General features: G+C 47.0%; 1 protein-coding gene across 1 annotated transcript; it reads right to left on the bottom strand.

Annotated features, from left to right (window-relative positions):
- Positions 1-14,626: 14,626 nt before the first annotated feature.
- Positions 14,627-58,951, bottom strand: FGF18 (fibroblast growth factor 18). The gene is made up of 3 exons (XM_035338922.1): positions 58,768-58,951; positions 33,182-33,288; positions 14,627-14,935 (listed from the first exon to the last, which is right to left on the bottom strand). Exons 1-3 carry the CDS (start codon positions 58,946-58,948, stop codon positions 14,669-14,671), a joined length of 555 nt encoding a protein of 184 aa, XP_035194813.1. The 5' UTR covers positions 58,949-58,951; the 3' UTR covers positions 14,627-14,668.
- Positions 58,952-60,732: the final 1,781 nt, after the last annotated feature.

The following is a 60,732-nucleotide window of genomic DNA, read 5'->3' as shown; positions in this document are numbered from 1 at the left end:
AAGCTGTCCCCCTCCTGGCTTTTACCATAGTTTCTGCTGGACTCCAGAAGCCTCAGAACCCATTCTCATTGCAAGTTAGGCATTGGCAAGGGTCTGCTGAGCACACAGCAGCCAAAGGATCCCACTGCCATCCTCCAGCCCTCCCTTGGCACCTGGAGCATCTCTGCAAACAGCAGCAGCCCTGCTCTCCATCACATTCCTCCTTAAATCCATCCTTTGCCAGCATATCTACCAAAAAAATTGACAGCAAAAAAATGAATTAGGCTGCTGGTGTGCTAAGACCACTGTCTATCATACTGAGCAATATTGGCTCATCGTCCTCCCGTGCTTGCTCTCTGTCTGCACCCATCTGCTGCCTGCAGGCTCGTGCTGGGGTTCAGAGCAGTGATGCTGCACAGGGCACAGGTCGGGGACAAAAGCTGTGGGGTGCTGGGGTAGCAGCAGCAGAGAGGGAGACACACATCTATGTGTATGCGTGTGCATGTATCAGTATACATAGGTGTAGGTATCTTGATCTGTAATTCTATTCCTACTCCTGTACCTGTGCCTGTAACTACACCTATGCCTATATATCTGTATCTATACCTATGTGTACACCTACATCTATATCCATGGGGGGCAGCCTTTGTCAGTCAGCGCCTCATTTCTGCTGGCTGGGTGGGGAAAATAGGGAAATAATCCCATTAGAAAATGGGATTTGGCTGACATCTAAATGTCTGCAGAGTGAGAGCTCTTTGAGCTGCTTTGTCCAACAGGAAAATCAAAGTGTTTCCTTTCGTGCCAGACCCACGGGAAATCCTACCTCTGCCTGGACCATCACGGAGCGCCACAGCCAGGCACTTCCATGGAGCTTGGGGCAGCACAGCAGCAGGGCCACGGTAAACATCAGGGGACAAAGATGCATGAGAAGGGCTCTGAAACGAGTCTGGGGATGGGGGGACCTGGAGCTACAGATCTAGGACACACTGCTCAGGGAACACAGTGAAGAACATCAACCTAATCTGATGTAACACAAAATGGTGTTTCCACAGTGGAATTTCTCAAAGTTTGTTGGTTAGATGTTTCAATATTCTGGATTTTTGCTGTTGGTAGGAACACCTACCATCATTTCTTTCAGACTCTTATGCTAAGGAAAGGCTGGACTGGAGAGACCAGGCGTGTGGACACAGTTGTGCACCATCTGCACCTCCTTCCAGCATGAGATGGACAGGGGAGTTGGGCAGGTATGTACTACATTATTTTATTAAGATGCCAGGGTAGAGGAGAAGAAAGCAGAAGCCAGTTCCCTTAATTTCTATCTCCCAGCTCATGTCTCAGTGGCACACTCTTTCTGGGGCACACTGGCAAGCTCAGGAGAGGGTTTGGAGCCTCTTACTCTTGGACTGCCTCTTTTACCCAACCCACACCAGGCCAGGAATTACAGAAGCTGTCTTTCAGAAGGCCCAGAAATCAAGGGCTGGTGCACAGAGCCCAAGACCAAAGTGTTTATAGCCTTTAGCTAGAACTATCACCTCTCTCTGCTCAGGTGCTTCTCTAGGTGTTGTCCAATGCTGCTCGGCTGCCTCATCACCCCTTTGTGGTCCTCAGGCTGGCTTTGGCATCACCACACTGTCAGCCTTGCTGCAATGAAGGGACAAAGCCCCAGACATCGCGCAGCCCACGCTGCCACCCATGAGTATCTACTCTGCACGAGTGACCCCATAGCAGTGGATTATCCCCGTTGTGCAGCTGCTGGCCCAAACCCTGGGTGCTCCAGCCAGGCGTCAGCAGAGGACTCAGGCAGAGGAGCAGCTTTCCAGCAACTGTTGAAGGCATTGCCTGAGACACACCCGTGATCTCTGCATTTCAGACCCCTCTTCCTGCCCCTCAGAAGGACCAAGCCTGGCCGACCCATTCCACCCCTATGACAAGAGCTGTATGAGTGTTAGGTCTCGGGGTGGAGACACAAACTGCAAAGCATCACCCCCTCCCCCCCATTTCACAAATGGTTTCCACCAGCTTCTACTTTCCTCCAGCACACACTACCCTGAAAGAGTTAAGAAGGATTTACAACATTTTAAACTTATATTACTCACTTGTATTGAATTATTCTTGGATCACATATTAAATGGAGATTTTCCATATAATATCTGTCACAGATGGGGAAAAAAAAATCATCTATGGATGAGTGTAATCCATTCATTGGTTTACGGATACAGCCCTCTCCGGGGATTGTCAGAAATAAACACGATGTCCCTGCTTGCAGGATTTTGCATTTGGATTGCTGAGCTAGCTGAAAAAACGTGTGAAATCACATGTAAGCCGACAGCTCCCTATTGACTCGGCATACGAACAAGCTCGCATGTGTTATTTATTCCAGCAAGCCCATGGACTGTGTCGTGCACATGAAATGCTATAGCCTGCTCTGAAACTAGAGGGGATAATAATCAATAACGCTTTGTTCCAGCACATCTTTCATGTGCAAATACCAAAGGGGTGTCAGGGTGCTGTGCGCTGACACCCTGGATGCTGCGAGGGGGAGAGGTGGCGATGCCCGGGGAGACTCACACAGAGCATCCCTCATAAGGGCAGCGCTGGACCGGTCCCTCCAGCCCTGACCAAACGCCGTGCTTCTCTTGGACATGCTAAATACATGGATTTGTGGTTGGTTGTTCATTTGTTTTGAAGGAAAGAGTGTCTGCCCAAGTGGCTTTCCAGTTACCTGCTATGATGCATCACAGCGGTTAAAAGCCACTTGTTATTTTGGGAACTGCCTTGAGGAATTAGGGATATCTGTGTTCCCAATGCAAGGCTAGGAGGAGAGGGGAGATCTCCCCCGGCGCCCAGCACCTTGCCCCTACCCCTGACCCAAAGTGTCCCCTGCCCAGCCTGGCCCTCACACCATGTCCCCGGGCACCCCATGCGCCCTCCCCAGCGGGATGGCACAGCCGGTGTGGCACGGCTCCAGCACGGCATCGCCCTCACCGCACAGCTACCGGCTGGGGGGATAATTAGTGCCTGCCCCATCTGCTAGATGAGCTGGGGAGGCGAGGCAGGGAAGCTCTGCCAGCCTGCGCTTAACTCTTCCTTCCTCAGACATCTCCTCGCTGAGTGATGCCGCAGTGAGAAGGGTCCCATGGGGACCAAAGGTGAGGCTCAGGGTCACCCAAAATACCCACCGCTGGGTGAGGAGATTTGGGTTCCCCAGCCACAAACCCCCTCCGTGCCCCAGCCCCGTCTGGAGCAGCATCCTCCCTGTGCTGCTTTAAATCGGGCGCTGGCATTCGGGAGACGAGGGAGGATGCTAACAACTGCAGAGCAATTGCAGACGCGGGATTAATGCTGCTCTCAGCAGCAGACTTCTTTCCTGCATTAAAGTCAACACATCACCCAACACTTACTTCACACCCTCCCCGGGGTGGCCGGAGAGTTCCCTTTATAAGGTTAATACCTTCTCCGCCCCCACCCCCCAAAAGAAACAGGATATTTCCTAGCTAATTTGTATGTGTCTAATTTTCATATCAACAACACTGAAGGCAAGATCAGGGGCTTTTTTGGGTTTGCTTTATTTCTCTCCACGTTGCCGCTCTTGCCGAGTCCGTTTCGATCCTTCCTCTCCTTTCCCAGATTCCAGTATCCACAGGTTTCTGGGTTAACAACAAAATAACATATGCTGGAACCTGTTCAGATGGTGGTTTTTTTTTTTTTCTTTTTCTTTTTTTTTTTTCTTTTTTTCTTTTTTTTTTCTTTTTTCTTTCTTGCTTGCTTGGAAAACCTTTTCCCCTCTCTTTCACCCTCCCCGCCGGGGAGTTCAAAGGGACATGTTCGCAAACACGGCAGCGCTCGCCGCACCCACACTTGCCACCTTGAGGGAGGGAGCGGCACGAAAACTCGCTGGTGAACATTTGTGCAAATATTCATCTGGCATCTGCTAATGTCAAGTCTGGCTGGATTGGGGCGAGGAACTGTCAAAAAGCATAAATGAGGCGGGCAGACAGCAAGCACCGAGCTGCTTCGTTATGCAAACAGGAGCCGCTCGCAGCAGCCTTGGCTGCACCGAGAAGGGGCTCCTGCCGCAAGGCATTTCGTCCCTGCTTTGCCCCACACCGCCCTTACCATGATGTTTCTCATGCAAAGGCCCTGCTGTACTGAGTGCTGCACCAACCCACAAATGCAAGCCGCGGTCCTGCCAGCTCCCCGGCTGCATCCCTTTGCTCTCCGCATGCAGAGCAGGCAGCAGCCGAGGGCACTGCGATGACCGGCTGGGTGCCAGCAGAACCAAAATGCTCCAACAGCTGCAAACAACCCTCACCTTAAGACCCTGGCACTAATGGGGCAGCCACATCACTTTTCTCATTAATAAAACATCCTCAGGTAGCAGTGGTCCCCTTCACGCCCTGAGCAGAGGGCTAGGGAAGCCAGGAGCATCGGAGCACTGGGACACAGCCCCGACAGAGAAGCCCTGGTAGAAAACACCCTCGGCTTGGAGGGTGTTTGGGACATGGCAGGATCAGGCCCATCCCTCCTGCACAGGACTGGGTGAGCCTTCAGGGCACCATGCTCCTCAAGGTCAACGTTGGCCACGAGGACCACAGACAGACCCATTCTGCGCTGCTGCAGTGCAGGGGGTGGGCTGGGCTCCTGTTTGTGCTTAATTAGCTAACGAGCCTTGGTGCAGGACGGGAGGACAAGCCCCATGCACTGTTCCTGCCCGAGCATCTCTGCGGGACCCCGTGGCACCAAGCGGCAGGGCCGTGGGTTCCTGGTTTGGACTGGAAACATCGGGGAGATGGATCTGAATTCCTTCTCATCAGCCTAAAGTCTGCTTTATTATTTATGACTGGGAACGCTTCCCACTAGGAACGTGTAGCTGGTTATAATTTAAATGTTTCTTCTAACTCGGGACATTTCCAGGAAGGTCTAATAGTAAACACAATAATGTGCCCACAAGTAACAAATCAGCGGTCCTGTTTGTTTAATTCATTTGCCCAGAAAAATAATTAATGCAAAACTGATGGTGGATTTTGTTTGTTCCCTAAAACAATGTTATCAGTACATGCCCTCGGTGCATTTTCACTGCAATTATGAAGGTTTTTCCAGCTGGAAAGAGAGTCAGCTGAACTTTTTTCTTTTAAACTAATGACCATTTAATGTCAGATAAAAGGTTTAGAGGAAAGGATTAAGTACCACTTTCAACAGCGATGCAAGGAGATAATTGATTCAATTTATCCCAGTCCATGTGGGTGCAGGGACTCGGCCTCCTTAGCAGGTGTCCCTGCCCTCCAGGAAGATGCGGATGTTTCTGGTCTGGAAGCAGCCACGCTCTCCAAACAGTGGAGGAGAAATTGCGGGACGGATGTGAAGTCGATAATAAAACCCCAGAAGCAGATAATGAACCAAAACGCTCGCAGCAGGGTCTGTGCCAGGAGGCGTGGGCGCAGCCCTCCCTGGCTCTCCAGCCTCTGAGCCCAGCCAGAGCCGCGCTCTTGCTCTCACCCACAACCTCTTCTCTGGAAGCTTTCAGACCAAACCACTTCTGCTCATCCACACCAGCCTTTGATCTGATTTTTCTTCCCCGTTGGTGCTGTTTCCGATGCCCTGTGGTTATCCATCTCAGAGCGCCGCGTGCGCCGGGACCAGGGGCATCTCCAGGTGCTGGTGCCTCCACTCCCTTCCCAGCCTCCGTGGCACTGCCTCGCCACCGAGCAGAAGCCAGCACAGCCCTGCCTCTGGCTGTGAAGCAACCAAAAAAGGGTTTGGTTTCCATCTGGTGCCTGAACGACTTGGCTCAGGTGGACGAAGCGCATACCGCAAAGGCACGCGCCCCGTCACCATGCCTGCCTCCTGGCTCCTGCACCTCACAGTGCCGCGCACAAGCCACCTGTAAATTTCCAAGGGGAGGCTGTGCATGCTCCAGGGAGACAGAAGGGCTTCTGCAGGGCCAAGCAGGTGGTGGTACAGCAGCACCCCCAAGCACATGTCCCACCACCCGAGCCTCCTGCTTGGAGCAGCTGGCCAGGGAGGGTGAGGCTCTGGTGGTGTTGCCTGCTTCCCAGTGCATGACGTGGTCCCAGGTCACACCTCGTGCAGGTACAAAGCAAACATCCAGCCCTGAATCACCTGGTCCTACAGCAGATCGGAGATTAGGGCACTCCGGGCCAGGTTCAGACCACCTATGGGGACAGCTGGCAGCAGCAGCAGCAACAGCAGTGTGGTTCGGCCACCCAGGACATCCCGATCCCTGCACAGCCCCTCTTCGCGCCAACACTGCTTCTCCACCCCTGGAGCAGGAGCATCTGCACCTAATTGCTTTTTTGGGACTATGCTGGAGGAAACCAGGCGGCTCCATAGAGGCAGAGCTGGTTGTCCTCTCCAGCTCCAACCAGGCAACGACAGCTGCCACGTGAGCAGTCGGGCCTGTACCTTGTGGGACGTACTTCGGGATCCACCACAAGGAAATCCAGGATGGTGCTTGCAGGCAGCGTGGCTCCCTGGGGAAACGTGGCTCTGGTTCTTTGTGCAGGGGCGGAATGGTAATGCGTGGAGGAAGGACCCTGGGGGGCATCACGGAGCACCTTGGCTGCTCCTCCAGACAGCGCAGGAGTGTGAGAGATGACAGGACTGTGTGCTAGAAAGAAAAAAGGCTCCAAAGCACGACGGGAGGTGTCTCGTGCAGAGCAGTTTAGCATGAATAAAGCAGGGATGAGCCAACAGAGCTTTCACCATGTGGAAGGGGAGAACCTCCCCTCCATAAGGAGACAAGGTGCTGAGTGCCCTCCTCGTCCAAGGCAGGTCTCTCACAACACAAGTCCTCCATTGCCGAGGAGCAGGTCTTAATTTTGCATCCTGGCCCCCCTTCCCAGACCAGAGCTATCACCAGCACAGGCATGCTCCCAGAGCCCAAGCCCCAAGGGACAAAACCCAGTCCTGAGCCATGTCTCACCAGCCGTGTCTCACACCTGCCTCACAGGGAGTCCCAGCAGTTATCCTGTGTTAATTTTCCTCAAGCCCAGCACCAATCTCTTTTTCCAGGTTTGAAGCCTGCTGCCTTTCATGGAATTTCCCTGCCTGCGTTTTGGGAGCAGGTGAGCAGGCAATCCCCATTCACTTTCCCTGCAGTCTAGACTATTCATTACTTTCCTGTCTCTAAATGAGGCGGGCGCAGTCCTTTCAATACCTCTTCATAAAGCGTTCCCTTGCAAGGCCTCTAATCGTTTGCATTGTCAGCCTCTGAGCACTTATTATTCCCCCTACATCCCCTCCAAGATCAGATATCCAGCCCGGAGCCCAGCACTTCAGCACAGGTCTCCTCGGGATTCCCGACGTGAGTAGGCAGCCTTTCAGGAATACTTTTTGTCCCTCTCTTTAACCATCCCCATATTTTGCTTTACTTTTCTGACAGCAAAATGGAAAAATACCTCGGAATTGTCGTGGACAGCTCAAGAAAAGCGCGAGCAATTGCAATTAATTTGGAGCCCGTGGAGGTGTGCAGGGAGCTCGAGTTATTCCCCGCGGAGTGCCGTGCCCCGCGGTTGCTGGTGGTGAATTTTAGCTGCCATTGTGCTGCCCATTCACCTAGCTTTGTGTGGTCTGACAATATCTCAACCCAAGGTGGTATATGGTTGCAGGCACTGCCGCTCTCGTTATTTACAATGGCTAATTAAGATCCTGCTACAACCTTCATCCCACCCTTAATTCTTATGAAGCAGCCAACAAAAGGTTTTGATTTCCTTTTTGGCTGGAAGACCTTTTGGCTTCTGCAAAAAGGGGATTAAGAATGAAAGCACATAAAGGTATGTGCACAATCACAAAGTCATAACAGCTCTCCCAGTGCAGTCTCCCAGGAATGAAACGCAGCATTAGCAAGAAGGGCTAATTGGGACTGGTTTAAGGAGCGCACATTGTGTAGCAGAGTCCGGTAACACTTTTGATCAAGCAGACAACACAGCCGCAAATTGCTTTCTTCCCTCTCCAAAATATCTGACCCCAGAGGAAATGGTATTTTGCCTTTCCTTGCAGTTCAGATGGACAGATGGGATGGAAACTGCTGGTGCATGGGGACGTAGGCTGGACAAGGAGACAGGTCCCCACCACTGGCTCTGATGGCACTCACCAGTGTCACGGCTGTCACAGTCCCATAACTTGCCAAAACCTTCTGCCTAAAGCCAAGGGCAGTATTTTGGGGTTTCAGAGCCACACCGGGGCAAGCAGGCGCCGTCCCCTCTTGGCATTCGAGCAGAGGCGGGTGTAAGACCCAGTCTCAGGTGCCTCTTGAGAGCCTCCTCGCTGCAAACCTTGCTCATGAGGGAGGCAAAGAGGATGGCCTCTCTTCTGCTGCCTCCCCACGGGCAGCAGCACCCATCGAGGGCTCTGCTGGGTGCTCCTCTTCCAGCCCAAAGCTTCCCCTCATGGTCCCCGTGTCCCCGAGCCAGCTCTGCGAGCCAAGCTGGGTAATCTGGTTCGTTAGCTCTTGGCAATGCCACCCCCCAAAATGTCATGGCATGCAGAAATCTATGAAAACCAGAGACCTGAGACATGTGTTTTTGTTTGTTTGCATGTGCCAACATTTCCAATGTCTCAGAAATGTGTGCCTGCAAAAGCTGCATGTGTGTTATTCATTTAGGATCATTTTCAGCCCTTATAATAGGAGGCTCATTTTATCCTTTTGAAAACTCTCGAGCAGAGATGATCACAGCCCTAAAGCCTGCCATCGCTGTAAACAACATTTAAGCTCCACGTAGCTGACTCTCCTTGGGAAATAATAGTGCCATGAAGGAGTGGAAGGGTTTTCACTATTTGCCTGTGTCAGATACATGGATAGATAGGCAGCTAATTCCTTTAGGCTCCTTTGTAAACTCCAGCCAAGATTTTTACATTCTGATTCATGCAAATACGGTCATATGATCAAAGTAACATGTGCTACCTCCCAGAAACTAATGCACTAATCACTTACGTGCCCTGGGCCATGGCCTATCTCACACCATCACTTTGCTCCGTGGTTCCTGACACTGCTTCCTCCTGCACACAACATCCCTCAAGTAGACAGCTGGCTCCTAGCTAGCCCAGGACAGGGCTTGCTTCAGCTGGGAAGCATCATAAAATGCCCCAAAAGCCTTCTCCCTTTCTTCTTCTCCCATGCCAAGGCTGCTGCAGGCAGATTTCTCCTGGCTACTGATGGTGACAAGGGACTGCAACACCCCAATAGAGCTGTGTTCCTCCAGATTCCTTAGCTGGAAAGTTTTGTAAATCTTTGAATTACAGCTTTCTCTCAAGAATCCTACAGCTCCTCCAGCTTACTCAGGATGCAGTTTCGGAACTGCCTGCTCTGACAGCAAAAGGCCCTCCCTTGCTCTAGCAGGTGCAAATGCAGCTGGGGCGAGCAGGTTTGGGGTGCTGGGCTAGGAGAGGGGTGCTCAGGGTCTCCCTGCTCTTTCCTGGCCCCATCCCTCTGCTCTGCTCCCGGCCTGGCATAATCCAGGGCCTTTTGGATCCACACCCTCACACAGGTATTGCATCCTCCTACATGAGGCTGGTTAAAACGCCATGGGGTAACACAAACCATGCTATGAGCTCTTTTGCTCTGGTTACCATTGCTGGAGAAGCCTCATCAGCTGGGATTCATGTCCTGGAGACAAGGGGGTGGTGGTGGAGGAACAGCAGGAATGGGCAAGGCCGGGGTAACCCAGGAGGGCTGGGGATGTTGGGCTGTCCACAGACCCCAAGGAATGGCTCTGGGTGGCATCACACGGGGTACACCAGAGGGTGGAGTGGGGTGGCATTTGCTGAAGAGACAAAGTGCCCCAGGAACAGCATTTTAGAGAAAGGGTTCAAACCTCTTCAGAGATTCTGAAACCAGTTTCCACTGAAAAATAAGCAGGGAAAATCTCTTTCAACACCAAATATTGTCTTTTTGTTTTCAAAGTGAAGCTTCTGATTTGTCTCTTTATTTTTTTTTCCTTTAAAACCACCTACACTTAAGAGAAAAAGTAAATTGTTAAATAGGTTGAATTAAATGGTTTGGGTAAACCCAAATCTCTCCACCTAGTACTTTGTCTCACTTAAAAAAGAAAAGTTTCAGTTTGACCTGATTTTTCCTCCCTAATTTTTCAGCTCACACCGTTGGAAATAACAGAGTCTACGTAGGTTACATCATTCGTGAGGAATCTCCTCTCATCCGTCTCCAAATGAATAACAACAAACATTCAAAAAATAATTGAAGTTTTATATATATCCCTTGGCCATTCAGGTGGTATGGCTGGCACGGGACAGCGGCACTTTAAACAGCTGTTGTGAATCTTAAGTGTAAACTTCCACCCTTTGGCAGTAAATCAGGAAATTATGCATAGGAATATACCTGCTTTCCCTCGGAGTAGACAAAAATTGCAATGTTTAATGCCTTGAAAGGGAATGGGGGAGAAAAGCTTTTCCCTGGGGTCACCCAGGCTTCGTCCTTCCCTTCCTGCCATTGCCAAGGAGTGGGCGAGGGGGACTGGGGTGGGCGAAGGGTTTGCAGGGACTGTTCGCAGCCTCACCAGCATCCACACACCTCCTCCTTCTTCGTAGGCAGGTACCTGCCTTGGCGATTAAAGAAAGAACAAGCACTGCTCCACACACATGCACTTCTTCACATAACACAACCTTATTTTCCAAAGCTAGGTACGGTAACACAGCGTGCTCTTCGAGCCAAGTTCACATGTGTTTTGTGTTACCCAGCCCATCCCACCTAGAGCCGATGCAGTGTCAGAGCTTCGCTGGTGGACAAAGTCTCCTCGGGGAGACAAATCGATTGACAATCTTCCACAGCTCGGCCTGGTGGGGCCAAGCCTGCAATGACAGCTGCGTTTGCTTCAACAGGGCAGAGGCAGAATGAAAATGTGCTGTTGTTGAGCAGGAAACACCAAAACAGCTTCTGCTGGGGTTAGTCGCGCTCACCTGGGCACCTTGCATGGGGACCAGGACACTCCTTGGCCTCTTGGCCAGTGCTGAGCCCAGGCAGGGTGCGACAAAGCTGCGGTGAAGGTTTGCTGCACCCTTCTCTGCCCAGAGCTCCATGGAAGGTGAGGTTGAAAGCAGAAGGGCTGATCTTAGCACAGCACAGACAGCAGTTCGCAAGACCCTTTAGTTAGGTTGTATCTGCCCCAATGACGGATGGACCTATTTCTATGCCTCCTCATTGCCCCTCAGACAGGAGGTGCTACAGGAAGCACACCAGTGCAATGTATCGGTCTGGACCAGGATCCAGATTTTTGCAGAGCTCCAGTGCTTCACCTGGGGCTTGGGCTCTGCTCAGGACAGCCTCAGAGCCCAGCTGGGCATGTACCACTGACCCATCACTGTCACGGGACCAGCACAGGAGAACCACCAGGAGAGCTATCACAGAAGGTCTCCCCAACCAGCAGTCCAGTTTGTGCCAATCACTCAACGTATTGACAAAAAACTCTTCTCTGGACCTATAAAGTGCCAGAGCATGCCGTGATCTGATCCCAGCTATGAAAACATAGCTACAAATCTAGCCATACTCCTGAAACCGTAGTTACAATCTGCTATTATGAACTTCAATTAAGCAGTGTATTTGTTTAAAATGTGCCCACCCAGAGCTCCACACGCATTCATGCCATCAGTTGCTTCAAGCAATCGTCTAGCACTACACCCCTTGCTATTGAGGTTATTTCCACAATAGTAATTAAATCCTCATTAACAGTTTTCAATTATAAAGTAAATGAAAGGTAACAGCCTACAAAGGGAACTGTAGATCATATCCAGGGAGCCTGAAGACTTTCTGAAAGGAAGAAATAAACGCAGAAAAGCTTCTTCTCTACAGAGAGCGGAGCTGCTGGTGGCCACTGGCAACCTCCAGCCTAACCATGGGGCACGACCCAGGCCTGGAACCACCATGTGCCCAGTGGCCATCAGCATCGGCCTGTCCAGCTCTTGGCATGTGATGGATTTCCCCTATTTCTTCTCATTTCTTGAGTGTCTCTGCTCCCGAGCACCCATTTGCCCTTCCTGAAGGTGCTCTGACGGAAGCCTGGTGATGAAGTCGTCTCATCTATCCTGCTGCTTTTTGTTGTTGTAACGAAGCATGAGGAGAGGATGTTCAAACACACATACACCATCCTCAGACAACAGAGATCTCTGACGGCACCTAACCCAGGGAGCACCGCCATCTTCTCACCACAGTGACTTTTCACAGCCTGAGGAGCCCATCTCACTGCCATCCACCAACTATTTCTGCAAACCACAACTGTCAGAGGCCCCTGTTGCCAATGCACAGCCCCTAGTTTGCACTTGCCAGACTCCAAACCCCTTCCTGTGGACATTGCGGGACAGGGAGCAGATCTCCCCAGTTGGTCTTGGTCTCACAGGAGACTCCTTCTGCGCAGCCCTTCTCCATCACTCACTGCCTCCTCCCCTTCTGATTTCCCCAATGGCAAACAAACCCTGTCGTGCTGACAGTGATCCTCAGTGCTATGGGCCATGGCTGTATATCAAGGAAAAGAAAGGCACCCATAAATCCTTTCTTGCTCTGGAAAGCAACTGGGTTTCTCCTCGTGGAGGAACTCACACAGCAAACGTACAGCCGCTCCCCATCGCCCACCCCCAGAGCTTCTCTGAACTCTCCCCAAATCTCTCCCACGTGAATCAATCTGAAGGCAAAACTGGCAAAGCCTTCCAGCCCCCACCAACCATATCCACCACCGTGCCATCAGACAGCGAGGTCCCGCTTCGGTGCTGGTCCCCAGGTGGGTCAGGAGAGCAGCTCCCACTGGAAAATGGGCTGCCCAAGCCACTGCCCGCACTCAGACACGGGAAGGGCATCACCTGTAAGGCTGCCCAGCCTCTCGCTGAGCAGCTTGGAGTGACCCCGCTCAGCATTGTTCATTTTTCTCCAGGCTTGCGAGGTTTGGAGATTTGCTCAGATAAGCATCCTCAAGTTTGCATGCTTATCTGCACCATCTCCCCAAACGGCTTTGATCTGCAGGATTTGGCTGCAGCTCTCAAAGCTATCTTGAGAAAGCTTGTTCTTGGGAGAGCCGTTCCTCTGATTAACAAGAAAAAGCTTTCTGAGTGGCTCTGAGCATTCAGAGCCCTGGCTGCAACCGGGGAGTGCAGCAACGTGCGCACACAGCAAGAAAGAAGTCAAGTGAGCTTTTCCTTAAAGCTTCGCTGGGGCTCGGTTGTTGTTTCAGCTATAATTTGAAGTCGACCACTCCACCTTTTTGCTGCTCTCCATTTAACATTGTATCACCCACCCCACCAGGTGGGTCAGTACACGCTGGTGGCAAACATGGAGCAGTGCTTCGTGTTTACGTGTGGCTTCACAGCATCCAAATTCTCTGCAAAACACTTGCAAGGAAAATTGGCTGTACTGAGGGGGGAAGCAAACCAGCGAGAGGCTCAGGGAACAGGGCAAGGGGGGAATGGGTCCATTTCAGGCTTTGCTGGGTCTAGGGAGAGTTTTAAAAGATAGAAGAATACTGAATCACGTTGACTTCGTGGAAACAAATAGCCCCTCTCAAAAACTCCTGTGAAGGAAACATGAGCTACACGTAAGAACATGTTAATTGAGTCATATGCTAATTTTCCAGTTTACCTTCTCCTTGGCCAAAGCTTTAGGAAATATTTGGTGTACTGAAAAGTATCAAATTTAAGCCTTGCTCTTGAAAAACACCAGCACATCAGCCCATCACCCCACATAAGATTTCCCCCTTTTGGGAACAAGGGAGAAGAAAAAAGACAATGTAGAGGAAAAGGAGGAATCACAGAATTCGCTATGATGTGGGGAAAGCAGGGAAACCATCCCAAACATACCATGTAGCCCTCACTCACATAAAAGGTAAATGTTCATAAAAAAAAAAAAAAAAAAAAAAAAAAAAAAACAGCAAACAAAACCAACACTATTCAGCAAAAGGAAAAAAGCATGAAGAGCAAAAATATATACATGTGTTTTAAATAATTTTTTTAATTGTTGAGGCAGTAATACTTGGTTCATGGAACTGCAATATACAGAGAGGTGAAATAAATAGCTTATATATATATAATATATATAATATAGCTGGTTTTAAAATATTCCCTTATCATTGGTGTACTAGGTCATTTTGTAGTCACTTGAATGTATTTAGCAGCATTCTCCAGAACTGAGCATAATGCAGGATCACGGAGCCGTGACACCTTATGTCGTCAGAAAGGTTACAGAAGATCGATGCGTCGAGAACTCCACGGAAACTCAGTCACTGCGGCACACACCATCTTGTCTCGGTCCAGCTTGCAGCAGACAATAAATAGATTACTGCAAAACTGGCAATTTTCAGGGCAGGGTCTCAGTAACTTTGGGAAAGAACTTTGGTTTTCTTTGGTTTTATTTCTTTATTTTTAATAATTACTTTTTCCTCTGGGGATATGCTTGAAAAGTTGTCCTTTCCAAAAAGAGAAATAAGCACCTGTGTGTCATCAACAACAAGAAGTCAATTTAAATAGAGCAGTTCATTTTGTTTTTCAAGTCACAATAAATCCCTAACAGCTTTTCCCCAGCGTTTGCCATCTAGTCTTTTATTAATTTTTTTTATTTTTATTTTTTTTTTAAACACAATGTACAAAAATAGAGCTTCTTCCTTATTTTTAATGTAAAAATATTCCTCTGGTGCAGTTTTTTTTGTGGTTTATTATTGTGACACTGTTTTGTCTATTTTTAACTGGGGTTGGTGGGTCGTATTCTCTTAGTCCTCTTGGTGACTGTTGTGTACTTGAAAGGTTTCTGTATCTCCACTTGCCCCTTTGGGTACCTCTTCATAAAGTGTACATCTTGCTGGTTCTCCCGGGTCTTGGGCCCTTTTCGTGGCCTCCCTTTTTTGGTGAATCCAACATACCAGCCTGAATATTTTGCTGACATCAGTGCCGTATAGTTGTTTTCTAGGACTTTTTCAATGAAGACACACTCCTTGCTGGTGCCATCAGGCTGAAAAATGAAAAAAAAAAAAAAAATCATTAGCCAAATGAAAGCGCAGTGACCAAAACCCAATTTGGCATAAATAAAATCATCGTATCTGGACCCTGGGTTTGGTTCGACATTGATAATAGGAGCAGTAACAAACATCAGCTCAAATAGAAATGATTAAAAAACATAAAATCATGCATTATGCTTTTTTTTTAAGCACTCCTGTCCAAGGGGAGAGAGATTTTTCAAAGACAACAGTTTATCCAGTCCAACTCCTTCAACTGCAAGCAAAATAAGACATTTCGCTTTGCGTTTTCCATTAGGAAGGAGGATGACTTGAACTTGTTCCAGGGAAACCTCATACAAGATCAGGAAAAAAACAGAGAATTTCACATGGGCCAAACAACAGCGCTTCCGCTTCTACTGCTCACTTTTGATACATTTTCAAAAATACCTTATAGGCTGTGCCCACAACTACCCAAAAATCCCTCTAAAATTATTATAAGCCTTACTCTAAGCCTTCTGAGTGCTTTGAACACTCCCGCAGCCTCCCAGGCACAACAGCAGGCAAATAAACGGCACATGGAGCTCCTGGGATGAGCTGACCCCACTCGGATTCCCATGTTGGAGCAGCTCCTTCAGCATGGGTTGGCATCCCACACATCTCCTGCACCCCAATGCCAACACAGCTTGGGGACAACTTAGGGACTACGGGGCAGCAGCGTCCTGAAGCACCACATCTACCCCACAGCACGCCCCTAAATAGCTTTCCTTGTCACAGAGGGAGCCAGGACTGAATGCAGCCCTGGAGGTCAGATGCTCCTGAGTGTGAGTGCTGTTCCCCAGCCACCTGGAAGCAAAACGCCCGCAGTGCCAGGACTGTTCAGACACAGCCTAATGAAAACCCACCTCCCCGTCGTTGCCACAGGCCCATGATGGCACAGCACCCAGAACTCAAACCGCTCACTGGTTTGAGATTTTGGCAAGACAGGTTCACCTCAGCTTGGAGGCTTTCTGCCAGTCCCAGAACTGGATTTGGAGCGTGACAACATATCAGCCTCAGGTTGGATTCAGAACTCCAATATGCACAGCACTCGCAGCTCTGGAGGGGGTTCCAGCATCGCCCAACAGCACGTTTAAGTTGTTATGCACAGTGGAAATTCTTCTCACCTAAAGTCCTCTGCCAGAATACACGTTTTGTCCTTTAACTGCTGATTTACTGGCGTGCACCTAGACCACACCGAGTGCCTCCTGCACACCAGCACTTTGTTTTAGGCATCAGAAGATATTATATAGATATAGGCTCACTTCAGCCCTTGAAATCTTATCAGCCCTGTGTGTTTTACAGACTCTGGACAGTGACAAACACAGTACAGAACATCCTACAAGACTTAATCTAATGCTTAGCAAAGCCAAAGGAACGATTCCCAGCACAGCAGCAGTCCAAGCCAACTCCCCACTGAAGTAAGGGGCTTTGGGTACTGCAGGCCCAAGCTTACGATTGAACTCATCCCTCCCTGCATAAACACCCTGGTGTCAGACCTTTCTGTCCCTGGGGAAACAGAGAAGCAGCAGTGCCTAGCCCATCCTCACGGGGCTGCTGTGGGCACGATGCTGTGGGAGCGAGCCCCTTCCCCATGGCCAGCTCCACGGGGCCAGGCTGATGCGGTGTCCTGAAAGCCTTCCTAAAAGCCCTGCACACCCACAGCAGCTCGGTGCACTCTGGGGGACCTGGCATGCAGGGGCAGGAGAGAAGCACAAACAGTCCGAGCAGTACCGTGTGGTGTTAACCCAGAACCATTCATGCACCATCCTGCCTAAGGGGGATCATTACCACATGTAGGTCTCATTAAGAGGGCAGGAGAGATCACTGCTAGTTCTGCAACAACAAAACAGGACGGTAACAGGCAGAAAAATGGTGCTAGATGACTTCCTCTGGCATCAAACAGCTAACCTGGGGTCTGCACGCCTACAGGGACAGAGCCAACGCTGCCATACAACAGCAGACTCCATCCTGGGCCAGGCACAAAGGTCCTAATTTCATCATCTGCAATCTGAAAGTTGCAAATGCTTTAATGAATGGCAGAACTGGGCGAAGCGCTGTGGTTTCAGTTCCTGGGGGGGTAATTCTCCAAGCCCTGGGTTTGATCAAAGCCACATGAGTGGGGAAGGGGGAAATCAGTTGACACCACAGGGTTCCACCAGGTTTCAATGTGAGGCCATAAAACCAGCCCCAGGTTTCTCAGGACTCAGCCCACTAGAAACCTTTCACCAATGAATGGAGAACTTTTAAACAATACCATGGCTGGCTTTCAAATCCACCCAAAACCAGGTGCTGATGAACCGACCAAATTTGTACTGCAGGGGCAGCAGGTAATTGGAACGGCTGTTTCCCTCACGCTTGCAGAAAGGTCCTGGCTTTGAGCCCTGACCTTGTTGCTAGGAGAATTGAGGCGTTTTCATGCAATTTGGGAGGTTTCCGCTTGCACTGCAATGTCAGTTTCTCATGGAAAACGAAGACTGGAATTAAAAGAAAATGTGTGTGTAGGAGGGGGAAATTATTCTATTCATAACAGAGAAGTATTTACTTATACCTTCAAATTTGCCGACAGAGGCTAAGACGGAGACAGGAGGTGTAGGAATAACAAGGTGCAACTTCAGGCCAACCTCAGGGCTAATTTGAAGTAAACAAGGTGCACGAGATAAAATAACTTCGTTCTGGAAGAGGAAGAGCTAAATGATTTGATAACATGAAATTACAGCAACATTTACAAGTACTTCAAGATAAATCAGGATAAGGACCTTGCTCTTCTCCAAAAAAGAGCATTCCTGTACGTGCTAAGACACGTCAGAGACAGACAAATGATTTTCAAATACTTACAAGATGATTTTACAGCATCTGTTATAATCCCCAATAGAACATAAATCACTCACACACGTTACCTACACCATGGAGAGCTGGACCCAAAATAATCTATTAGGGCAAAAAAGCAATTTATAAGGGTTTTCAATATTTTCTGTCACCTAGTTTTCATCAGGTGCCAATCATTTAATCACGTCCCTGTTAAAACAGCAGCCTAACGCTCATGGAGACTGCTGCCCCAGTCCTTCTCCATGGGAGAGAAGGATGGAAGAGAAAAGGGAGACTGCTCTTACCACATGTGAATGGCTTTCAGGCCAAGACAACAAGACAGCCTGCCCTTCTCTGAGAGCTCTCAATGCAGTTGTTTGCCACCAATACGGGGCTGCAACCTCTCCTGCGATGTCAGCAGGGAGATGCTGCCAAGCTGCATTTCATACATACTTCGCTGTCAGGATGCACCTTGCAGAGCACTCATCCTTCATAACTCAGAGTTTTATCTTTTGAACTGATTCTTTAAAATAAACAGGAATTCTTGCAAGCCTCGGAGCTGGGCAGGAGCTGCTGAGCGGCGGGGGGAGGACCTGCACCCAGCCCCAGTGCCCTGGTAGCCCCACGGAGCAGGACTGGCACGAGGGATGCAGACAGATAAAATGCAGGAAGAGGAATCCACCTGCAGAGCTCCCAGCTGAGACCCTGCCCCAGGAGGACAAAGACCTCAGCAGCACTGAGGCTGCTCCTGTCTTTTACTCTCCAGAGGTGCAGGACAGGGTCCATGTGCAGCTCCCCAGTGCCCAGCACACGCTGGAGCCTCTGCCTGGCACCAGCATGACCATGTGGATGGGACAGCCTGCACTACACTGCTCCTGGAGCAGCACGTGCTTTTCCAAACACACACACACCCTCCCCAGCACAGCATTTATAGATCTATTTCTTGTAGTGGCACCTTCGCCCTGCCGACGGCACCAGCCAAGGAAAGTGGATTCAGGCTGTTCCCCGAGCTAGCCCAGCACATACTGGGGGTGCTGGCTTTTGGTGGCACATGTAAAAGCATCGCCTCCACGAGGCAGCACATCCACCAACACTAAAATACCTTCCCAGACACCACCAGCAGGTGCTGGGGTAGCCAGGAGGAGCGGGACTAGCTCAGCCAGCAGCGCTCAGTCCCTTTTGCCTCTGCAGCCTGCTGGCACCTGCCTGCCTGGCACAGGTCAGTCTGCAGGCAGTTATGTGAATAAATGAAGTTTTAAAGAGAAAAGCTCAATACAGCATAATGGCTTAGGCCATTCTCCTTTTTTACTGAAAGCAGAGTGTGTATAGCATCCCTTCCCCCCAGGAAGAATCCCTACCCAGCAGGACCGCCAGCCCCACACCGGTGCTGTGCCCCAGCTCCCTTGGGACCAGGGGCCGTGACACAGCCCACAGCTGCCTCGAAGAAAGGACTGCAGGACTGAGCCTCAGTCTCGCACCAACACCGATGCTCAGCTCCTGAGACCTCAGCTCTTTCCAGAGAAATAAAGATTTTTCTTTTTTAAACATACCCCTAGTACCTGTGAGAAGATGCGGGAGCTGTTAGCCAGACTTGAGATAACCTTCTTACAAAATGCCTGACCTAAAATCCACCCTCCACAGAAAACTCTCAAGTATCAGAGGCATGCCTGCAAAGAGGTGACAGAGAGCACAGCCATGAGGGTGAAACACGGACAGACCCAATGAGGCAGGCAGCGTGCAGCCGTGGCTTCAGCGGGGGGTCTCCAGGAATTCACAGCCGGGCACCAGCTCTGGATGCGCCCAGCGGCGTGGCAGTGAGCTGGAGCTGTTGCAATCTCTTTATCAATCAGCCACTCCAAGTCCAGAAAGGGATCTCTCTGCCGTGGAACTGTTTACACACCCCAGGCCAGCTTCACCCCGCGTGTAGCGGAAGGCCGCGGAGTTAAGGGAGCTGCGTTTGAGCCAGGGTCTCTCCGAGTGCCACGAACTTACCAACGAGGAGCACTGGATTGTTTGTGCAGAGCATTTGGCGACGGCCTCCCCAGTATTAAACGTGAAACATGTTGAACTGACACTAAAGCAGAATTAAGTGCCAAAGCATTTGCTGCTTCTACAATTACACTCCGGAGCACTGTGGTGCTCCTTCTCTCCCGCTCTCCTTTTTTATGACCCAACTTGGTCTTATTGTAGTTTTGCTTTCTTGTTTTAAGTTCTCCAAATGGAAAGGATCAAAGGGCTCTTTGTTGTTGTAGTAGGAGCGCGGCTCTGAGCGAGGCATTACTGCCACTAACAGCTTGCTGCTCAGGGGGAATTCACGGGAGCCTCTGTGCCACCAGCCTGACCCAAAGCATTAGCAGGTGCAGCAGCCGCCTCCTCCTCCTCCCTATTAGCCTGCAACACTAAGCCACCTGAGCAGCTTTTTATGGGAAAGGGAGGCCAGGGCAGGTTTTCTCATTTATGCTTCACAAATCAGGCTCAGTGGGCACCAGCAAATCCAAACTTCCTTGGCTTTTACAGCAACAATAAGCTTGCACAAACGGCTCGGATAACGACACGGAGCAGTGAGAGATGCCTCCAAAAACTGAAAGGTTTCTCTGTTCGCAGAGATCAGGGCGCAAATTAAGCCCTGTGAGTAATGCTGTGTTAAGCTGTTGTTAGCTAAGCTTATGTTAAAACACCTCCCTCCCCTCCCCACCAAACCACGCCGAAATTAGGAGCTCATGGGGTGACTGAAAGCACTGGTGATGGGCTGCAAATAATAACAAACAAACAGCCGTATGAAACGTGTCTGTTAGTACCCAGGAATGCTGGCTTGGCACAGGACTCTGCGACACTCAACGTTTCAAGAGAGACAGGGATGACTCCCCTAATTATCACCTTTCTGCAAATTCAGCCCCCCCAGGCTCTAAGTGAAATTGTGGAGACACGAGCCCCCCATGCAGAGCCAGGAGCCAGGAGGAGGGAAAGCTGCCGCTCAAGCAAAAGAAGGTTTCCAAGTGGCATACAGGCCTACTTTTTTTTTTTTTTTTTTCAAGGAAAATCCCTGAAAAACGGACTTTTTCTGCATCCTTCCCTCCCCCTCCGCAGACAGACAGACGTTTCCCAAGCAGCGCTACCCCACGGTGCTGGGTTCTCACACCACCCCAGGTGAGAGGTGCCCCCACAGAGCACAACAATTATTTCAAAGGCTTGCTGAGAATTTCCTTCTAATGCTGGCACTGTTATATTCGTGCACTGCATTATACAGAAGAAATCCTGCCCTTTGTTTTCTAAATTTCAGAGCAGTGACAGCATGGAAGTCTTAGGTTTTCAGGAAATGTCTGTCCTGGGAGTCCCAAAGAGCCTCTCCTGAACCATCCCTGGCTGAGGACCAAAGGCCAGCGCAAGCAGCATCACTGATACTCCCCTATAAAACCCCGGAACAGTTTACACAGCAAGTACGTAGCAGCATGTGATTTTCAGCAAGCATGTTACTTCAGCATTTTTGCACCAGCTCAGCTCAAAGTCAAACAGATGGGCAGTGCACAGAGCCTCCAGACTCACCCCACATGGCTCGGAAAATCCCGAGCGGAGGAAGGTAAGGCAGGAGTTACGTTAACGTAGCAGCTTTTAGCACTCCCCCTTCACACGTACACCTTTTAAAAGCAGGTCAGAAAGCATGACAAACGAGGCGGGCGCAGCAGCTGGCAGCCACAACTCCGGCAATGCCGTAGGAGAAATTTCCCCCCGCAGCACGGCTGATCCCAGTGCTCCGGCTGCCGGTAAGCTGGGCGCAGCCACATTCGTGCACTTTATAGGCATTATCGGGACAGATCTGTCAAAAGCATCCTGATGCTCAGCATCCAGGATTTATGGCAAGGACTCCTGACCACAGAGACACCTCTTGACCCAAATGCATTCTTGCTCCTAGACCGGGCTGTAAATCAGGGAAGCTGCATCTATAACTGCCAAGAGTTACTCAGCTCCATGAGCGTTTCCTCCAGCTCTCTGGCCTCTGAACCTGCACAGTCCTCTGAGGAAAATACTTAGGAGTCATGATGGGCAGTTCAATAAAAGTGTCTGCCAGAGCACCGGAGAGGTTAATTACGTACAAAGGACATCTAAGTGCATGCATAAAGCAGGGGAAGTAATGCAAAAATCTCCGCAGAGGCGATCCTCCAAAGAAGGTGCTTCTCCGTTTGTAGGCCCAGTTTCAAACTAGTTTTGCCCATGTTTTGCACACCCCTGCCCATGCACCGTGGGCACTCCTGAAAGCAAATATGGGCAAATAAACACAAATATGGACACAATCTTGCTTGTGAGGGATGGGACCTGCAGGCTTTGCAGAGCCCTGTCCTGCCCAGCTGCCAGACACAGCACAAACTACAAGAACCAAGGAAGGAAAAGCGGGTTTAAAAGTTTTTCTTTCTTTCTACGTTTCACTCAAAAACTCCACTTTTCTAACTGGTATCTGCTGAGCAACCCTCATACTACCCTTAAAGAGCGTTCTGTCACAGGAGAAACAGAAGGATACGGAGATGAAATGAGTACTTGTAGGGGTGAACGCAGCAAGGCTGTAGCTGTGTCAGGACATGCCTCCTAACCTGCTGCTTCTGTCACAGGCAAATTTATTGCTGACAGCATGGCAGGGAGGCACATATCCGTAATTGGAGCAAATTAGGATGGCTTCATCTGGAAAGATGCACATTTGGTTAATACAAATTCCTAACTGCATCTCAGAGAACTGTGTGTACTTCCTATTAATGATGAGAAATGTCAATCGCTCTTTAAATTAATTTTATGAAAACTTAGGAGAATGTAATTTAAGTCAGTACTTTGGGTCTCCTGCAATAGGAAGGTAGGCTTCAGGAGATGTGAAACCCCAGGCAGGTTTCAGACGTGACATCTGAGCAGATCTGTGACATCTACCATTCCCGGCACCTACCTGATCCAGCTGAATTTATGCTCCTAGGTGCTAACTGAAGGAAGACCTGGGAAGGTATTGCTACCCATCCATACAAAGCACCACCTGCGTGGTTAAATGCACTGCTGGGCTTTGCTGGGCTTCATTTTAGAGCAGCCTCCACTGAGAGCCACAGGCTAGTTCTGAACTTTCTGTACAAGGTATGTAAAAGCAGGGCAGGCCATTATATAGTGACCTGTGCCACCACAGGAAAACTTAAATACTTTTGATGAAAATATCAGGTCTAGACAATAACTGGAGCAAGAAAACCAGACCAGAACAGCTGCTGACCTCATAGCAGGTCTGCTACATCCTACACGTACACACATTAAACACATATACGTACTGACTTTTTAAGTTACCATTTCAAACAAGCACAATCCCATTCAGCTGACATTCTGGTAGTGACACCAGTTTCCCTGGGGCAAGTTTAAATCGGTGGAATATAGGACCAAGAAAGGTCATTGATTATCTGCAGGATGGCATTAATTCTGTTCACATCAAGTTATATTGCTAAGAAAAAAGAGAAACCCACACTCAAATCAAGTACTATCCATAAACCATCAAGACTTGCTCCAGCCTATGAATGACAAACTGTAAACAACAAATGTAAAAAAGTAACTGCAAACAATGCATGAAAGGCTTTTAAGACTTGTCCTCCTTTAGGAAAACCTAATACCTTTCTTTAAGTACCTGAAAGACAGCATAAGAACATGTCAGGGACAAAAACATACTTAAGCAAGATATTCTTTTCATTGACTTAACAATGGTATCGTAATGGCCACATCAAATGGACTGTCTTTTGCTGCTGTTGGAGCATAGCTTTTTATTCTCCACTAAAGAATTAGCCTCTGTGCTCACTTCACATCCAAAAACCACTCGAGAGTCGAGCAGAAACAGTCCTTGAGCAGCTGGATCGACCTGACTGCACATCTCAACTGCATCCCCTTAGGGAAGACAAGACCACATTGCTTTGTTCCTTGTTAAATACATCAGCATATTTGCAAAGTAACATTTAGGAGAAATATCACCCCCATCTTAAAGGCTCTCAAGACCAAGAAAATTGCACGTGGGACACAAGGTGATCTAAGGAAAGCAATTAAATGCAATTTGATACAAATGTCTGCACAAGGCGCATGCGGAACACCCTCTCTGCCCAAACAGGGTGAGGCATGACCAGGGCTCACCAGGGATGATCACCCCTTCTCAATTTTAATTAATGTTTAACCCTAGGGAACTGAAATACTCCAATGTGACACACAGCTGCAATCAACAAGAAACACAGAGGACAGGATGTTAGCAGCTTTATGGTGACACTTGCTCCTTGAACACAGAAAGGATTAAATTAAATTATCACGTAGCTTTCAGGAAGGTGGCATTTTTTTTTGTCCAGAAGGGGATATACAGCTTTCTGCCACAGGATAAGAAAAAGCTTTAGATGTCAAGCTTGCAAGCCTGGTCTGCAACACAAATCCTGACGTTGCAAAACTCCAGTCTGAGAGACAGAATTTGTAGTACTTAAGATATAAAATATGTAAGGTTTTCTAAAGGGAAACATGAGGTTTGCTAAAGAGGAATTGCAAGAAATCTGTAAACTTATTACACAGCTCTCTGGTGACCAGTCAGACAACTGGGACTCCTTACCATAAAACCAGAAAAAAACTTATTTTTAAAACAAAAGGACAAGTGGCTGTCAAAAGGGACCCGCCTTTTGCCCTTTTTTCTTTTTCTTTTTTTTTTTTTTTTTTTGAGCAACACCTGACTTAAAGTAGTGTGGCATTACTGAGAAACCTAAGTTAACAGGAGATGCTGACACATGCCTACAACATGAATACGATGGCCTCTTGACTACCTGGCCTAACCCTTGAAATGATGTATCGAGCACCAGTCCCATCTTGGATGTTCCCACTACCACCCAAGGAAGCCCTGGCTCGCAGGGCGCACAGTGGATGTCACAGTTAGGTTAAAGCAAAACCTGTCTTTGGTTAGCCTAAGAGGATCAGCATCCATCTGAGGTGCTTAGAAGATTTAATCAAGTGAAGGTAACACAGAAGGACTGAGCACAAACCTTAATACCCACATTATTCTTTTAAGATGCTAGATGCCCAAGCCAAAAAATGGGAATGCTCTGCCAGGCAGAGCAGCTAGATCAGAACCCAAGCCCAGCAGCATTGTGCATGCTTAAATGTGCTTAATAACCTCAGTCTGTGAAACCTGTGAGCTAAATCCATCAGACCATGCAGGTAAAATGAACACTCAGCAGCCAGTGCTTTGAAAGCTCTCACAACAGAGCAGCAAAGGGAAGACACTGGTAAGTTGCCTATGTGGTGGCATAAAGCTCTGTCCATGCAGTGCCACAAAGGCCACAACCCTCTAGCTCAAACAGCCTTCAGAGGTCTGGCATCCAAGCATATATACACAAACACACCCTGAGGCCAGAATCTGCTAAGAATTGATGCAATTTCTCACCATTTATGAAATAAAGGCATCTTCTCCATATAAGCAAGTTTATTGCATCTCTTCAACGTCTCCTGCACTGAGTGAGCTCAAATGCCTCCAGCAGCTCCTAGCTATCCCCGCTCTCTGCGCAAACTTCCCGAGCCTCATGACTGTTCAATATTCGTCACCATCCATAAAACTGCTCTCCTGCTTCTGAATACACAGAGCTTCAAAATGACCTCTGCTCTCCCTGCAGCACCCAGACCTGCTGCTTACCACCCCACAACGCCACAGAACATCTAAATTCCTTCCAAGGAATTCATTCCCCGCATCATTTTCCCCTTTCTTTTTCACCTCCAGAGAAACATTTATGTAACACACTGCTGTAAACAAATTGCCAAAAACACAGACCCAGGACAAGGCCCATTGCTAATAGCAAACATTAACACTGCAAAGGTCCAGTTAACTCACACAAACCCTGACCACTTTGAAGGAACCACTGAGCACCTACGTCGATTTGCTTTTGTGCCAAGGCAGCCTCAGTGTAATAAACACTGGAAAGTAGTTTCACTGGGCTCAGCCATAAATGGGTTCTTGGGAATCATTACATGGTCGTGCCATTCAGAGCAGGGATTCCTGGAAAAGCCGGGCAATGCTCGGCATCTGAAGGCTGCCCCAAGCCGCAGCCCTCAAGGACAGGAGTTGTTCCAGCGTGGCTCCTGCCCGCTGGGTGTGCAAACCCAGAGCAACCCTCAAGCTGAGATGCTCCATCCCCATGCCACCTACAGCTTCAGAATGGAGGGTAAAAATCACCACAGCCCATTAGGGAAGGTGCATAATGGAGTCTGGCCAGCTTTTAGCATGTTAAACCCACAGAGAAGTTACACAACAAAATTATCGTCTGTCCGCATAACTTGAAACTGTATAACAACAACGTCCTTGTCACAATGTCTAGCAACCCCTCCTCAGCAACCCCTCCAACAACTCTCCAGTACTGCAGAGATGTGAAACTGCAAGCGAATCAGATGCAAATACCTCCAGCACCCACAAAAGTTTGAATGCGATGTTTCAGTTCGCCCAGCGATAGAAAAGGAACAGCTGTGAAAGGCTGCAGTGTTACCAAAAGCTTCATGGTCTGGGGGCTGAGAACAGAGGAGGGTGATTTTAGCTTCCACTTCTGCTTTTAATTTTATGAGAATCTCAGCTTCTAAGTTTTCAGAAAAAAAAAATCAAAATTTTCTCCACTGGTCACAGAAAAAAAGTCTGCTTAGCAAATGCAGAAGACTAATCGCTCAACGGCAGGAAAACTGGCATTGTCTTCTCAATGGTTTCAAGACCTTTGTAGTCCTGGAGGCCCTGAGTCAGGATTTTGGGGCACTTGAGGTTGGTTTCAGATCAGGTCCATATTCCAAGCATGAGAGGGTTCGAGGTTGGTTGGCTCCAGGTTCTGCTGGGGGTGTTTGTTTAGATGACTAAAACTAAAACTCAAAGGGGAATAAAAGCTTGGGAGCAACTCATTTTAAAAAAGAACCAATTCCACCCTATACAAAGAACCAGATCACAGTCCAAAATGTGATCTGAGTGAGATCCAGCAAAAGCCATGTCAAGTTTTGTTTGCAAGTGAGATGCCAAGTCAGAACAGTTTATGACTGAACACAAAGAGATCCGCAGAACGCCTCTTATTAAACCTGACACTCCACTGTTCCTGCTTGTGTTTTTGTTGCCAGTTCAGCATTCAGCCCTAGAAATCATTAGCTTTTATAAGTCCCTTTTTCAAGCAACCCGAACACTGTGCGACTCCAGAAAAATTCCAGATAAGCATCAAAGCCGTGTGAAACTCGGAGTCCTGCCCCAAATCCAAGATGCAGTTAGGCACGGTTTTAAACATACAAGCAGGGGAGTGCAAGCTCCTCATCTGCTGGATCAGAGGACCAAACTACTAACCCCTGGATATAAGAAACTGCTGGGTAACAAAGATCACAGCTGGCAGAGTGCCCCCCCACCACCACGCCACGCATGTCCAGAGCAGCTCGGCCCATCTTGGCAGCTGTGACAAGCTCTGGCACAGGGAGGGACCGGGGAAGAACCAGGACCCAGCACCATGAAGGACATCCTCAGGTAGGCAAACGGCCCCGGTCTCTGAGCCCATCCGTAACCATCCTTGTTCTCAGGCTGGTGCAGACCCCTGGCTTCACAGAAATGAATTGTTTTCCCACCATTGGTGTTTCATAGGTGGCTTTTCATGAAAGCTCACCCTCAGTCTTGACCTCGTGTCCACCAAAGTCAACTGGTGAAAAAGTGGATCCAGACACGCTAATGAGGCTTTGGAGAATCCACCTGGTGTCTCCCAGCCAGGTAAAATCCCCTGTCCTACAAAGGGTGGCTCCCAGAGAATAACCCCGAGCCCTTGTAACACAACACGTTCCTTTTCCTGCAAGGCCAGGGGTATTATAAAGGGCCAAGACTGCATGCAAAGGCCGTAACAAGCGCCTTCACTCTTTGATGCAGTCAGAGGTTTTTTAGCCAACTTTCCTGACTAAACACACACATGCTTCAAGAAAACCCCTATTTTAAAGCTGTAATGTAAACAACCCCAAATTATTACTATCCCCTAAAGGCTACTGCTGGCAGGAATCAGTGATAAAGCTCTGCCAGAGCAGTCTGGCATCTAGCAACAATTTGTTTGTTGTCCTGCAAAAATACAGAGAGCCTTGCCATATGGTATTAGCAACTTTCTGGTAACATTAAGAAATATATTGGCTTGGAAAGCAGTTATCACACCAGAGAAAGCCTTACGTTTCTGAGGCAGGTCTATGCTGTAAGCGGCATCAGCGTGCCCACGGAGGTCAGGGGAGGGAGGAGAGGCAGAGCTGTGCCACCTCCAGCCCCAGTGCTGATAACGGGACCCCGGCACAGCCGCACATCCCCTGGCACTGCCTTGCTGCAGGGCTGAGAGGAGTTGCACTGCGGTGCTCATCTGTGCTTTGTGAATGCCACAAGGGTTTCAGCATGGCAGGCACAGCAGCAGCAAATTTGTCCCCAAAAAGCCCCCGAGTTACCTGTCATCGAGCAGAAGCAATGCTCCAGCTACCTCAAACAGCCAGCAGGGTTCCTACCTTTCCATGAGCAGCTCTTTCCCACCATTCAAATTAAAAAAAGGGAAAGCAGAAATAAAAGCAAACTCATTAAATTGTTATTTTTTCCCCAAATAACGCATAAATATTGTAATGATTTTCTGAGGATGTTTGTATACGGGGTCACTGAGGATTTTTGAAAGAAAACCAAAACAGAGATGGTGCAAGTCAGCATGTGGTTTTAGTGGGAAACTGCCCGTTTTATAGCATCCCATAAACTTTGGCTTCAATTCTTAGAAGGAGCTGAACTGATATAAACGAGAAGAGGCTTCTGGGGACACAACTTGTTTCCAGATTTGACATGCAGTGCGCTTTTATGTCTGGCAGTTGTGTCGAGGAAATCATCAACCAGAAACACTCGGTCACCACAGCCATCTAGGAAAAAGTGCTGCAGCTTTTCTCATGCTTTTCACAACCACTCCCTGCTTTCCCTTAATATAAATAAACTGGCAGGGGATGATACTTGGGATATACCCCTTTCTATCACTTTTCTAACTCTGCCCTAATTTCTGGAGTTTTCTCTGTAGCCACGTCCTGCCCCAGAACAAGGGCTCACCCTCATTTACAGCAGCACTGGATCCCCTGCAGGCTCACAGTATCACGAGCACGGCAGCATTGCATGGAGCAGCACCACACAACTGACCAGTGACAGTAACCATGTCCCAATGGCTCCTGTGCTCAGAGCCCCAGCCCACCCTGGAGAGAGGGCTCCAGCACCTGCCCCCTGCTTCTCCTTCCTGGAAGGGTTCAAGAAGTGTCTCCAAGCACTGAGAGATGGAGCTGTGCTCAAAATGCAACCAACAAAGAGTGAAGAACAATATTGCTGTTGGATCTGGAAAATACACAACCCAGTTAAGGCAAACCAGCCATGGAAGAACATCAGTGGGAGTGCTTGGAGCATCTTCTGAAGAAATTTCTGGATCAAATCTAAGACATGCTCAGCTCTTTCCCCATTCTTGTCATTTGGATTCCTTCCAGTCATTACTTACCTTCCCTGCTCCTACATATCACTCTGAAAAAACAAGTCTCCCTTGCCATGGTCTACAAGAAGCAGCCTCTACTCCTCCTTCGCAACTTTGCAGGAAGCCAAGGTCCTTTCTCCTCTGCCCTTGGTCAGTCCAAAAAACAGGCCTGTTCCTTCCTCTCCCTTTATAACTAGGAGAGCAGAATACTCCTGGTATGGATACCAGCACTTGTGCAGAGCACACTGTGTGATCCCATAGGTGACTGCTGGAGGACCACGGGAAATCCCCTGCAACACTCCCCGGGGATCAGAAGGTGCTCCAGTCCCAAGGACCAGCCACTGGCACCAGCTGTGCCCAATGCAAATTTGGGCCTCCTGTGGCTCCAATCTCAAACACTGATAGATCTTCAAAGTCTGTGTGTTATGTGAGGCAGTGGGGAAATTGGATCAGTGTCTAAAGGAAGGGGCAGAGCTTTGGTAATCTGGTAATGGCACCGACAGATCCACTTTAAGCTTCCAACAGATCACTGACCTCTTGCAAACACTCTCTTGATGAGAGGACTGGGCAGAGACAGGGAAAGGAAATCTCTGCAAAGTCCTGCAACTCTAGATAGCACAAATTTGCAGTAAGGACAGACACAGCAAGAGCAGTTAGAGGTGGCCAAGCTAATTAACAGCTACCTGCTCACATCCTGGTCTGCCATTCCTTGCTGTGGAGCTTTAAAAGACTTATCTTTGAAAAGCATCAAGTCCCCACTTCATTGACATCATTATCTCAATGCATGAGATAATAGAAGTGGAGGCAGAGAGAAAAAACACTGAAGGACTCACCAGGAGAACCACAGTTAGCAGCTCAGAGCCCCTCCAAAGTGACCATTAGCTCTTCCTACCCCTTAGGTTGAATTATTGCAAATATTCAGAGTTCATGCATTGTAAGTGAAAAGTCACCTCGTACCTTTTGCTATGAACTCCTACATATGAAAGAAGCTAGTATTTCTACATGTGCTAAAATAGCGACACCAAATACCCACAGACAAAAAAATATGAAAAAATAATAAAAAGAAATCTTTCTTGGCCCTTCCTTAACATAACACTAAGAACCAACCAAGAAACACAATCCAGTTTGTTTTCCCCTGGTGCAGGCCACCTTTAACAGAAAAGTCACTCCTTGTACAACCCCTCCAGTTTTCATAAGCAGCACATAAGAACACTGGTGATTACAAAGTGTGAGTTGTGACAATAAATACTGTCAGAAGCCTCCCCCTACCACCTCTGAGCTCTTTGGCCAACATTAGCTGTGAACACGCATGCAGTAACAAATGAGTGAGAAAACATGAGGCTTTGGGCTCCTGAGAAAGCTCCATCAGATGGCCTACACCCAAAAATCTGGCATGGGCGCAACTTCCAATAAATAAATAAAAAAGCCAAAGGCTGCTCTTCTGAACCCGGTGGATTAATCTGTTTGCCTGCCATGTCACCAGCTCCAAAGTGGGGAGCAAGCCCAGTTTCTGGAGTGCTTCGTCACAAGTTCCAGCTGAGAACAACAACAACCTGCTCCCATTTGTAATGCCCATTGTAGGTGATTATGGGAAACAAGAAGGACTAAATTCAAAGCAGGTTTTCAACTGGGGGGGATCCAAAAATGCTGACTGAGAAGGAGAAAAAAGCCAGATGGCATATGCTGGTATTGTTAGGGATTATGCAGTGTAAGGCAATAGGAAATGAGCAGAGAAAAAGAACCAATTTCATCCCATGGCTCCTCTGCTGCCAAATGAACATACCGGGGCAACCGTGAAACAATCAGTTTATGGGTTTCATTCCCCTCCACCCCCAGACTGAACTTAAATATTTGTATAAGCTGAGGCGTAACTTTTATCTAATGTTTTCCTTGGGGTTTACTAGCTGTTTAGAGCATTCAGTCTAAAAAGCATTCCCTCAAACTCTTGCCACAAAAAGAGCTGAAACTATGATACTAATTAAAACCACACTCTTTGGTATCAAGAAGACATGCTATTATTTTCTTTTTTGCTCATGAGAAGCTGTTAATATGGGCAATGCGTCTGGAACATTTTCCTTCCAAACGCAATGCTCAGTACCCCCTCCTGCTCAGGTCGGCTGGTTTATGAACTTGTCAGCAGTCTGGGGTGGGAAGGCTCAGATGGCGTATTTACAAGAATAGATTTTTTTTTTTTTAATAACAAGCTGTTTGCCAACTTAACGTTATAAAAAGCACATCAAGAAAAAACAAAATCTTTATGCTGCATGAAAGGTGACAAGCTAAAGAAGTGTCCTGCCTTCCTGCCCAATGGGCCAAATAAAGGGACTGATGTTGCCAAAATATACCATACATTTTGAAAAACAGCCTCTGACTTTGCCAGGATGCCTATGGACACAGCACATACCAGGAAAGAATGTGGGTGGCAATATGTACCGTCAGTGACCCACACTGGGGTAAAATCCATTAAATAAAATGGTAATATTTCATGCTCATTTTAGCCCCATCAAATTTGGATGCTCCTAAGGTCTCCATTGCTGTGCGACCAGCACCTCATAAATATTAACATATTTATCCTTACAACATTTCTAAGACAAAGGGAAAAAGTGTTATGATCACATTTAAAGGATAGAAAACTAAGGTGTAAAAAAAATCAGCGGTTGGGTTTGCGTTCAGTGCAACGTTCAAAAGCATCAGCGTGTATCCTAAGACGTCTACGTCCAGCCAAAAAACAATTCTCTTGTCCAAGATCAAGCAACGGTGTCCCATTCAGAGCAGGTAATTACACCGCAGAGGTGCAGGAAGCAGAGAGCAGTGCCCACTTTGGTCCAGCTCTCCCAGAGCACCGCACATTCCCAAGTCCCCACTGATTTTGAACAGCATCCTGGATGCTCCCGGCGTCACAAGAGTGGATCTTCAGTGAGCTAGGCAGGGCACCACAGCTAGCGGCTGCATCTGATAGATCTGGGCTCAGTCTCGAAAGAAGCATCTGTAGTGCTTGTGAGGAAAACAAAAGTGGCAGGAAGGATCCTCTAGGGAAGGCACTTGTCCCGCAAGTGTCACTCTTGGGACCACAAAAGTAAATAATGTTTCATCAGAGCAATTGGTTTCTGGTTTCTGTTTGGGAGTGTGGCTTTCACTGCTCTGCCTTTGTTGACTCAAAACAAAACTCTGCTTCCCTTTTTCACAGCCACAAAGATGCCAGATTTTAATTCCTGGCGGTGCACAGCATGGGCAGAGGGGGAAGGGGCCTTTTTGGGTGTTTGGTGATATTTTAGCTTTGAACAACCTCCTGCCTGCTTAGCAAGCTTCTAGGTTCGCCAACAATACAGAAAAACCGCTTAAGTTACAAAAACAAGTTAATACGTAAAAATATGACTTCAGCAAAGAAGTTAAGCTGCATGGGTGAATATGCTGTAATTTGCTACATGCTTCCATCGAGCATGGATCCAAAGTAATAAAATATTCCTGTAATGTTAGAACCAGGAGGCCCAGCCCTAATAAGATGTTCGGATTCCAGTATTAGCTTTGCCACCCTACATCCTGACTCACCATTGAAACGAGTACTCTGTTGCTACCCTTTCTAGACATCCTTATGTTTCCTTTCTTCCAATTTCACTCTAAAGTCAGAATTGAATCAAGTCATAAATTTATCGTGGAGATGTCTGTAACGCTGTCATGCAGAAATTACATCTTTTGTCAATTTACTCAACCGTGAAATGTAAACCCATATGCACCCAAATCATTGCCACAGAAACCTGGTGGCTGGCTGCAGATTTGGTTTTATGGATGTGGAGGAGGCTTGGTGAAGTTACGGACTGCCTTAAGATACCACGTTCCTGCTTTTCATTTGAGCCTGACAGGCTAAGCTCATACACATCATTACAGCTTTGAGAAGGTTGCTGAAGTCACTTTACAAATGAATTAATTAAAAACACTTACCTTCCCCACTAGCTTGCCTTTCCTGTTCATGCAAAGGTAGAAGTCTGTCTCCTTCCCTTTGATCCGGACTTGACTGCCAAAAGTGTCCGTTTCCACTAGAAGCTGGGCTTGTAAATGAAGAAGGAAAAAAAAGCATTTACCAACGAGGTCACATTAAGTCAGAGTGTGCAAATCTGAGCAGCATATCGTCTTATTGCCTCCCCCTGAACCACACCACACTGCTTGGATGCTCTACAAGGAACAACTCAAAGAACCATCATCCATGGGCCGGGCTTCAGACTTGTTACAGGTGCAAGTCTGACACGTCTCCACTGACTCCTGTGCAGATGCTCTAGATTCAATGCCAGTTTAGCACAGAACATGCACGCACACGTGTGCGCTCCATATGTCCGTGCTATCCCTTCAGGAACACAACGCTAGATGCTCTCCTGCACACTGCAGGAGGGTTCTCGACAGTAAGTGCATTTCATTCTCATGCAAGGTACAAGACTAGCACGACTAGAATCAAATTCCTTTCCCTGCAGTCAGCAGCCCTCAAACACTTCACAGAAGCATCCCAGCCACACGGTCACAGCACAAACATCACAGCGACCTCCTGAAGATCACTGTGGCAGCTAATAGGGGAGAAATTCAGCACTGCTTGTTCTGTGTGATGAACACCCATGCTCAGAAGCCCTCAGAGCATCTAGATATGTTCCCAGGAGGTCTCTGATTTCTTTGTGGCAATCCACTTCTGCTGAGTCCATGACTCATGCTGTAGCTAGGAGAAATATGGCCAACCTCATAATGCTTTGCATGCCTATTATTAAGGCTACAATGCTGCTTTGGAGCATTTCCAGCAGCCATGGCAGGGGCTAGATTTCTGCTGCATCTTTATATGGCCCTGACACAATTTTATTTGCAGAATGGGGTCAAGCTGTCACCCAGATTCATAGCATGCTATCATCATCACTAAAACCTATACATGTTCAAATTCAGCATTTCATTCTGTCTCTGATCTAAACATGAATTCCAGTCATGCTCAAGGTTCAGATTCCAAGAATTTCCCTGGAGAGGCAGGAACATGCAGACTGGACATTTTGGTTCAGCTCCATCTCTGATATGCAGGGGAGAAAGTAGACATGGTAGAAACACAATGCAAGAATGTGTAAGTGTCAGCAAGTGCAAATCCACGGTCCTGCTCTGGAAATTCTCACGTTTGTAAGAACTGAGTCTTACCGTAGAAACACAGTTTTTGCCAAACTCTGGAGAATGTTTGATCTGTGCTGCAAAAAGTCACATTCTTTTTGGCATTCATATTTCAAACTTTAAAACCCTCTAAGAGCAAATATGTTCACTGTAAGGATTTACCATGGGGATAGAAATAGGAGTTTGTTTCATTTAAACACATTAATATTTTTCCCACTTGTAAAGTCAGCTTTTGGCTTCTGCAGCAGAGCAAATATCACAAACCCTTAACTCACAAGGGCCCTAAATGGAGTTTTCCCTTTGCAGTTCAGTCACATATGCAAGTTCAAGGTTTGCCAGTTACCAGCTGTTTACATTTATTTAGATATATTAAACCTTTATCATAGGGGATATCTAAAGAATAACTTTTTTCTGACAGCAAGTGGGATAACACCTGATTTATGCCAGTATACTACTTGCAAACACACATAAATATGGACATTTACCTCTAAACCTTTCAGAAATGTAACATTTTTGGGGATGGACACCAGCTTGCCAGCAACAGCTGAGGGCTGCAGGCTTTGTCTCCCCACCTGCCAAGGAGGCACCAAACCAGCGATCACCTGCACTCTTAAGTGAGGAAGGGCCACACGATCCAGAAATATTCCATCATAGTAAGGATATGAAGACAAGCAAAGCCAGGATAACAGAGCATGTCACAGATCAAAGAGAAGGTCTACAGGGGACGCTGAGCCAACCAGTATGACCCTTGGACAATGCCCACCACCTCAAGAAGCTCAGGGGGGCTGCTCAAATGTGGTGCTGCACAAATGGATCAGGCAATAGCCAAGGGTATGGCTACCTGTAAAGAAGTGACTGTGGAAGATCAACTCCTTGCATGAAGAAGGACCTGAGCACTAAACGGTCAATCTGAGAGCAGGAGAACAGCAGCCTGAACACGAGAGGCAATTACGGAGCCAGCACAAGAGATGCCAAAGACTAGCCCAAGAACCACAGTCAACACCCAGAGCTCCGAGGAGTTGCCTGCACACCTACAGTGCCAAATCCACCCAGTGATGCAAGTGGGGCCACCAAACAGCTGCCCAGCCAGGGCTCAACAGCTTGCACGCAGGCGAAAACAGGACGCTGTAAGTTTGCCCATACCGCCTGCCCAGCTCCTGCTAGCCCCTGCTCAGAACACGTGTCAGCTGCAAGGCATCCCCTGCCCCCCCCAAGCCTCAGCACTGCTACTAGAACTGCTAAGAATAACCCTGAATATCAGATATGGGTCTTGTCCAGCCGAAGTAGAAGCAAATGTTGACAAACTCTCCATTCCTCTGCTCGGGCTGCGGTCCTGCCAGACGGTCAGCGACCTGCACACCTCCAGCACTGGGAGCCCCCTGTGCGAGTCCGCGCTCCAATGAACAAACACGGGACACACCGTCTGCTTCCCCCACCCCCTTGCGCTGCAGCCAGTATGAGTAACATCCAAGCTGATTTTAATTTGAAAAATATCACCTTAAAAAGATGCCGGTTCCCTGCTGTGAAAATTAAAACCATCTGGATGGAGTGATTTCAAATAATTAATCTAGGTCTCCTTTGACACCGCTACTAATTAAAATATGATACCTTCCTCCCCCTTTTTAAATAAAGAATTTAAATAAAGTTTAAAGATCTAATAAAATAACATTGTAATTTAGAACGAAATGGGACTCACCTTTCCTGTGGGCTGCAGAGGTTACGCCGGCACTGAAGTCCCTCCTGGATGAGTGCCACTGTGAGCAGCAGTGGATGGGCAAACATCCAGTGCAGCACCCACACCAGTAAAGGCACCCACATAACCCCCTGTTCCAACAAGGCTCATCGGCCCCTGCACCTCACGTCTAGGAACAGGGAGCAGAGGGAAGGAGGCTCAGCAGAAGTTGTGATCCTGGCTGCTAGAGCATGGGCTGAGGCAACCCATGGGTACCACTTCTGGAAAACCTGAGGCTTAAGATACTGGAAATGTGTTCTCACGTTTAGGGATCCTTGTCCTCCTTTCCTGCAAGAGAGATGAGTCTGGCCTTGGGGTAGGGTTCATAACCCAGCGGGTTTCTAGTCTAAGGCGCCCTTTAGATTCTCCTTTTAAAAACGGTCACCTAAACGAGGGAGGATTTACTTGTCTCTCCCTAAATTCTCTCAACAGCCCAGACAATGTCCATGAAAAACACATCTAGCTTCCAGACAGCTAAAATCAGCTGGGGTGAATCCCAGCCCTGTAAAAACAAGGGAACCTTATGTGAGTTCTCAATGGAAATCAGCCACACCAAGCTGGGGCAGTGTCCCCACGGCAGCACGCTGCTCACTCCACTGCACTCCTTACTTTGAGCTCCATTTGTCCCAGGATACACTGTGAAGAGATTACAATCTTTATTTTCAAAAGCTCTGCACTCTAGCCTTCAGATCAGGTATTATTGTTTAAATTCTTTGACAACTAGATATTCTGACATATTTTCCAGGAAAAAAAAAAAAAAAAAGAGAGAGAAAGAAAAAAAAAAAAAGATGTCTTTAGAGGGTAAGATCTTCTGCTACATGCTTTTGCCTTATTGGCCCATTTAACCTAAACCTTCCTGAAAACTCCCACTGGAAGAGACTGGAATTCCTCAAATGTCTAGGTGAAAAGGATTACATATATATGTTGAAAAGCTATCTTCCAGCTAAAAAAACACCAAGTGAGGGAGATATGCGAAGGTGGCAGAAAATATGCCGAATTATCTTTCAAATATTTTCTGGGAGTGCAAGGATGGAAGCCAGAAAAGCACAGGGAAAGAGAAGAGAGAGGGCACAGTAAGCACAAGGTTTATACAGTATCACAGAATCCTAAGTGCCAGCTAGTTTCAGGTGAAAAGGACAGTAAAAAGGAATATGCAAGCAAGGTGCGGAAGGACTGGATAATTACAAATGTTTCTGAAGAAGCACTGGCCATAATCAGAGTAGACCAATTTGCTTCTTCTCACTCTGGTTTTGCCCTCAAGGAAAGCTGGATGAGACAGAGCCCACAGGCTGGAGGAGTCCGTCTGCTGACAGTCAGCACAGGAGCCCATCTAACCAAGTACTCCTATGCTGCATTTGCACTTTCTGAACTAACAATTTTTAAAAGCTTTGAGGCCAGGCTACAATAGTTGGGAAACTATTCTCAGTATCTGAAACTATTTCCAGTTAATGAAAAGAAAGGATGTATAGATGAACTGATGCTGTGGCCACAGCTCCTGCAATGGAGAACAGCTTTTCCATAGTTCACAGCACGTATCATATCTAACTCATCCCCTGAGAGCTCAGGAGAAAAAGATTTATTCTCTTGTAGGACTGTACCTTCCAGTGAGAATCCCAGGCTGGCAAGGGCAAACTCTTCTGCACATCCATGCTTAAAATAGTTGGAACTAATTTGAACACTGCCTACCCCTACCAAAAAACATTAATCCTTTATATGTCCACATCAGAGAGAATGATCCTGTCTCCACTTTACATTCATGACATAACAAAGAAGAAATTATGCCAAAATTGCATAAAGTCTGTAGTCTAACAATGCCTGTAGACTAAGGACAAGTGAGGGAATCTATGCTGCATCCATAATTTTTATTTGCTCGCTCTTATATTCCTCCAGATTGCATCATTTAAAATAGTTATAGCCCATACAACCCGATCCCCTTCTCCATTGCCCAGGTGCAAATCAGGAGTAACTACTGAAATCGGCGAGGCTGGTGCTCAGGAGGGCAGAGCTCTGACCCACCTCCCAGCACCATAAGCTCATCCCGTCTGTCCTGAGTGAACACAGGCTACATGTCAAATCACAAAAAGGAGTGGTTGTGGGGAGGTGGAGTAACAACCGCTCCAAGGTTCAGGCTCTAAACGCCTCTAAGCACCCAGGTTTGAAGGGATGACCACCACCACTTATTCAGTCAGCTGATGGAGTTAGGGAAAAAGACAGGATTTCAGGCACGTTAGCCCCTTGGAGCATCAGCCCATCCTTATCCCCCATAGCACTCCCACGTGCCTACTTTTGGGGCTGGGAGGGGAGCAGGGCAGAGGGCTCCCTGGGAACAGAGGAAAGCTCAGAGACAACCCGTCCCTCCCGTAACAGCACACGCCAGTACTAGCAGCTCTCAGGAACCAGACAGGTTAAATATTTGCATGAGAGACATCAGAAGAAAATCTATAATGCAGCAATGACCTCAAAGGCACTTACACTGCAGCTACTTGGTCCTGCAAATGCTTCCACACAAAGGACTTTGCACCCCTCCTAAGTCCCTGGAGTGCTGATGAAGACCGATGCATGGCCTCAGGGTCCTGTCCCTGGGTAGGTGGACACAGGAGGCAGGAGCTTTCCCCTCCCAGCCCTCCAAAGGGCTGTCTCCTCACTCTGCTGCCTGCAGCCACCCCAAGGGATTGATGAGATAGAAAAGCCCAGGATTCCTGCAGCTTCAACAGAGAAATGAGCTAAAATTCCCTTCCTAGCACACACTGGTGCATCTTCCTGAGGTTTTTACCTCTGAAGTAGCTGATAAGAGCTTCAGTCTCTGGGAAATACTTCCAGGCACTCTCATCTGCAACCAACAGTCTAACAGCAGAAAGACGTCCTGTCCTGTTTCCAGGATCCTGAGCTACCCACTCGGTGTTTGCTGGGCATGTCTATGTGACATGAGGCCAAGACATGTGGAAATTTACGTGCTGGTGCCAACCACACAAGCCCATGTACGCAACCCAATACAGATGTGTGAGCACAACACCCTGCCACAGGCAGTTAACACTGCAGGGTGCACAGGACAAGATATTCAGCTACTAAAGGCATCTGGGTACTACAGTGTCACTCACACGCTGCTGAAGCATCCACTCTTTAAGCCTGCCACACTGCTAGTGGCTGCACCTTCAGGGATGCCCACCCAAAAATCCCCTGCCAGTTCAGCAGCGGCTAACCAAAGATGCCCAAGGAATGACTTGGAGCTGCCAGCGCTCCCTGAGCATCTCAGGGATCATCTCAGGTGAGCCTGCCTCACAGCTCTGCAGAAGGTGTACTGCTTCTGCCAGAACGGCAATACCAAGGGGAAAAAAATGAGTCTGAAACAAAGAAGTACTCTTCTCAGTATTGCCCACTCTGGCTCCTAACGGAGCTTTCAGACACAATCCCTATAAGCTAACTCTATTAATAACAATGTTCGTCTTGAGAGAAGCTTAAATGAAAATATTCACTGAACTTTGAGGTCTTTAACCAGTCCATACGTATGAAAATTATTTGATAGTTTAGCTGCCCAGAATAATTACCAAGGCAGGTCTTACAGGTTTTACCCAACTTAAATAAAACAAACAAACAAAAAAAAATATGAGGACAAATATGAGGACAACATTAAGACCATAAGTACCATGATACTGATCCAAGTCTGCACTACCCAGAGTCCGGTCATCATTTACTCACATTAAAAATGGGTGTAAAACATTGCCATTCTGACAAAGAGCCACTTGCACCCATTTGTAGATATAAGAAAACAAGATTAAACAGTGGAGATTAAGACTTGGCCTCTTGCAGATGTTTTATGCATAATTCACCATAAGAGACACTAAAAATACTTTGGCAGTAGCTTTAATTATGGTGAATAATCTTATTTAGACAAGATTCAGTAAAACTGCAGGCAATAGGTTGTGTGCTTAAAAAACGTCTGGGCGGGGAGTGGCAGTGAACAAATTCTGAACTGAACTTTACCACCTGCAAGCTTGCAATGACTAAGACGTAGGCCTGGAAAGAGAAACGTTAAAAATGTTAGCACAGAAATTCCTCTATCTCACCAGGGTGTCTTGCTGTCTCCAAACACAGCTCAAGTGGACAGTATTTCTACAGAGGCAGGAAAACTGCTTGAAAAACTGCCAGGCTCCAAGTCTGGAATTAGTGAAGGATGAGCCTCAAAAAGTTCAGAAGCTCTGTTATGCTTGAAAAATCACCTAAAATTAAAAATAAAGGGCCAAACCCTGATGTCTTTGATCATTCTCATTTGAATAAACTCCTACTGACATAGTAAAGACCAACAGACAAGGACCTCAGAACCTGGCCCTGAGTGTGCAGCTGAAACACATCCAAAGTGTTGGAGTCTCCTGGGTATGGAAATAACGTGAACCTTCCCCGTCCCACGAAGGGCTAGAATTACCACAAGAACAAACTTTGCTCAAGTTATTTTGACTCTCTTGTTCCCAGTCTCAGCTGAACCCAAAAAAAATACTGATGTACACAAAAATAACAATAAGCAGAGAATGACAACCATGGGAACCCCATGTACTCTTGCTTCTTCAAAGCTGCTCTCTTTGTGGCCAGAGGCGTAGGACAGACTGTATTCACCCCGAAGTGCTCATCCATCTATCTCGGGCAGCCTGGTGGTTGGCTGCTTATCCTCGGCAACAAAGTAGGTGTGATGTTAGCACCACCGCATCCCCTCACCGAGGAGTCCCAAGCACATAAATCTCTCCCCTGTGCCAACACCATGATGGTTTCACACAGTCCATAAGTTAGCCCCATCCAGGCCCTCATGTTGTATTTGTGCAAACTCCAAATTGGTGTCGAATCAGGAGCAATGCGTAAGGTATTTGCGGTGTTAGTTGAATTAAGTTATCAGCCACATCTGGCACAAAAATGAATGTTACATTCTCTGTATACCATGCAGGTTTTATTATTCTGTGCTGCCCAGTAAAAGTTGAAATTATGACAATTAATTTTACAGATAGGAACATAACCGTGCTTGTGTATTTTCTCAAAAGGTGCTCATTGTAACTTTCCCTTCTTCCAACAAGTTAAAATATGTTGAAAATAAAGTTGTATGATGCTACGGTATTTTCAATGGGATTCTTGTGGCTCTGGAACCCAGAGGAGCAGAGGCAGTAGCACAACCTACCTGAAGAAAATGTTCTAGCATAGAGGAAAATTCCCCATATGTTTTAAGATTTTAAACAGGGATCATTGTTACAAATGGATGCAAACACAATTTCAAAGAAATAGAACTGACTTTTTAATGCTCATGCTGCTAACACCAACATATTTTTGCCATATAGAAGATAATTTACTATTAAATGAAGTATACAATTGCCACTCTCAAATGCCAGTGTGACTATTTTTCAGTAAAAGTTGAAATAGGGGAGCAAGAACTGACCGGCTACAGAGCCTAGTCCTTCCTTTCCAGGGATGCACATGCTCTGAAACAAACTGCAGCCAAGGTGTCCCTCGGATGAAGCACCTCAGAGGAGGGTTCTATATATCAATCCCTTTAAGAAGGCCTCTCCCTACGGACATAGCACAGTTCTTCCAGCTATTCTCAGAGCAGCAGCAACAGGAATAATAAAAATCTGATAACAAATTAACTCTGCCTTTAGCACCTTTGGTTTCATATCTATTTCTGGAAACATGATTTTTTCTTAGCTATTACCTTTGGTAGACAGCATAGGTAGGACTACTTACCTGCCTTTTACTTTGTTTTAAATTGCATGAAAAGTTTTTTTTTTCTTTTTTTTTTCCTTTGCATTTCTACAGTCACTTGGGACAAAAGGCACCTGGCATTGGATATTCAAATAAAACCTGTCAAAACTGTAAAATTAGTTTTACGTTTTAATAAATGTATTTTAAAAGCTCTAATGCAATTCTGTATTCAAAGCCCAACTGTTTAGATTTAGAAAAGGAGATTCCAAGTTAAATTTCAATATAAAAAATAAACTGAGTACAGAACTAAACTAGTCCTCTTCTGTGGCATTACAAACAGGAACAGCAAAGAGGCAATATCTCTAACAGCTTACTTGTTGTTATTCTGTGTTTAAAGAACCGGTGTTGAAAACAATAATATGGATTTTTATGCTACTTATTCCAGTTTCAATTTACCTAGAGACACACATCTTCTGTAAAGCTCAGATTTGGTCCTATATTTACAATTCCCCCCCCCCCCCCCCAAATACTTCATCCCAACTACTTCAGGCTCAGCTTGTCTGTATGCCCGTAGGATCTTCTAATAAAAGCCCAGTTTCTGTATTGATTTATCACCCATATCACCATGTTGCAAAAAGCCTCAATGCATAGAGGCCAAGCTCAAACAGAACCCGACCTTGTCCTACTCCAGTCCCTTGTCCCAGCTGCCCACATTTCTCCTCTCCCTGCACTAACGGGGGTGACCCTGCGGGTCCGTGCAGGGGATGGTCCCTCAACATGGTGGGTGACACGCTGGCAGGGACACTGCTGCTATAGGTGTCCAGCCTATACACCTATCCTAGCACGGAGCAACACAGGTTATTTAACTTGGAGGGTTCTTTAATCAGCATATAATTCACTTTTAAAAACTTCAGACTTAGGGACAAAGGAAAAACACAAAGGAAAAACCCTCCTCCCAGCCCCTTGGTACCCTGTGTCCATGAGGACATCGCTCCTCCCTAGCTGGACACCTCATTACTCTCCTCTTAGCTCCTACAATCTTTAAGCAGAACAGAGTACAAAGAACCAATTTCCCCTTGGTTATTTACAAACAGTGGAGTCGAAATATTTAAAGGCAGCCCTGACGGCCACATCTTTAGCCTCCGTGGCCAGGCCAAGGAGCTGGACCACCATTCACCTCTGTGGCAGACGAAGCCATCTTAGGAACGGGGCCGAGGCAGCCAAGTCACCCCAAGCTCTCAGATGGCCACCGCTGCTGCAAGAGGAGCTGCTGGGGACCGTGACATCCCTCACAGGCAGAGCCACAGGCATGTGGGGGCCCGAGGCCATGCCATACAACTAGAGACAGCCCTTGGGAAACAACAGCCTGTCTGAAAGCTTTGTAGCCTCCTGCAGGGTTGCAGCCACCTTAGGGTTGATACACAGGGGAAGAGTAGTTCCTCCACCTGAAACCTCAGAAGGAGCAAAGGAACCAGCTGCTCTGAATGAAGGAGCCTCTGTGCAAGCTCCTGGCAGGGAAAGGGGACATTCCCTAACCCAGGAACCTGCCAGGCCTGGCCCTTCACTGGGGAGGGTCAGAGCAAAGGTGTGAAATGAGCAGAGACCCTTTGTAGACCAGGTTAGGCAGGGACAGGGAAGGGAAACACCACAGGTGTGAGCAGGCTCCGCACAGCCTCCGGCCTCCCCACAACAGCTGTGGTGCTTGCCCTCGCCTCCGCCTCCAGCTTCCCGACTCAGCTGTTGGCTTCAGGTCCACCTCCAGTGTGAAGAGTTAAAATTCATCCCCAACTGGCAAGAACAAGGAGGAGACAAAAAAGCAGGATGCTGGTGAATGATAACAGTGGGTGGCCGGTCGTCGGTGGCTGGTGCACTCTGCATACAACAGGCACAGCCAAGTGTGTCTGGCAATAGACAATTATTTTGCTCGAGGTGTGTGAACAGGGAGCTCTAAGAGCCATTCTCACGGCGAACCAACCAGCCATGTCGGCGAACAAAACCGCTCACCGTGAAACGTCTCTCTCCTCGCTCGCATCTCCCCACCGGGTTTTTCTGTGTTGTCCTTCCCGCTGCGGCATTTGCAGCTCTCAGAAAAAAGCAGGTCAAACATCCTCAAATGGCGTATTTAGTGCTTCCCCTCGGGTTTCCGTGGCTTCCCTGCCATTTTCCTACTGGACTTCCAAGCGCGGCAGTATTTATTGGGTAGCAAACTGACCCCTCGGCTGCGGTGGGCGAGAGTGCCTGACGTTAAGTGCTGCTAATGCGTTTTGCATTTGTGCTCGGGGGCAGGAAATCTCAACTTCCAGTGCCAAGGGGTTAATTATAATTTATATAGCAAGATCTCAGGCTGTGTTTTTTTTTTCTCCAGCTAATTAAGAGGTACAATTACCTCTGAGAATCAAAGGAGTATTTTGGTACCCAGCTCTTAGAAACAGATTACAGGCACTTAGAACACAAGGACATCTTAGCGTTTTCTATGCGTGCTTCATTTTTGATTGAGATCAGTAAAAATAAATTGTCATATTCATAATCCACCATTACAATGTACTGGAAAATGCCTATGAAAATGGCCACAGTACATTGACATATTGCCCTGTTGCTTTCCCAGGGATTAACTACATTTCCAGCAACACGTTTTCCTGGTACATCACCTGCCACTCTGGGAAGACTGGGAAGAGGCACAGATTTGGGCAGGCTCACACCCTGCCTGGGGTTGGGGGCTTCCTAGGAGCAAGTCAATCCCCTCACCTCATCTGCCTCTGTCGGCTTCTTTCCTTCACGTTTGTGCAGAGGTTTAATGGTTACAGCTCTCTTCCTCACCCCTCCCAGAGGTGTCTGCCAAGCCATTTGCAAAGGGTTAATGTAATTGAATATTCAGACATGGGGAGTTGGGTTGAAGATGGCAAGGAAAAGTTCTGGGGAACCCTTGAAATCCTGCCCTGGGGAGTCACTCACTGCAGCTACACACACAACAGAGGCTGCACCCTCAGCCTGACTTGGCACAGGCTACACACATACATATTGCACCAGACATTCTTTTTTAGGGATGCAGCGGACTATTACTCCAGGAAATGAAGCGCTTGAGTTAGAAACTGGTGCTGCATAATTCTCAGCAGACCACATGTGCTACAGGCAGTTACACGGCAGGCTCTCACGCATCTGTTTCGGCAGCTTTCACCCTGACCTGAAACACGGCTATAAGCACACATGGGGCTGGCAGTTGCACTGAAGACCAACTATTTTTCAATAGAGGATACTAGGAATGTCCACCCATTTGAGCTAGAAATGAAGCATGTGCTACCATGGCCAGCAAAGCTCAGCAGCTGGTATCTAATGTCACCTGCTTCTGCCCACCACTTGATTAAATCTTCCCAGGTTCGTCTGGCTGCCCTTTGATGTGCAAAAGCAGCTAACTCGCTCTGTTGAATTTGCTGCAAAGCAGGCGGAAGTACACAAACCAAATACACGCTGTGAAAAGCGTTATTGTTAAATTATGAGGAGATAATGCAATCAACACCTCGGCATGGAGAGATGCAGATTGGTACTGCTCATCTCAAAGGAGCTCCAAGAAGTTCATTTGAAACCTGACAATCAAAACTCTGTGGCCTTCACACATCCTGCACATCCTTCCAGCCCTTGAACCACTCCTTGATAGGCAATCACCAGAGAAAGGGCACAGCAGCTGGCACAAGCTGTGTTACAAGAACATTTACAAGCTACCCCAACCTGCAGCAAACAGAGCAGTCACTGCATTTCCATGACTACAGCAGTCACCAAACAGAATACCTGGTTTCACTGCGGGAGACCAAGTACAAATAAAGCAAGTTCTCCTATGTAAAAGTTGATATTCGGGGTATAAGATGGGGATAGTATTTTTTAGAAGGTTTATTATTGTGTACAGGTAGGGGTAAAAAAAAAAATGCACAAGACCTACTAGATGGTACAAGCCAGGAAAGCTCTGCAGGAGGGACAAACCGAGACTGCATCAGTGCAGAAGAAGCCGCATCTCTCCTAGCAACCAGGTACAGCAATGGGCACGAGTGCACGTAAGAAAGTAGCAGGCTGGTAAAAGATCTGGCTCAGCACTGGAAAAAGCAAGACAGGAATCACAAAACTGTTGCTTTGGAGTCCTAGCCTAAGCCACTAACCTGCAGGACATCTGGTGAAAAGTAATTGTGAATGCCTGATCAGCAGCACAACCAAGTTTTACAGGATAGAAGAAGAAAGGAAGGGCAGATCCAGAGGGAAATACGTATCTACCTTTCCTCTCCTTAAAGCTTGCTATTTATTGAAGAAGCACCAAAAGCTCCAGCGCACTTTAGAATACAAACGCTGACACTGAAATTCAGAGCCCTGAACCTCTTCCAACAGGGAAAATATACTGACCGCAGTCTGTTTGGAGGTCAAACAAAATCAATAGCCTTTCTCTCCAGTCTGTCTCTAAACTGAGCTTCTTTCAAAGACATCCAGAGAAAATGGATCATCTTTTGTTGGTGTGTGTGGTTTTGGGTTGGGCTTTTTTGTTTTGTTTTGTTTTTAAGTGGTGAAAGAGTCACAAGTATAAGAAAACTCTTTCCTCCCTCAACATACTGAAAGGATTGTATAGAGGTCAACACTGCCCATCAGTTTTACTACACAATGGATGAGTTATCCAATTCTTGGGGAGGAAACCAAGCTGGAAGCTGCTTAACACTTGGTAAGAGAGGAAAAAATAAATCAATGTATTTGCTTGATCAGGGTATGTTTAAAGCTGGTTGTCAATTAGTTCAACACAGTTTGCTGTTAAAGAGCACAACAATTTAGCCCCAGGAGCTGAAATTTGCTGTGTTTCCTCAGGTTCCTCCTGCTGAGAGACTGATATTGGTTTCAGCCAGGTCAGGCACTGAAGAGAAGGATTGAGGTTGAAAGTCACAACAGCAAAGCAGGGCTCAGTGAAAGGAAGCCAGGAGTGGATACAGCAGGACTGGGGACTCCAGTCTGGAGTCTGGGAAGCAATCTGGAGAGACAGACTCAGGCCAAGGGATTTCCTTCTCTGCCTTTCCTCCCCATTCAAAGTACACGGTAAACTGGTTTAATGTCCAGAAAGGAGCAAAAACAACAGGTATTGGTTACGGCACTGGTGCAAAGCATGCCCCTTCACTACACAGAGCACACCTGGTAACAAACTACAGGTTACACCCTTGGTGCAGAAAGGTATCGTCTTTATAAACACAAGTCACATCAAACTGAGGGAAAGGGCAGAAGCACTAGCATGGCAGTATGGAAAATTTTGCCTGCTTCTAATTTTAACAGGCTACAAATTCTTCAAAATCACAAGGAGGAAAGGGAGGGGCAGACCACTACAAGATGCTTCCTCAGGGTCCCACTGCCTCTGATGGAGAACCACTGTCTTCAAAGGAACTGGTCATTGACAACTTGATCGACCAGGTCTGTTCTGATAATCACTGTTGAAAGACACGCACCAAATCACAGAACAATTTAAGCTGGAAAGGATCTCTGGAGGTCACCTGGCTCAACCCTTGCCCACAGCAGGACCCTCAAGATTAGACCCACCATTCCTCAGCTGCTCCCCAGCTCCCCTGCAATAGGCTGCTCTCCCCGAGAACGCTGACATCCTCGTCTTAGATTAAAAATACCTCAGGGTGCATGGTTATTTTGTCAGAGATATGGCTGCAGATGAACAGGCCCATCTGCAGCTGACCTGGGCCCCAGCAGCAGTGAAACTGAGAACAGACCCCAACAGGAATCACCTGCCCGTGGCCATGCCCATGACTGCCCCCACGATGCCTGCAGCCAACGTACGTGGAACTGCGCTGATTCACATTTACTTGTTGGGCATCAGGAAGGTATTAACATCCACTCCAAACCACCAGCCACCATCCACACAGCTCCTACTGTCCCCAGTTTTTCACTCTGGAGGTTAAAGTTTCCTCTCCACTCCCCTACCACACATCTCCCCACCCACTCTGTGCCTCCACACTGCAGCTGGAGGACTGATGTCTGGTGCGCTCCCACACTGCTGATTTTGCTGCTGTCAGTACTTATTGTAGGTATATTAGAGCTACTACACGTCTCGGTAACTTCCCTTCTGCCTGCAGCATACACAGCATGCCAGCCCCACAGCTACACGGATCCTGACTCATGCACCATGCTGCGCACACATATGCTGAAGGAAGAAGGCTTTGTTCCACCAGCCGCTGTAAAGGGCACCTCATTTCTGAGCAAACATATTTAGCATCTCCTAATTAGGATCTTATTTTCATCTTATGCCCACACAGGTTTAATAGTTCCGGCACTAGAAAACCCTGGCAAAACCCAAAACAGGTTTCAGCACTGTTGACAGTCAAATGTTCACCCAAACTCATTACAACTGCAAGAACCACCAAGGTGACTGTCTAGAAACTAAAATGGAGTTTCTTTGCTATGCTTTGGAGCTCCCCTCCTCCAGTCCTTCCAGGTGGCCATACAGCTCTTATGTTTTCTTGTTAGCACCCCCAGATTAGTAGGTGTAAAGTCAATATCCTTTTGCCTATTTGCTCCTAACGAGTCACCAGTCAAAACTTTAACTTGGGAAAAAAAAAAAAAAAAAAAGAGTCAAGAATGCAGATGCAGAAGCAAATGAAATAAAGGTAAGAATTGCTGCTGATCAAGCGTCACACAAAGACAAGGGGCTAGGCTGGCCATGCAGCACCGTACTATTGTCACGGGCTAAAACCTAACAGCTTTGATTTGCCTCCCACTGGCTAAAATGGCTTGAAATGCAAGGTCTTAACAAAGGTGCAAGACACAAGAAGAACAGGAGGCACTGCTGGGCACTTAATCTCCTTTCAGTCTCACACAGTCGCTTTGGGAATGGCTCTGCTGAAGTCCGAGACCACAGGCAAGAAGAAACTCAGGGCTCAGTCATAACAGAGATCCAATACTGTGAGCCCCCCAGCTCCACACAACAAGCAGAAATTCTGTTTAGGATTTATACTAAAGTTACCTGTAGACAGATCCAAGCTTCTGGAACCAGGGACAACAAGACTGATACCAATGAGACAAGACCAGCTTTCAGCAGCTGAGTTCACCCACTCCTTTGACACATATAATTTCAAACAAGGAACCCCAAAATCTCCTAGAGTGGTAAACGGGGGGTTGTGGGAAGGATATCCCGAGCCACGGACACAGTGCAGACCTCATGACCATCCCTGGCCAAGCACTGGAAGCCATTTGGACATTGGCTTTCCACCTTTTAGACTTAACTGGTGTATATATGCCATCCAATTCTTAGCTCTCCCCTGCTGCTTCTCCACATCACAGGGTCTTCCTCTCTAGCAGTGGCTGCGGGTGATCTTCTCCTGCTGCTACAACTCCCTCTTCATATCTGGTTGCCTGTTTCCTCTCCTACTTATTCTTGGAAAAAGCACTTCAGAACAAAGGGTATAAACCAAACCATACCAGCCACTCCAGCTTGAAGCCTGGATCCCAAGTGTATTTCGCCTACCATATGCTCCAATGCCAACCAGAATATGTTTGAGCTTGCGTCACCGCCATCCAGGCACAACATCCACTGCTCCTCCATCGCACGAGCACAGTTCTTTGATGAGGAACAGAAGCAGCTGAGGATGAGGACTCCTCTCCACCACGCTACCTGGGGCCAGATCCTTCCAGCCAACACAGCTGCCATCCAGTTGTGATCTCTGGGAAGCTGCTTGTTGGAGAAGACCCAAAGCTCATTACTGTTACAAGAAGGCTGGGCCACAGCAGATGGCCGGGTTTTCTCTTACTGCTTTGGTTAGAAAGGCACCCTTTTTAGCAGCTGTGAATGCAAAGGAGCAGAAGGCCTTATAGGCAGTCATTTCAGCTCTCAGACACAAGGAAAATACATTTCAATACTACTGAGTGCATCTTCAAACTCAATCACTCCAGGTAGCATATGCAAAAGATAGGCATGTTTCTAAAGCAACTACAACATACATCAGGGACACAAAGCTCAGGAGACATTTAGAAGCTCTCAGCTTCTATGTCACCATAAAAGCCTGAATTGTCTCTTATGGGCATTCTGAAAATACTTAAAATTCATTAGGGACAAAAGCATGCACTATTTATTGCTGGCACGGCTCATTAAGGAAGATGCTCACACAGTGCAGCCACACATCCACCTCCCTCCAACCCCAATACTCCTCTCTTCAGTAAGAAAAAAGTATGACTTTTTTCTTTTAGTGGGCCTTCTCTTTCCCTTTACTTCCAGCTTGCCTTCCCCTTCTTGCGAGCGCTGAGGAGACCGCAGACGCTCTACACGTGTTCTCCTCTGCATCCGACTGGCAGGCAGTCTGGAAAATGCCAGTATTGGAACGGCCTGAATTCAGCGGTTTCTGAATGCTGATCGGACACTATTTCGTTCAAGCCACAGATAGTCACTTTTGGGGGGTATTTTCAGCTCCCTTTTTGGACTCTTCCAAATTCCAAGCGTCATGCATCAGCAATTTCTCATCTTCAGAGACTGATATTTTTCACCTTTCTGCTCAGCCTGAGGCTCTGTGCAGATTCAGAGGGGACAGGGCTCTTCTCTCCTCTTCCAGACGGCCACGCAATGCTACTGGCATCGTGAATGTTTGCTGTGCTCCACCTCGCGACTGCGGAAATTCCTATCTGGTTTTTTAAAAACTTGAGGTAAAATCTGAGCAATTAAAGTGCCTTAGTTTTTATAAAGCCTAACACCTTTCTTGAAGAAACCCAAACCTGAAAACAGCAATGCCCTCACAGCTCCTGAAAATACCAAAATAATTGGTTTTAACCAGACTGCTGATACATTCTCCATTACCACCATCTCGTTAGCATCTCTCCACTCATAACGCTGCTATCTTTTGGAAACCTACAAGGGTTTATCACAATTCCTGTGTTGAAGATGAGGGAGGAACAACCCAAGGATGTTGAGACAGAGGATGAAATTCATGCCATTTCCTCCCAGGTGAGGAGCAAAGGTCTTTATCCCATCACCTAACCTGGTCAGAACGCAGTGGTGGAGGTTCTCCAGCTGAGGAACACTGCTGCCACCACTGATACTAAGTCTCTGGCAAAGCAAGCTGCTGAATATCGGTCTGCCAACTGCACCCTAGTGACACACCATCTTATCTTCAAAAGCAGAACTGTGCTCTTCACGCTCCAAGTTTTCAATTTCCCATCCTCTCTTTAAATAGGCATGAAGGTTATCAACATTATTCCTTTCCCCCAAACGTTTCTTACAAAGGACAAATTTCAAAGGCCTCTTGACAACATGCATAGTCATCTACAGGGAAGCCAAAAATTACTAGAAGTCAATTTATTTTTATTTTTTACAAGGTTTTCCTCCTCCCTGCAAAGTAAAAGCAATTTAAAAAGCCCTTCAGAAACATTGCAGCAACTAGCCTATTCTCTGGGTACTCTTAATTGTGTCCCAATAACCAACTTGAATTCATGATTGTCTGGATGCTTAGATACTGGAAAACCTCAGAAACCACGATACAGTGCTTGATAACAGACATTAAAATAAAACAACTAAAATCAACTCAAGACGAGTTCTGTCAGCACTTTTGTGTGCAATCACTCATGGCCTAGAAACATTTAAAATTATGCAAACATCTTCTAGAACTTCATCTCCCAATAACAACATGACAGTCCCCATGTATAAATTTTGGGGAGAAGTCATTTTTGCATGAATATGCCTAGTGCCTATTTAGAATTACTAAAAAGAAAGGGAAACCCCAACTTTGTTTTTGTGTTATTTCATCACAGAGAAGAGCATTTAGCAAAGCAGCTGCTCAAGCTTCATGGGAAAAAACGTAATCACAGCAAGGCAGGAACAGATAATATCATATTGACCTGTCTTCAGGGTCTGGCATTCACATTTTCATAAAGTGCCTAGGAAGATAAATCACTATACTAATAATATTTGTATTGATTATCTAAACTGAAGCAGCAATCGACTCCATTGTCTCACTTCCTCTTAAATTGCTCACAGATGGGATCCTATTTCCTATTCTGCATTTCTAATGGGAACACTTAAATCACAGTATAGAATTATATACACAAACTGTTAACAAAAACTCTTTTACGACTTGCATGAAAATAAAGATTTTTCATTTTGTAGCTCACTTTCCACTCTGCACAGAAATTAAAAATGACAAATTATCAGCAGACCTTTATATTTTCTTCATTATTTCTGGGCACCTAATATTTACTATCAGACAGGCCTAGGTTTTCCAAACACCAAGCAGTGATTACAGGGGCTTTAAGTTCAGAGCTAAAAGATGACCTTCTTCCCTGAAAGTAAAGGCTCCTTAAGACAACTCAAGGCCCAAAATTTGGGAAATTAAAGATCGCTTTAGTGTCAGAGGAAAAACAAACAGCAGCTTCTGCTGTAAGGGCTACTACAGGTACTTACACCAGACAGAGACTGTAGAGGCAGCTGAACTTCAGGTGTGAAACAGGCTACAGTGGGAGCTTGAGGTAGCAGCTATCAAAAAAAAAAGTTTAAGAAACCAGCAAAAACATACATTGTTTGAAACAGGCTTGTCACAAATCAAAAAGCAAAAGGTTTCTTCTTTTTCTTTTTTTTTCCCCCCCAAAAAAAAACTTTTCATCTTGCCTAAGCAGAGCTTTCTGGCACGGGCACAGAATAGAGCAGAAAAAGAAGTCTGAAACGTACAGATGGTTCGTATAAGATGATTACAACATATTCGCATGGCTGCTGAACCTTTCAGAGTCAACTCTAAGGTGACGGCAACCGAGCCTCCTCGCCGCACAGGGAAGCCTGGGAGGTCCAGCTCCAGCCCCACTGTTCGTGGCTCAACAAAGCCGCAAGTCGGCTGCAATGCTTCAATTCATCCCGCCGCCCCTCGCTCCCCGCGTCCCCGCGCCTGCTTTCAAAGGAGAACTTTGCCGCTGGCTGACTGCACCACCCAGATGAGAAGGGGAGACATTTTAAGGAAAAAAAAAAAAAAAAAAGCAATCAGGGGATGTTGGGCAAGAGGAAAAAAAAAAAACGAGACACAACACAGCAGCTGGACAGCGAAGGCTTCTCAGGCTTAGGCCAATCACCAGGACCCATATGACTGTACAGCTGCCATGGTGAATGATCATCGCTTACACTGAGGTCAGCTCTGCCCCCGGGCTAAGTAAGTGAAAATAAATGGTTTAGAAGATAAAAGGTCTTTTAAAAAAATTATTTGTCTTGTTGTCATGTCAAAACTGTAATGGGAAGAGACTGGAGGCAGCAATACGTAGTTTAAATAGGAAACAGCCATCCTGATGTTTCAGCTGAATAAATTACAAGGCAAATCACAGTGCATTCAGGCTATCTGGCTCATCTACACTGGGCCAGACAGGCCCTTTTCCACATACCTGGTTCCTGGGAAGAAAAGCAGGTTTCTGGATGCCGAGCTTGTGGAAATACAGCTATTAACCAGCCTCAGCCACTACTTGGGCTACATCTCCCATCTTCCTTGCAGGTTAATTCTGTGCCTTCCAACCACTAGTCTAGTTTTGCTTCCTGATCTTCCCAGGGGAATCAAAATTGATTTTAACTATTGTAGGAAGGGAAAGGGTTAATCAGTTTTCCCAAGGCAGCTTGCTGTTAAGGTGCCAGAAATACTGAGGGGAAAGAATGACTTGCTAAAGATGGGACAATGGCACTGGTATTTTGCATTTGTTTCCAGGCTTTGAGATAGAACAAATGGGAGTCATTAGTGAAATGAGTTTAGGGAGTTCTAAATTAGCTGTCGGGCTGCCAAACCCGAAGAAGTGCTATGTCAGCTCATTAATTCTGGAGAGCTCAGGATTACCCAAACCTAGGAAGGAATCCTGCAAAATTTCGAGTCAATTAAAGGAGGCTATTTTGCTATAATAATATTTTCCGCACATATAACACCTCCTCATGGAACGGAGCCCACTTCTACCACAAATGAAATCTCTGGCGGGATGGAGTGTGGCTGATGTCTAGACAGCTGTAATGCGCTCTCCGTGGGCTTGTCCACTGGCATCTCTGGGAAGCTGCAGCAGAACAGCCGGCAGGACTGCCAGCTGCAGGGCACATCACCCAGCCTGGGGTGGCCCCAGGGCGGAGGCACCCATCTCCCCGAGCTCTGTGCTTCTCCTGCACACATGAGGATGCTGGTTCCAGCCTTCAGAGCTTGAGACCTGCCCACCCAAAAAATAAAGTACAGGGTGCAGTGATGTGTACGCCACCTGCAATACATGAAGGTTCATCATGCACGCACAATGCTTTTGCTTCCCTTCTTGGTCCACCTGATGCCAGACGTGCTGACACTTTAGCAGACACGTGCCTTGTCCAGTTCCGTGGACTTCCCGTGCATTTTGTTGAGTCCTGAGCTAAAAGTCCCTGTGCTCAGAGGGAGCCCTTGAGAGCGTATCAGTGGCTTGGGGTCAGCCAAAAGCACCAGTAGCTGACGGGATGCCGAGGATGAGATAGACCGTACCTGTGTGCCGTGCCATTTGTGTGGGGCATCTTCAGACAAAGCCTCCCATAAATGAGAAATGAGAAGATTTTATTTATTTATTTTTAACTGGAATAGACCAGGTCAGAGGACAAAATAGCAGTGGGTGATAACCTGTAGCACACTAGCTAATAACCTATATACACCGTGCCCTCACCTTAAGGATAGCCAAGTATTTGCCATAAATAAAAGTTAACTCAAAGGAAAGGGTGAGCACAAACACCCCTCACATCCCCCTCACGTCTGTCACTTCACATTGCCCCTCAGGACAACAGCAGACACTTTAAAACAAAAATTACATGGCTGTGAAATACAAATGAGGCAAAAAATGCCTTCACCCAACCAAGAGAGCTCTGTCTCACCAACTGCACCGGATACAAAGATAGTGAACAAACAGGATAGAATGTCTTCTGCCTTTTGTGAAATGAAAATAAATGAAAGGATCTAAGGTTTCAGGTCACTGATCCCTCTCTTCCCTATCTGTACCATTTATCGGAGGTAGAATATAAAGGTTCCAGGTCCTTTTCTTTTTTTTGTCAGCACTTTAATGGTTGTTTTTTCTCCTTCCCCCTTTCATTTTCTGAATGAAAGGACCACTTAGGAACCTGTAAAGTAATAATAAGCTTATAACAGGAATATTGTTTTTCTGGGCCAGTGCAAACTTTTCTGAATAGGTTGAGGAGATTAAAGTAAAAATGCAATCTGTAAATAGATCAGTCCTTTAATTAGTTTATAGTCTGTTAAGAGATAATATTTTGCTCACATAGATCCGTCTGTTATCTAAAGATCTCAGAGCACTTTAGGAACATCAATTAAGCCTTAAAAGAAAACAACCTTGGGAGATAGGTAAGTGTATTTAGATTAATTAGTGTAGCTGTGAGCAGCAGGCATTATTATTAGATTTAATTTAGTCCAATAATTGACTTATCTGTTAATGGATTCTAATTCATCTGAGAAGGGATCAAATCCATCTGATTAAAAGGATTACATCGACTCAATTAATTCTATTAACTGACTTAATTTGCCATTTAATAATTCCACACATGGGGCCAGATCTTGGCCCTGAACAATGCACAAGCCAAACACCACATACCAGAATTATTATGCCAGTAAAACTATGCATTACAGAGTTGCATTTTTCCTTGCACATGGGACGTGCAGGCCCAGATAAAACATTCAGGGGGGCTTCCTCCCGCTGGACTTCTCCTGGCCCTGCAGAATGCTCTCTCGCTGAGCCACAACTGCTCAGTCATTTTGCTGTACTTGTGATGGCTGCCTGGAAACGAGCAATTCACTGCCTGAGATTTGTCACTTCCCCTCTTTTCTGGGCATTCTCTTCAACCAAGAGGTGAGAAGTTTTACAGAAGTCAATAAAACCTTGCAATAAAACTAACCAACTCTCCCTCCTTCAAAGGCAAAATAACCCTCACACGCCAGCCATTTGGAAGCTCTGTATGTGCAAAAAAATAAAAGGCATCTCTTCACTTGGACACACTGTTCTTTAACCAGTTGTGAATATATGGGAGGAGAAAGGTGCTAAAATGTTATTAGCTCCCCATCCTTAAACCTGGCTAGTGCTTATTGCTCACAATGAGCGCTATGGACCATAGCCATGCTCCCTCGGCAGTACTTCCCACAATAAGTCCGAGTCTGCACTGCCCTTGTTTAATATTACCTTCTATTAATTGGGCTAAGTTCTTGGAAGGACACAGCATCACTTTGAAAAGCCAAGAAAACAGCATCTTGCCCCCAGAAGAGAGACTCTTAACACGCTCCATCCCCTAACCTCTGGTGAGTCTCCTGCTCACAGCCTGGACCCTGCAGCAGTGAGACTTGGAGCTGGAAGCGTGCTCAGTAACACTTGCATCTCACAGCTTTCCAGTTTGGCACTTTTCTGCATTGCCTGTGCTTGTGCCCAAGCGGATACAACTGTCCCCCACGACTGCAGAGCTGGAGCCCAGCACAGGCATTTCAAGATAGCCCTGCCTGGGTTTGTAACGCGGCTCAGGAAGGAGTAGGCAGGAGAACTCAGGGCTGGAGCCAGCTCACGTTCCACCTCCACAGGCACCTTTTCCCACATCTGTTGCTTTTTCTCAGATGTTGGCTCCTGCTCGTCCTCTCAAAGCCTTCCCCAGGCTGACACTTAGTCTCTGTAATCCTTCCAACATCAATTCACATCACCTCCACCATGATCTCGCCTTTCCGTGGGGACAGGGTTAAGACAGGGGAAAAGCTGCGGGAGACTGCATCGCCTGCAAGGGCAGCGCAGCCAAGAAAAGGAGTGGGAACTGGGCACTCCCAAATGTTAAGCCTAGCTCTGACTCACTGTGCCAACTTAAAGGCAGGAAAGGAAGAAAGAAGAGAAAAAGGGCAGTAGGAAAAACAGCCATCTGCTGCTTAAGAGGAAAGGTGTCCTCCTACAGAGGCTGTTCTGACCAGCAACACAGATTTGGATCAAAAGTTCGCAACTGTTCAGATCCCCAGACCTGGTTTAAGCCTCTCTCTGGTCTTGATCAAAGGTTACTCCATAATAATGCCTCTGGGGGAGGGGTTCCCAGCACATAATGAATCCTGTGTCACTGCCTTTGTATCCAGTTTTGGCTGTAACACAGATGGTTCTCACTTCAGTAACTCCGACATCTCTCCCCCCTTCATTATCACAGCTAGGAGCTCTGCATGGTCACATCCTGGACCTCCATGCCCCACCTCACTGTCTCCCCGATTATCATGCTCTAAGTGTTCCTGTGCCAAGCAAGATGATGAACAGATTTCCATAACCTTTCAGCATGGCTAGAAATGGGGAGGCTCTGCAGCTTGACACATCAAGGAGTTTTATTAGTAGGAGAGGGGGAGGGAGCAGGCAGGGGTGTTAGCAAATGGCCTCAGTGGTCAGTCAGCACACATTGGGTTTTTAGACGGACGCCAGCAACCAGGAGCAGAGAGGATTTGCTGGCAAGCAGCAATGTGCATGCCACGGAGCTCCTCAGACTGGAAATGTAAGGCTCTACAATTGTGCAGCTTCTCCACTGGTCACGAGCACTCCCCTGTGCTAGGATTTGTTGTTCAGACATGATTGCATATGTATGAAGGGGACAAGATGGGCTTTGACACATAAATTAGCACTTGTCAGCTGCTCACGGGCACACTTCCCTACTGCACCCCACTGTAAATGCTGCCTTCTTTCACAGAGAAGCAAACTGCATCACGTTACCTGACATTCACCACAGGCAGGAGCGCTTCCTGGGAAGCTAGCAGCTAGCACGCAGCAACTAGTTTACATATCAGACCTTAAGAAAATGAATGTAATAAAATGACACAATAATTAGCAGCCGAGTGGCACTTTGCACTCCTGTTTCCTCTGAAAATTTTGGAATGACAAAGGACAAGGTTGAAGATCCCTCAGGGCAGGGCTTTTCCTGAGACTGGGTGAGTTTGCAGAACAGCTTTGGGGGCTCATTTCACAGCAGTCAGGTACTTTCTAGCTGACACCGCCAGTGGCACAGCTCTGCACATGTTGGCGGGCAGTAGCTGCCCCGCTGACAGGCACGGACCGTACGTCATCCTGTCCAAAGTTCCCTGAGGGAATAACAATTCCCGTATTTTGACCTGCCCTTCATCGTACCCCATTTCCACCTCACCAGCACTGCACATGAAGTCAACCTCACATGACATGTGCATGCCGGCCAACACATACGGACACATCTGCAGTGACACATACGGACTGTATGTCCGTAAGAGAAAAAGGACCATTTCTCAAAACAGCCTTGAAACCCTTCCAACAACAGTTATTCAGGCCTAAAACAACTACAGCAAAATATCTCTGCCAAAGCCATCTCCAAATGTACCAGCATTAGAGTTTTTTTTTTTTCATAGTAAACTCTCCTGAAGGCATTTCTATCACAATGCTTATGTGCAAATAAGACAAAAATAGTTGAACATACGGCTAGCCTGTACAAGTTAGTTGCATTTCTGCAGAATCTACATGCACCAAGATTCAACTTAAGCACTCAAAGCTCAGAAGTCTGCTTAATTTCAGCTCAAAACAAATACACACACCCAGAAAGATGAGAGGATGCTTCACTCATGCAATGGGATTCATCCCAACTCAAGCCCAGGTCATAACCACAGCTCCCAAGCTACTAAGCCCAGGGCCTGAGTTCATCAGGAAAAAAACATTCCAAGTCGCCAACCTCAGTATCATTTATGAATTACACTGGGCAAACTGTAAGCTCATCTGATAGGCAGAGGAAGAATTTTGTCTTCAAGCACCATCACACACTCATAAACTGTGGCATTATGGTACTGTGGGAACTGCCCGCAGCTGGGAGCTGAGCTGACAGCCTGCTCTAGCACTGCAAATTCCATGTTCTTAATCTGAAAAGTTTTGTTTTGTTTTTTCCCTGTGATCCTCTGCATTTTATTGCTCTTCTCATTTTTCTCCCATGAGGTTCTCAGGCCTACACAGTGAATTAATGCTTTTGAACTGGAGTCTGGGGGATCCCAATAAATATTCTTACCATATTTATCTCCATCTTCTCCTTTGGCACTGATCCTCCTGCCCAGCACTTGGATGTGTTTCCCACTTGTCCTGCTGTAGAGCTGATAGAGCCGGAGCTGCTTCCTGCTCACATCGTCCCTTGCTCGCGTTTGGTTCTCCACGTGTATCCGAAAATCTACATTCTCCTCGGCAACAAACATCTGAAAGTGGGAGAGAGGGCGGGGGAGAAAGAGAACAGAATAAACTATGAAATAAAATAAGCATATTGGATAGAAAGATTACACATCAACCTGCCAAAGGGTACATGGCGCAAGACGACTTAGATTTGGCTGGCCTTCACTTGACAGTCGAGGCTGTGGTATCAAGCACTCAAAATGTAATTCTATCCAGAGCTGGCTCTAGACAGTAAACCAAACCTGGATTTTTACAATCAAACTGTGGGGGGTTTTCTGAGTAAAAACTTCTGCTTGGTCTTGCTTGGATTTAATCCTGGTCAGCCTCACTGACCATAAATTAGGCTTGCTTTTGCATATGCATAGACTCTACCAAGTTACACAGACATGTATGGGAGAAAGGTGACTGACAATTCCATTTCAGAAAATTTGTGCTTCACCTTCAGCAGCTGCGTGGATTAATGGCAGGGAAGAAGTCAAGGTAAAAACCTATTTACGCTGACGTTAGTAGACTGGATTCTAGCTACACACAGGCATAAAATCTAGTATGATAAAAGTGCCATTTGTTTGTGGGCCCTCTTCAGCATAAGTTTGTTGCCAGCTTTGCTTTAGTGAAGCCTGATCACTGCTGAAGGTCAGTTGCTGCATCTTTGTCCACTCCAAGTCAGGGAGAGATCATTTGGACCAGCAAGAGCACAACTGACACGTCCAGCAGAGAGGTCATTACCAGCGGGGTTCTGGGCAATTGAGACTCTTCCTGTGTTTTTTCTGGCCAATAGATTAAATTAACCTTAGTTAACTACAGCCTTAAAATGTTACAAGGAACTTTCTCAGCCACATCTGCCCTTCTCTGGAGATATAGTTTCAAATCTCAACTTGCAGTTCCCAAGAAACACTGAAACAGGATTCCTGCTTTTGCTTTAGACTCATCCCAGCTTGCCCAAGGTCAGAGGACCAGGCAACCAAGATGCTCTCAAGAAGGCCCTCCTGACTGGGAGGTTCAGCAACACACACCCAAAAGCACTTCACACTCAAGCAATACAAAAGACCAGAAATCACTCCACATCTGTCCTGAAAGCTTTGCACCACCGTGACCATGCTGCCATACAAATCCAAAAAAGAGACAATATTTTGGTGACAGACTCCCTTCACAGTATAATTCATTCAGAAACCAAAAGCAGCAAAATATTATTGAGCAGCACACAAGAACACTACCACACAACAGGCAATTTTTAATTTGGCCATGACAAATAATGTTCAAAGCTTACTCATTGTTGATGAGTTCTAATGTTATGTACCACTTGCACGTAAGAGATGAAATCCACAAAAAGTAAGAATCACGTGGGAATTTAATGTTACCTAGGTTTGGGGCTGGCAAAGGAGTGACACTTGTTCCTAGCAGGACTTACTACTTCTAACACATTCCAGCTACAGCATGCTTGTCCTTCTAGCCTGGAAGCAACAATGTTCTGATATATTAGCGGGTAGATGGAGCTGGCAATGCAAATGAAAAGGGGTGAATAAATCCTTGTACAGGTCCATTCTGGGCTAAAACACATAAGAGCAAGTGGTCAAAGCACAGAAAATAGTCCCTCTTAAGCCTCCTACATCTGTCATCTCATACCAGCAAGTACTTTGAAGCCAAATAGTCAAATACTCCCTAAAAGCCAAAACCTCAAAAGAACTTTTTAGCTTTTCCAATTATCAAGTAGACACACAGATCAGCAGCAGGAGGAAAACTTCAGGCTGGCAGTGCTGCTTAGCACCAGACCTTCACTAAGCAACCCAAACAAAAACATTATATTCAACAC

This window comes from Oxyura jamaicensis, chromosome 13 (genome assembly GCF_011077185.1).
Source record: "Oxyura jamaicensis isolate SHBP4307 breed ruddy duck chromosome 13, BPBGC_Ojam_1.0, whole genome shotgun sequence".
Taxonomy (NCBI): Eukaryota; Metazoa; Chordata; class Aves; order Anseriformes; family Anatidae; genus Oxyura; species Oxyura jamaicensis.
The sequence above is the reverse complement of the archived record's forward strand: the minus strand, read 5'-3'. Positions and strand labels throughout refer to the sequence as shown.

Coding starts and splice junctions, on each gene's coding strand:
- FGF18 (XM_035338922.1), bottom strand. CDS start 58,948: ATGTTTGTTGCCGAGGAGAATGTAGATTTTCGGATACACGTGGAGAAC. Junction 33,289..58,767: donor AGAAGATGGAGATAAATATG/GTAAGAATATTT, acceptor TTCATTTACAAG/CCCAGCTTCTAGTGGAAACG. Junction 14,936..33,181: donor AAGGCAAGCTAGTGGGGAAG/GTAAGTGTTTTT, acceptor TTCATTTTTCAG/CCTGATGGCACCAGCAAGGA.